At 39.6% G+C, this 69,444-nt stretch overlaps 1 protein-coding gene across 1 annotated transcript; it reads right to left on the reverse strand.

Moving 5' to 3' along the window:
* Nucleotides 1–277: 277 nt before the first annotated feature.
* On the reverse strand, nt 278–56,915 carry LOC124134886 (serine/threonine-protein phosphatase 2A 56 kDa regulatory subunit epsilon isoform-like). Its single transcript, XM_046499977.2, has 12 exons — nt 56,411–56,915; nt 51,555–51,751; nt 30,878–30,979; nt 27,290–27,382; nt 23,579–23,709; nt 23,121–23,180; nt 22,453–22,561; nt 19,163–19,216; nt 17,544–17,594; nt 15,366–15,485; nt 5,953–6,182; nt 278–5,228 (listed from the first exon to the last, which is right to left on the reverse strand). The coding sequence occupies exons 1-12, from the start codon at nt 56,550–56,552 to the stop codon at nt 5,135–5,137; spliced, it is 1,383 nt and encodes a 460-aa protein (XP_046355933.1). The 5' UTR covers nt 56,553–56,915; the 3' UTR covers nt 278–5,134.
* Nucleotides 56,916–69,444: the final 12,529 nt, after the last annotated feature.

Consider the following 69,444-nt stretch of genomic DNA (forward strand, 5'->3'; position numbering starts at 1 on the left):
AAGGGAATGTGTGCATAGTCAGAAAGAAATGTGAACATTAGTGACTTGTAGTGGAACCATGGAGTTCTTGATAATTGTCATTTAACAATATATCACATGACTAACCAAGGATCTGGGTAGTCTTGTGGGTACCTGGGTCCTACTCAGTACTGACCTGACACGGTCAATCTCATTCTGTTCAGATCTATTCTTGGTGACTAGCAAGACCAGTGAATTGGTGGGTACGATCTTCATTAACTTCCAATCATGTACAAAAACAAATCTGGACACTTAAAAGTTCATGATGAATTTCCTTTATTTCTGAAATCCTGGATTTTCTTCTATCCACTTCTAGAGACATGTCAGTAGCATGCCAGGTCAGCATTATCCGTGCTCAGTTAAGAAGCAAGCAAATCAAATCAATGAAAATCAAAGCACCCCTCTATAAAGACATGTAATTGTTTGAGACATGTCCCCAGTAGTTGCCCCAACAACATATCCATGTGCTAGGAATTTCTTTTGTCACCTGCATGTATCATTAATCTGATCTCTTCATTCAATCTTTCTGCTGACGTGCAAAAGTTGGTCAACAGGATGAAATATAACAAAATGAATTTTGATGAGAATATTTTAATTTTACAAAATATTTTCAGACATAGTTTACAAAGACAAATTGGAGGGTAACAACTATGCACAAACTTGGCTACAGATTGCCTACAAGCCAAGTATAGTTAATATAGCAACATAATATACAATCAAGTAAGCATATGTACAAAAGCAAAATTGAGGACACAACATAGAGCTGATTACGGAACTGCTGTGTGTGGTCAGACACTACTGAATCAGAAAGTTCTGGCTGCGTTAGGCTACAAATCAAACACACAATGTTTAATCTTGTATGTACACAAAATTATTTGTGGCAATACCAACTGCTAAAATAGGAATCTGTTAACATAACAGTTTTGGTTGACACGCCAGGCTCTATTGGTAACTGGTACACAAGCAGGTAGTGTGGCAGTTAACAGGGGAAGAGGAATTAGTCGACTCTCGCGCCACGGCATTCAAAAGGATGTAACCTTCAGTAATAATTACACCAAATTCACTGATGAGTTTTCTCCAAGACAAACTGGAAACAAGCATCAGTAGTTGGCAATTATGGATATGTTATAACACACAACAGGAAAATGACAAATTTTACAAACTGATATACACAGATTCACTGTATTCCAATGAACCTTACATTTCATAAACACTATAAATAATTAATGCACACATAATTCTCATCAGCAATTTGTTCAGTCTTAAATAGTATACCTCTGCAGTTGTCTAGCTAATAAGATGAGGGCCACGTCCTCCAGCCTGCCACAACAATGATGGCAGCAAGAGCCTCAATATCAGGTCACACAACCCTGTGAAGAACACTCGACACAAACTTCTCACTGTCAGTGTAGGCCAGAACTGTGATCAATAAGACATACAATTCTTGGGAAGGTACCAAAACCAGAGTGATCTCCCTTTGTGGTGAAACCTGAGTCGCCTCCCTTTGTCACTTTGAGAAATGTTTGCCCTATGAAGCACTGGTCTGGCATTAGCACACCAGCAGAGGATAATATTCACGTAACACACAACAGACTGCTACAGATCTATGTCGGAAGCATACATGGGAATTACAGACTCACTGACCAGTCCAATCACTGCAGCAATGCAACACTCAAAGCTTACCATTTGAAATCATTGTTAGAGATGAAGAGGCAGTCAAACATCCTTGAATAGCTATCATGGCACAAAAATACTTTGATTGTTAGATGTTTCAAGTTACATTGCAATTGCAGAACGTGTCATCTGACTGGCAAAGTATAAGCCTCCCCTTCGTTCCCACTCACACACTGACAATGGCATAGTTGCAGTTAGATGTAGAAATTTCTGTTAGATCACATGGGAGTTTAGTCCATATATCAAGTAACTATCATCAGTTCTGATACTTACAGATGTCATAACAAAAATATCCTAGCTAGAAATCAAATTAACAATGTCTGAAAGAGTTCAACTTCTATGAAAACATTCTGAAAGATCAAAATATTATCTCCATGTGCACAAATCTAAGTAATTTGAATCTATATTCCTGTAGGTTTGTGACACAAATACACTATTAAGTCATACATTACATGAAGAGTGGGTGAAGAAATGTATATACAGGACAAGCATAGGAACACCAACTGAATACACTACAGTATCACAAGTCATAACAAATCTCGATTAAGAACAAATCTCAGGAGAACACGCAGGTTCCGTCCAAGATAAGCGTCCCTCTGTGACACTCAGAACTCTGTAATGTGAAGCTAGTGACTAGAGTAAGGTTCTATGCCTCTAACAAACATCCTCACTCTCAAGTAGTGTTGTCACTAGGCAGTGGCCACAACATAATTACGTTGTCCAACATAACATTGCCATGATACTGCTACTTTCTGGGAATCTCGGTGTGATTTTCCTCAGTCCCATACCGACTTCCTTGCAACTGTTCACAGCTCACGACTCACGTCAGAAGATATTGAAAGATCCACCATGTTTAACTTATGAAAAGTCTAACACATGATGAAGGGCTATGAAGGGCTATGAAGATCACAATATCAATGAGAATGCAAACATTTGCAACTTAACAACAAAATGATAACACAAGGAACATTTTTATATATCAATTGTTTCACATGCGCTTTTGCTCATAATTATTCATTATTAAAAGAAACACTCAAAATGAAAGCAAATCCTTAGCTTACAGAGCCACACTAACATTTCAGTTCCTAAAATCATCAGGCTACTTTTCATTATTCAATCTATTAAAACAAATTTGTTCCAGTACTGCAAGAAATTGATGTACAATCCTAGCGATATACCGGTATTCTTCTTGTCAGATATGCCAAAATGAAGCAGTTCCAGATTTTTGCTTCAGACACAAGACATGGTAGGTCAAACAGTCATAATGGCACGATGAAACTGAACAAATGAAAACACAACGCTCGACAGTAGAAATGAGATGGACAACTAAGATGCGGACGGACATAGTGACTTGTTTGCTTGCAATGTCAGTTACATACAGTGCCCACAATAACTAGCACATGAGACTTCTGTTAGTTTGTAATCCTCATCTACCACACTACAGTGGCAGTAGATGGACACCTGAAACCTTGTCAACAAACCAATATATCCATAGCTTCCTCTTATGCAATAAATAAATCCTTATCTGTCAACCATCAAACAAAATATATCCTTTTCACATCGAACAAACCAACAAACAAAAGCCAAATCTTCAAATGTTTAACAATAAAATTATATTTCACTCTTTTACTGGCCAGTGAATGCTTTCTTGTGTACTTCTTCATGATAAATGTCAGAAAAATTTCGTGTACTTACTTATACAACATTAGTTTTTACACTGAACTAGAATACAATAAGGCTAAATGGAAAGTTGGTACTATTTCCCTAGCTACTATAAACATATTTTTACAGCAGTATTACTCAGTACAGTTTAAATGAATATCAGTTGAGTAAAATAAGTCTGAATTCAGCTGCCATCTGCTCTATTGAAACACGCACTGGCTGTTGTCGATGTGACAAATCTCCATTTTAAGTCAATTTTCTAAACACACTGCCAAGCTGTCTCCATGGAGCATGAGATAACTGTTTTGAAATTGATAAAAGATTTTGTTTCAGATAAGGTGTACATATAGCCTTGATGGGTGGTGTCATATCATTGATTAGGAAAATAGCATGAAAACCAAAATGAATAATTGTTTATATGATTCAACCTTTCCTTAAAGCAACTTACTTACATCCATCAAATATCAAAAGCAAGAAAACAATTTTGAAATTTAAATCAACGTTTCGACAAGACTAGTGTCTACTCAATCTTTGACATATGACATACAAGACCAATTCCATACAATAATTCCCTGAACCTTTCCAAAGCCATATATTATGCTCCAGCTATTGTATATATAAGTATATACAGTGTTGACTTAAACAGCACCACTTATGTAGGATGACAAAGTATAATGCATATGACACTGTATGACTTTCTGATGACGGTGTTCCACATGCAAGCAAGCCATCTACTGTAGTGAGACACTCACTACAAACACTTGACTAAAAATTTGAAATAAATAATGACGTTACAATTGATCCTTGGGTATGACTACAGGTCATAACAGTCTGAAGCGAACAGACTTCTCAAGTTAGTGATCAGTGTAGTTTACAATACTCATAAATATCAACAATCTTCCTGTGAATCTCATTAACAAAGTTTCTGTGACCATATACATAGATATTCTCATCAACTTGTGGAGACAACTTCCAACCAATCAATAGCCAGCGTAACCCATTGAGGAATTATTTTTGGTATCACTTCCTTTCATACCAATTGGCTAATCTACGCTTTTTGTTAGTGAGGCGGTCTAGCAAAGTGACATATCCTATCAGTGCATTGTGGCAGAAGACTGGCAATGACATCATCCATTGTTCGTGATGTCAAAGATGATTTGTGTGAAGACTTGGGAAGAGTAGGTTGGCTTTCGGAGATCCAACTGTGTGTGGCTGCATCTCAAACATTTCACATTCTTGAAAATGAACTATGGCTAAAATATAAGACAACCTACATTTACAGTATGTCCCTTGGATATTATCAATGTTGCAATCTTCACCCGAGAATTGGGAATTACAGCAAAAATAAGCCTGGGACAGTCCCTCTGTAAATCCCCATTATACCTTGTGAGTTCACTAGTATCACTAGCAATTTGACAGAGTGTTCCAAGACCTCCACAACAAAGGTTCTGAATGTGTGATAGAAACACAAATAAAGGTTATTGCAGGCTGTAGCCATAAATTAAAGTATTGATTTCGGAAATGTTGAATGTTGATTGGGTGCTAGCACCTAATGCAACATTTCTAACATTGAATCTAGACTGGCTCCTGAAGGAGATGGTGCTCCATGACTGTCTGCCAAAACTCCAGCACATTGCTTTGGCACACAGTTTAACTACATATCAACAACTGTCATCAAGCCAGACATGGCAGCAGGGAGCAGATGAGCGAGCGATCAAGCAAGCGAGCACAGGCGGGCATTGAGGGTTTGGAGTCGAGGTGCGAGGTCACAGCATGGATGTTAGGAGTTCTTGATCATCTTGTTACGGTTGTTCACCTCCAACTTGTCAAGTCGACGCCACAGTTCCTCACGATCCTTCTCCCTCTTCTTCTCCCTGGAACACAATTCACAATTATATTCTAATAATGGAACATGCAAAACATCCTCCAAGTATCAGAAGGGGTATCAGGTCCTTGAATATCAAGGTAGGATAGGTCATGTCATTAAAGCATACTGAAAGATATAACAACATTTCTTTTCCATGGCAATCAAGCACTGCAGAATATTTTTTCGAGCCATATCAAAGCGGTCTATAAATAAACAAGTCTGGGCCTGGCAAACCAGTGACTGAATGCATGAGCATGAGGACCTATTCTGACCCAGAATCATGACAGGGAAGTTTAAAATAAGAAAAATTGAACAGGTGTTTTAAGACCAACCAACTAGATATATACATAATTTCATTACATTTTGAAAGAAAATGGCCGATTAATGGCCTTTGAAGTATCAGCTTTCAGTATGGTCGAAGTGCAAAGGTAAAAATTTAAAATATCAACCAAAAACAAACCCAGAACATATATGTTGAGCCCCACTACTAACTACATATACAAAATTTCATGGCATTTTGTACAAAACTTACTAAGGAATGGCCTTACACAGGTTTATCAATATGGCTGCCATGGCGACCATATTGAAAACCTCTTGACCAAATTGGAGTGTCATCACTGGTGTTAAAAAGGAAGCATAATTGCAGTTTCACTGGTTCACTGGTTTCTGAGGAGAATATGTTTATGATTCATGACCGATGATGGACAGATATTACATGTAGAAATACTTACTTTTGTCTCTCAGCTTTGTAGTTAGCTGTGAGCTCATCGAACAGTTTGCTGTTCATCTCCATGAAGGTCTTCAGGACATTGTAGACAAGAGCCACAATGGTCTGGTTCCAGTGCTCTTTAGAAATCTTATAGAGAGCTGGGAACATGATTGGCAACACCGCATTTGAGTTCTCCTCGATCAGACTCATGATGTACTCGTTGTTCCAGTAGTATAAAGCTCTTTCTGCAACCTGAAATGTAACACCATAGAGAATAAAAACAGTTTTATGTAACCAGGTACATCAAATCGATTTTCTTTCCCCATACATTAAATACTACTCATATCATATTTCTAATGTTCCGTTAGAAACACAAAACTTTGGGCATAAAGAGAATACCAAGGACTTTTATCAACATATTATGCATAAGGGTAGGAGGTGTCTGTGCAATAACTTTCCGACATCTGCACATGTGAACATCTGCAAATCGCAATTCTGATTGGTTAACTGATTTTGTTTCTGTTACTTTTGTTGTTTAACGCTGCACTCAGCAATATTCCAGCTATAAGACGGAGGTCTGTAAATAATTGAGTCTGGACCAGACAATCCAGTGATTGACATCATGAGCATCAATCCTAGCAATTGGGATATGATGACTTGCATCAACTAAGTCAGCGAGCCTGACTACCCCATCCCGTTAGTCGCCTCCTACGATGAGCACAGTCGCTTTTTACGGCAAGCATGGGTTGCTGAAGACCTATTCCCCAAATTTTCACGGGTCTTGGTCAATTGAAGCCATATGACATCACAATGTTGAGACAAACATGGTATGATGTTTATATGTGACAAATCGATTACATCACATCATCTGAGCAAACGGTGCCTTCAGGGAATTTTCATGTAGGGTTCACATTTCATTAGTTTTTTTCTTAATTTTCTCTCTTAAAGTGTCAATGAGTAATATACAGAATAACCTATTTGAAACTCGGAATTAATGGATTATCTGTCCTAAAGGCTTGGCTAACACCATTCATTCACTCAGGACAGACAATCTGTAATTCCTTGAAGCTTGTTGGTCATTCTCTAAATATTTACTGTTACCGCTTTAATAAATTTGAGCCAATCATATGTTTATTTATGTCTAACTGGGTAATAGTTCTTGCAGATATTTGATTTCTTAATTCAAGCCCATAGGCTCCAGAGGAAAAATATTCTAACAAAACCCAGTCCCCAAAACTTGTTGTTAAGCTGTGAGCTAAATAATTGCAGGGCTGAAATACTTGCATTCCTGGTAATATGATGTACCTCAGTGTTAATCAATACTACAGCTAAAATATGGCATATATTCATTGGAAGTAGGTCACTGTGAGGTACTGTTACAAGAATGTCATCAATTGCTACACATAACTATTCAATCACATAAACATGACATGCTTAAGACATGCATAATATCCACAGGAAAACACATGTTTGTGAAAATGGGAAACATACTTTATGAATGACTGTGACCTTGAACTTAAATGAGGGTCACAACATTTCATATTCAGCATGGCCTCAAGAATGACAAGACAAAGGCTCATTGACCTACAGTAAATGCTTCATGAAGTATCGCATTTAAGCGAACCGTTCCTCAGACAATGTTATTGGGGATGACCTTGACCCTTGCAAGGACATCTCTGACATGTCCAAACACTGCCCGCTTTCAAAGTGTGGCGGCTGTCAAATTCTTGCTCATCATCATAACACTGATACGAATAAGACACATTTTACCCAAGAAACCTATTCTAAACTGACATGAACATGAATATGGATGTAGACTTGTTTATAGGACTGGCATTAAATAAGTTGTAAAGGATGATACCCTGTCAGCACTGTGAACAATGTATCAACTAGTACCACCAACTACCGATCAACCCATCCCAGCATGTGAGACAGACGACCCTTGTTAATGTGCTGCATTATCAACATGATAAATTATTTACTTGCCTTTAAAGCTCAAAGAGCATTAGGATGTTCTTAGCTTCTAAGAAAAGATACATCAGCATTAATTCATGTTATCCAAATCAATATCAAGAACATGTGATTTAACCACATTTCATCTGACAGCATTTCTAAGAAAGTGAGATTGAGGTATTGATGGATGACTTTAACCATTAAGCTGTGTAATGTGTATAGCACAATGTACATGTTCACGATTGCAGAAAGCCATGAGGGTAAGTGGGTCAGGTCACACAACGGGTCATGTTGACTTCTGGATGACACAAGATCCCGAGTGATGACATGGGTGTGGCAAGTGTGTGAAAACTCAGTGGCATCAATAATGTAGGAGCTTATACATGTATGAGCACAACTGTGCATTAACCTGTCTGCATCTTCAGCCACCACCTTGATGCACTAGGCTTCTGTGCAGCTGGTCCATGAAGTTAAAGATAGAAATGTATGAGACAAGGTGAAATGGGATTTAACGTTGTGTTCAAGGTTATTTCACTTATATAGCGACATGCATGCAGGTGTATGTGCAGCTGTTTGAACTTATGCCAGTTTTATAGTACTAGCCCGCTGAGATACGATGCCACAGTTTTTACATGGATACACCACTCAGACACATTATGCTACAAGCTGATCAGTCCTTGTTTTATGCTCTTAATGCCGAGCACCAGGCAATGTCTATTGGTACCACCGACCTTCCACTTGCTGGGCAAACACTCTACCTACTACACCACAGAGACAGTCCATGCCTGACATTTTTAATCATGATACACGGAAATTCATAGTATGAGCTTATCACACATCATCTGAACTGGAAATAAGGAAGATTTGATTGTGTCATGACACTTTCAATCACACTATCATTTATATCCTTATATTTCCTGTTTCCAATGGCATAATGCTTGTGCTGTGTTTAATCACGAAGAGTGTGGTCTCCAGGCACGACCTACAGATGTTAGAGTACAGATAAACCTTGGCAACGTGATCTTGTGTAACTCAACAGTGATTTTGCAACAGACAAATGCCATTGGGACATTTTCATGATTTTATCAAATTTTATAGGCCATTCTTATAAATTTGTTTGTTTGTTTGTTGTTTAAAGCTGCACTCAGCAATATTCCAAATAATTACCAAAAAGGAAAATGTCATTGGGACATTCTGAATGACAATCTGTCAATGTCCTAAAAAAGTAATCGATCAGAAACCTTTCTCAATACACCATTTCATATGGTCAATTCGTTTTGGCACTATGTTCTAATATAGTTACTCTTCTTGTCTTAAACTACGGAAAACTCAACATATTTATCACAATCACCACAATTTCAAATGTAGGATAGTTATTACTAACACTGATTCATAGATCTGATAAAAATCAAAATAAGAATAAAGTTAAAAAGATAAATACAACATGTATAAAAAGTGTTCCTCATGGGAGTGAGGGAGTGAGTGAGTTGGGTTTAATGTCGCTTTTAACAGTATAACAGTTATATCGCGGCGTGTCAGCTTAATGTGGGAGGAAAGCGTGAAGTGATGCAGGTCTCAGACGTTTACCACTTCGGTTAAACCCACGAGCACGGGTATGGTGCTGACAAAACTAGAAACATAACCGGGGCGAACTGGGATTCGAACACACAATCATAGGTTTCTTGCATGCCAAAGGGGCGCAACTCTGCACTGCGAATCGCGGCGCCTTAATCGACTTGGCCACCCTTGCCCCCGTTCCTCATTGGAAGACCTTCACTGTGGTCATTTTGTACAGGAATATCACAGCCTGAGTTCAACAATGAAAAAATAATTAACCTGTCAAGATGTACAATATATGTAAAGAAATTAGACATGCAATAAATACGTAATAATAAGTAGAGATTTCACAAAATACATTTCTCAACTTTCATATCCCATTGACTGTTTTCATCATATCAAATTATTCAAAACATCTACTGCGCAATGAGTGAGTGAATGATTATGGTTTACACCTCCTTTAGTAATATCGCAGCGGGGACACCAGAAATGGGCTTCACATATTGTCCCCATGTGGGGAATCAAACCCAGGCTTTCAGCGTGACAAGCAAACGCTATAACCACTAGGCTAACCAACTGCTCCACAGAGCAATGAATGCTGCCAACTCATTTGATAGTCAACTGTATGCAAATTAGACTTAATTTTACTGAGAACAATTTCTGGCCACACATTCATGCATGTTTAAAGTATGTAGTTGGGGATTATATTTTTATTTTGCATAGTATTTGACTTTTGGGACTAGGACGGTCTATAATGAAATAAATTTAGTGATCATTTTCGTTGTTTTATATTCAATATAGGGCATGTTTGATAACAATGAGATTATCAGGGGTATTATATCACCAGCAGATTACGTGATTTTCCAATAATGATATTCTGTTGAAAACTGAAGATTTTATCAATACCATATTTTCTTGAGTACAGTGCGCACTTTTTTTCCAAAAAACACAGCTGTGTAGAAGGGGGTGCGCATTATACACGAATTAACGAGTTTTGACCATGAGCACGTAACACCGGAAATACCATGTCAACAAATCCATACTGAAGTTCGCAAATTATTCATGGATTTACACTGTCTGGCTATAAAAAGTGTTCTTTGTATATCTGGACTTATGTTTGTAACTTATTTCATTAATTTTATTCAAAATTCCTTTTAATATTGTTTTAATTAATTTCGGCGAAATCGTGTGTGAAGCGATCGCAACATCGCACAACTCACCGTTATTAACAGCTACCACGGTCAGATTACCGCTATTGACGCCTTGAAACGAACTTTAGTTGACAGAGAATGGATACATATATCATAAATGCCATACTTTGAATCGTTAAAAGTCATATTTGTTTTTGTTGGACGATTCTATGTCAACACATAATTCTCGCGATCACGTGCACGGGAGCCTTGATCCTTGCATTAAAATACTGTAAAGTTATATCATTGGGTGTGTCTTGACCGAATCACCGGTAGATTCCAAGAAAACGTGTGTACAGCTGATTGCTGTGTCCGGCTTAGTTTACGAGAAAATACACAAGGTAATCTTAATCCCTGGATATAAAACAATGCCTAGCTGAACAAAAAATACAATTTAAAAGGTAAATCAACATGTCTGGTGATTTTTTATCTCAAATTTCGAATTTGTACTGACAAAGTTTCTGATCACCCGTTCGTTTGCCGGACTTCGCTGAAGGGGTACGGTGTAATTTTTTTCTGCGCATAATATTCAAATTTCTTTTTTTCCAAAATATTGAATCCGCTAGAGGGGGGTGCGCATTATACATGGATGCGCACTATACTCAAGAAAATACGGTAACTATTTTATTGAGAATACATCAGATTGTGACAATATAAATATGGCTAGTTTCAGAAATGTAACTTCAATTGATCATTGATATCAAACAAGGATAATGAAAACTGGTTAGCACATTTCTTCAATAGTTAGGGATTCTCATCAAACTACAACCTATTTATTGTGACAGGCCTAATTATAACATTGAATGTGACCAACTTTTCCCTTTAACAAGTGTTAAGACATAATAGCATAAGAAAAAGCCATAGGTCATATCCTCAACTTTCAAAGCATACTAATTTTTTAATGGCCTTTAATACCGTATTCGACGTAAAAAGCGCCCATGGCGCTCTCAAAATTAGGAAAAGGGGACTCTTATTAGAATATTATTCTGGTGAAAAACAACAGAGTTGAAAGATAAATTTTGTTGTTATGCTGACAGCCTGAAGTGTTTATATATGACATATATATTTTTCCAGAATTTAATTGCCTATAATTAAGGGTGCATATAACACATGAGTGCGTATTATACGCGAATAAATAAGTCTTGTGTACATTGATCAGTCCGAAGGGGTGCTAATTGGGATTGTACACTAGTCAATATATTAGCAAATATCGCCGTGGGCGCTTATTATGTCGAATATGGTAAATCATAAAGATGATACATACAAAATGTTATCTTCGTATATTAAATACTTGAGAGTAATCATGTAAAGAATCATCTTGATTTTATGGCCTTATCTGACCTATCACATATGCAAGATTATTTCTCTTGAGTTATATCAAAAAGTTTTTTTAGGACCTTGAGGGATGACCTTATCCTATCACACTTATTACTGTTAAGTATTCAGTCAGTGATTTGAGTTGTTAGTTTGAAGTCTGAGTCTAGCAACGTTTTGTTCAGCCTTGCGAACTCAGCTTATATCAAAGTCCATATAATAACACTAAAATGGACTGAAAATGAAAGTTTGGGGGTGGTAGACAGGTTTTAGCCGAAATGAACACATGAAACAAATTCCAAGAGAGGTCTTAGCACCTCATGGTTCAAAGAAATATGGGAGGAGAGCAAATAAAACAACAAAATTATTAAGCTGCCCTGTCGTAACACTGATGGAATGTTAGTCTGTGCCCAAATGTCTTGTGTCTACTGGTCCTTACATTGCTCTAAACATCAATTTCAATAGAGTTTAGTGTAATCATATGGACATTATTAGCTGAACTTAGTAGACAGAATTTACTAGACTTAAGCTTCTGACTAAAGGCTAAAGTTACAGAATGAAAATAAATACTTTTACTAGATAGGTTCAAGTTTCCAGACATCCAATGATAAAACAAATTAAATATGGAGATATAATATATATGATCTTGAACATCATTCACCAGTTCATGTGCCCCAGAAAATGAAAGACATACGCAGCTTTCTTTAAAAGAACAAAGTAATCATACACCAATAACTATCCCACTATCAGCAGGAAAAATGCTGTTTGCCTGTGCAAGTCTTAGTGGTGCTGACTGTTTCCTGTTCAATTTATTTTTCCATTTCTCAAGTTGAGTCATTCCTGCCTTGGCTTGTCAATCAAACATTCCTGTAAAGTGGTGCTTATTGTGCTGTGTTTATCTGTGGTAAATAAGTAGGCTTTATCTGTGGCTGCTGCAGTCCTGTGTTTTGGCCTGGTGTTTGTAACATGTCTGTTGTGTCTCACAGAGGATCTTCCTTAACTACACCAGCCTGACTGGGCACTGTGACCTGTCGTCCCACTTCCTCATACAGGATACCTGCTTTTAACACTAATTACATAGGGAATGTTTTCATCCTTGGATTTGGAATAAGAGATATGAAAACCTTAAAACATGACGGGAATAGATTGCTTCTTTGTAAAGTAATATTGGATTTATAAAAAATAAACTACAACTATTGTGTTGAGGATGAAGAGAAACAAAGATTCCTTCCTACAAAACTACACGTTATTACAAAACATCACAAGACAGATGGATGATCACAACTGTTACAGCTGCAACACCAAATTTACTGGACCATAGAAATAATTCTAAAATAACAAGACATGAACCAAAACAAGCAACTGGTGCCTGTTATTTGACTTCAAGTAAACATCTTTTTGTAATGAGACAAACCAGCATGTATGTACTGCAGACTAATTGCTCTAAAAAATAAATCCTTTGTTTTCTCAATCATAAATTCCAAGAAAATGTGCCATTCAGCTGGACCAAATGTATACTGCATTAATCATATATTAAGTCTAAACAGTATTGATCAAAACAACTTTGATATGTTGTTTTCCTTCACATCCTGCTACATTCATCCATTGAATCTTGAATCAGGATGTCATTGTATTCCAGAGTGACATCTGTCTCACAACTGTGAGGTGAGGTGAGGTGAGGTGAGGTGAGGTGAGGTGAGGTGAGGTGAGGTGAGGTGAAATTGGCTTTAACGTCACGTCCAAGATTATTGCACTTATATAGCGACGTGCATGCACGTGTGTGTGTGTGTGGCTGCTTGTACTAGTCCGGACTGATGCCGATTTATAGCGCTAGCCCACTGAGATACCATGCCGCAGTTTAACATGAATACCCCACTCAGACACAGTATACTGACTCCGAGCAGACCAGTCCTTGTTCTAGCCCCTAATGCCGAGCGCCAGACAGGGTAACAACAAGTACCATCTTTTAACGTCTTTTGGTATGACGCTGCCAGGGATCAAACCCCGGAATAGGGAAAATGTCTGATGTTCTACATTGATAAAATTATATGTCTTCAGATTTGCAGATGTTATTGAATATTCAATGGATAGATATTGTAACATTTGAAACATTGGCGTACAAATTTCTGAGCATCAAATACTCAAAAAATATGCACAACACCTGAAAATTAGAGAACACATAATGTTTATCTTTTAAATGTTTCTGCCACATGCTGCCTCAGAGATAAGATGTGTTGATGAACAACAGTTAGTTTGCATTAAACCATGTCTCCTTTGTCTCAACCCAGGGATCAATGGACACTTAAATAACTGAAACCTCAGACCGAAAACTACTTTGCAAATAAGAACGAACTCTACTATCTGCACTGAAATATTGTTCCAAACATTTCCACCATTTAATCCTTGATGTTTGTGTTAAGGCTGACTTTGACACATGAGGCATCACATGAAGTTGATACATATCAAGTGGTTAGCTTGTGGTTAGGGAATCTTAGGGACTTTTGCCGGTCTACCTGTAATGACCCTCTCGTAAAGTTGAACAGCAATGTGTATGACGATCAGCTATAGGGTGGCACTGTTTGACAGTACAAGAGGGTCAGTGACAAGCAGGATGTAGCCAGGAGTCAGGTTGTACAGTGTACTCTACTTCCGTTAGTATCTTTATAGCCTGGTATTAAGCCCCAAAATGCACATGGCAATCCATATTTTCTTGTGCATGTTACAGATCTTTTCATAGAAATAACAGCAGTGTAAAAACGACATAAATTGCCTAGTAACTATTATTAAAAAAGTTTAACTTTCCTGGACATTTGGACTCAGTCTGTTCTCTACCCATCCATCTCTGACAACTTTCTAAGCATCCTTGGCACTTTTCCAGAGAATACGGTAACTAGATTTGGTGACAAATTATTTAACACAGAAAAGAAGATGCTGCTGATGTTGTGACCAAATGAATATGACAGTCTGCATCTGTAGCCACTAGCCAAGGTCCGAGTCTTTTAGCTCAGCTAACAATAATCCATTTAAGAACACTCAATTCTACAGTAAATTATGCTAAGACGAAGAGCCATGTTTGGTCTAGTAGACTCAAACTGACCTAATATGAATGAGTGTCACAGTTCAAAGTTTTACTATATTGTGCATGAAAACTACCTGTTTAAAACTTGAGATTGTCCTTATCATGAGTGTCCTTGTGAGCGGTGCCCACTTTTCAGATTACCACTAGTCTCTAGGTAGTTGTGCATAATCCTGTGTTTATGTGACTTCTTAGTGCATGAAAACATAACAGAGTGTTCACAAGTAACAGCAGCCTTGGCCCCTGATCCCAGGTACTAGTAGCTCATGACAAGCAGATGCCTTGGGAACATCTTCCTTCGAGTCCGGGGGGAAACTGTAAAAGAATTGCTAGGGGAATACTAACCTGGAAGTGTGGGCTGGACACACACTTGGATATCTGTCTGAACATGGCCTCCATCACCTTCTGGAACTGAGCAGGTTCTATCACGTCAAGGATCTCCTCAATTTCCCCCAGGAACATCACCTGTAATAAGGGAAACACATTTTTAGAAGAGAGAGAGAGAGAGAGAGAGAGAGAGAGAGAGAGAGAGAGAGAGAGAGAGAGAGAGAGAGAGAGAGAGAGAGAGAGAGAGAGAGAGAGAGAGAGAGAGAGAGAGTGAGAGAGTGAGTGAGTGAGTGAGTGAGTGTGGTTTTATGCTGCTTTTGGCAATATTCCAGCAATATCATGGCGAGGGACACACATAGTACCCATGTCGGGAATCGTACATGGGTCTTCAGCGTGATGAGCGAATGCTTGAACCACTAGGCTACCTGACCGGCCCCATTTTCAGAAGAGGATACAGGGGCAAATGTACAGAAAATGAAATTTTCCCAATGTGACTTTGGAACATCACTTTTAATTGGTGCAATAAACGACAGTATTAGGATCAGCAACTCATCTGTTGTAATACAAATAGTTAATTTCTGTGGGAAACCTCCTTGTAGTATACACATGAATGCTTAGTTCTGCTAAGTTTCTTTGTACATCACCCATAATAACAATACATCTATATTAGACTTTAAAGTGAGGCTGTAGATCTCCAACAGGAAATTGTAATACAAGCCATAGCTTGAAACTACAGGGTTTCATGTTGTAGGTCATTTAATGCTGCACTCAGCAGTATTCCATTTATATGGTGTAAATAATCAACTGCCAAAACAAACTGTGTACACCAGAGATGAGGGCCTAATCCAGAAAGATATTTCAGTGCTGTGACTTCTCCAAACGTTAGAAACAAGGACAGCGGCAGATAAATATCACCTGAGCATTGAGTCTAGAGTGCCATTTCTTTCACATTGTTTGTTTGTTTTGTTTGTTTGTCGTTTAACGCCGCACTCAGCAATATTACAGCTATATCACAGCGGTCTGTAAATAATCGAGTCTGGACAAGACAGTCCAGTGATTGACATCATGAGCATCAATCCACAAAATTGGGATACGATGACATGCATCAACCAAGTCAACAAGCCTGACCACCCGATCCCTTTGAGGACATAAGCTTCTTCCAAATATTTCGTAGGTGTTATGCCACTCGCCATCAGCATGGCTCTAGTTTGGCCAACTGATTAATTAGACAGTGACTACAGGTGATGCTGTCCATCTAATTGTGTCCCTAGGCTCTAGTACAAGATTTGCCAACAAGCCTATGCTAAATGCCACGTCACAGCTTGATACAAATTCTAAGCCATAACCATATGTTGAACAGGATAATATATGGTGCTAAATATTTGATACTTGGATTCTTTATATCAACAAGCAAGTAATAAACATTGAATTATAATTCACTCAACTACAAGATACAAGACGGAAAATAGAAATGCAGGTTCAGTCTTCTTAACATTATATAGTGTGCCATAAAAATGTCATGAGAAAACCCATGACATACTGTATTCGAGGCAATAAGCGCCCAGGGCGCTCTCAAAATTTGGGTGAAAATAAAAAAACAGAGTTGAAAGATCGTAAATTTCGTAGTTTATGCTAAGAGCCTGAAATGATACAAAAGAAAAGTCTGTGCGTATTATACACGACAGATATATTTTTCCAAAATTTATTTGCCCATAATTAAGGGTGCATATAACACACAAGTGCGTATTATACACAAATAAATAAGTCTTGTGTACATTGATCAATCGGAAGGGGTGCTAATTTGGATTTTTCACTAGCCAATATATTAGCAAATATCGCTGTGGGCGCTTATTACGTTGAATACAGTTATAAACTAAGAGACATACGCCAGTGATGTTTAGATAAAAAATGACATTTTGACGTCCAAATTAACGAACAAGAATCAATTTCAACTTTGATGAACACAAGCTCATTGCCTGCTTGATAATAATTATTGCATGAATGTAATTTAATAATCATGTAACAAAAACAGAGAATTGATTTTGGTTGCTGCATTTCCTCAGGAATGTTTTGACTGGGCTGTGGACAATGGTGGACTTGTACATCAAACTGCAGCTATAACATCTGACTGTCATGGTTTCTTTGAGATCTTAGCATTCATTTTTATCACATGACATACAGGGTATTCAGACATACCTCTTTCTGACTACAGGTCTTCGGCCAGAACTTAAGTAAACCCTTGATAACCTGAAAATAAGAAACATACCATTAGTCTCTTCAAACCCTGTTTTAATTTATTGAAGCGAAAATGAATTCAAGAATAAGATACAAATTATAAACATAGATTCAGGACAAAAGTGCATCCAAGCCCCATGCCCTTGCGATGAACTAACTGTGAGCAGGATTCCATAATCTAGAAAGCAGCTAGTCTCCAGTGTTGGGAAATTAACTGATCAATATTAAATCAACTATACTAATTACTGTTTCTCAACTCCAGCTTGTTTCCCTAGATAATGTCGAGCATGTATGGGCTGAACATGCTGTCCTACTTCACAGTCTGATACGTCACATGTCAGAACATGGGAGAGCTAAGCAAGGGAGAGAATGTTTTGAAGCCAGTGCCAGTAACCAATAATCCAACTATTTCACAGCAGCTTGTAAAGGAGGAGTGAGTGAGTGAGTGAGTATTTTTCACACCACTTTGAGCAATATTCCAGCAATATCATGGAGAGGGACACCAGATATGGGCTTCACGCAATGTACCCATGTAGGGAGTTGAACCCAGGACTTGATGGCTTGTAAAGATTCGAGTCGTTATAGTGCAGAAGTTGAATGAGCCAGGTCATATTGAAATTACCCCATCCTCATTCAGCCATTTCCTTCAACTGGCATGGGCTGCTAGGGATATATTCTGCCCAAGAATCTAAACTTGGTCTCAGTTAATACTAGGGCTGCAACGAATACACTATGTGGCAAGTATGATACGTATCATGAATATAGGGTAACGAATACAAATATCTATTCACAAATACAATAACAAGTTACTTCCGGTGTTACGTGCTCGCGGTAATCAGCTGCTATTGTCTTTGCATTGGGGAAAGACATTGTGTCAGAGTAAAACTTGAGTTTATTAAAAATGTACATAAATGTACGTCATGTAATTGCATAGGTTGAAACATTTCTGTGATATTTTTTGTGAAGCAAACAAGCAATACATTGCAACAATAACGCTTATACTAGCCTCATGTTTTGGTTGACAGGACCATTAGGGGCCTTGACAAACTGACACAAGTTACACTACTGCTGGCTTGTTTATATTCCATCTTGCATATCTCGCTTTGATAAATAACTGACGAGTTAAAAAACACTCTTTACCGAAAAATCGTACATAGTGCGATTCTAGCGACCAGGAATAACAAATTCAATTCATGAAGGTGTACGGTTCGATTCATCGAATACGCGAGTAAATCGTAACAGCCCTAGTTAATCCAGTGGTGTAATGGTATAATTTACCCCACAACTCACTGAATGAAATACTTCTACATCGCTTATTTCAATATTCTAGCGACAAGACCGGGATACCAAGAATGCTCTTCACACACTGTACATGTTTAACGTGAGGAATGGAACACAGGTCGTCAGCATGCTTTAACCACTGGGCTACTCCACCACTTCTTGAGGGACAGTGTAAATGTACTTCAATGCTTGAATCAACACTGATACTGACATAATCTTCATCTACATGAACCGTATTCCAAGTTCCCATTTTCAACAACAATACATCAGCAGACATTGAATTTGGTGTCAATACTTACATCCTCAGTGAGAGCAGCATCCTTTTCCAAGAACTGCACGACACAGTAGGCCAGCTAAAACAAAACAGAGTGAAGTAAATTCAATAAATCTGCACTGTGTCTTTCTGTATTTGTTTTACAAATCACTGCACTCACGAACAAAATTTCAGCTTCGGACTTAAGCCCTACCAGGCTAGGCTGACTAATAACAAAGGTATCCTAAGGGCTCCAAGAAATTCAAACATCACAGTGGGGCAGAGAAATGACTCATATTTCTCAGCCCTCATCTAAAAAATGTGATGACATATAGCAGGGTTTCAAATCAGTCTACTTTCTAGGACACTGACCGATAGTTATCCAAAATGGTAGTAAAGATGTAAAGTTGTAAAACATTTATCTCCAGCAAAATCACTGATATAGACGAACTGACCTATATAACAAACTTATTTTTTAGTCCCAGGCATTTGTTGTAATTATGATGTAGATATGCTTGAAACGAACTACGGTTATAACGAACTGAAATTAGTGGTCCCTTTGAGTTCGTTATAACCGTAGTTTACTGTATTGTAAAATATATCAAATATCGACATACCCAAAAGATACCTATAACAGTATAGGGCACATATTTTCCAAGGTTGAATTCTAATAAGTTCCTCTATACAGTGAAACCTTGTTACTCCAAACAGTTCCATCCAAGACACATTGTCTGGACTGACATACTTCTGAATTAATGAATCAGGAACATGGAAGAAAATCATCTGAATTTAACATGCACAACCTAGGTACAGTTTATAAGAGAAAATAGGAGTTATTCTCAGACAAGGAAATTTTGAGTTATGCAGATGAGTTATGTATATTAGAGGGCACTCTAATTTCTAAAAATGACAATTTCTTAATATTTTGAAAAGTGTGGTACCAAAATGACAAATTTGAAATTATATTTGTCAAAAATCAGAAACAAACCCTGCTTAATTGCCTTATTCTTACTTTTGCTGCAGGAAAATTAAAGCAGGTTTTTCAAATTTTATTCAACCAAAAACATAACTGAACAGCACAACGATAAAGCCTAAAATAATATTACATGTCGTTCTATATGGCTATAAAATTTAAGTCAGTAGGAAATATTTTTCTTCATTATTACGGTTAGTAGAAAATATTGACATTTTCATGAGATGCAAATACAAAATGTTATGATAGTCATCCCAAATGCACAGTAAACCAGGTAATTGAAAGCATTTATTTTGTATGATAAGGAAGAGAGTCCACACAATGAAAGTACATAATCTCATCAGGAGAAACATGGTTTAGACACAATAGGTCAACAAATTCAACACGAGTAAATTATTATTAATGTACTACTGAATACAGGGATGAGAATGAATATTTTCCTTTTCAGCTGAAATGTCTTTTTAATTGAGCATGGTCCATAATTTGGGGACCTTTATTGGGGGTTCATCAGAATTTAATACATTTTTGGTCACTTAAATTCGTGGAAGATTCTCATCCCTGTGAATAATACCCTTTTTTTCAAACAATCTGATTAATTTAAGAAGAGACTTTAGTGGCACTTGATGCAAGGCATATTCCTGTTACAAAAAGCACTGGGTACAAATGCTGTACAGTAAAGGTCAGACACCCGAGATCAATTGCCTAGACAGGGAATGTCCTACCACTGGTATAACTGACAAGCACGGAATCCTACCACCATCGAGCACAAATCTGTCTGAAGAATATGTCAGATGGTGATATCTTAGACTAATCAACTGTTTGTGTTTTTGGACCTGTTTCTCTTTCACAGTAATGAACAAATTATATGATTCTGGAAAGTGGAAATTTGTATGTGGATGATGCAATTCAATGAAATTAAAACTTTTGTAAAAATATATTTTTTCAAGTAACAAAACAGTGATTGACTGAGGAAATGACACAACTATGAAAAGAACTACAGTAAAATGCTGCTGCTGCTGCTGCACCGACAATGACATCTGTCAAGCCCAAGCTCCACACACAATGGCAGCAAGTGGGGTACAATTTCCCTGCTGGAGTCATGTCCTGCAGCCTTTGGCAACATCAATTATTGTGTAACACAGTGTTTGTGTGGGAGTAAGATGTAGAAGGCCTGTCTTGGGGGATTTGTCACTGACCTCTGCCATTTCAAAGATTCAGTTCATCCTCCAAGAAATGGCAAATTCATTTATAAGAATTCAAACAAAAACTTTATCAAGTGCACCGAGTCAAAGACAGTGTTCAGATTACAAAACAACTACTTTGGAAGGCTGGATAATAAAATCAAAGTTCACTCATATTATCAGTCAGGTATTACAGACAAAAACACAAAATCATAAAGTTGCGTTATGCTGAAAAATCATTTAAAGCCTCAAATGGCACCCTTGGGATTAATTCTTTATCCGAAAGTGAAATGTCATTGTTGAATAATGCATCAAAAAAAATAAATGAAGGCCTTCTGAGCAAAGAGGACCTTCCGAATAGCAGCAATCCAGGATTAGGAAGGATCATGTTTTCTTTCGAGGAGTCAAATAAAAGTTAATCACAACCGGAAAATTGTTTCAAGTTTCAGATGAACCATCACCTTGCCAATTAAGGTAATGCCATGAGTGGCAGTGAATGTTTTACACTATTCCCCTCTCAGCAATATTATGGCTATTCATTGCAGGAGAAGGCAAGAATATGCTACAGCCACATGGTGAAAATACAAAATACATCTTGTGAATGATATGTTATAGATCTCAATCATTGTAAATTCTGCAATATCTTCTCATCCCTGTTTATCATGGACAGTATCAATGTTGACCAAATACAACACATAGCTAAAACCTGGCTAGTCTGGAAACCTGCTTTGGAATTAAACTCTCTGGAATGGCTTAATATCATAACACATAAAGAATCTCACCTAGTGTCTTCTTAATTCAAATATTTCAAGATAGTTACAAAAATCTGAGGATTGCTGAGGATATTTTTACTTTTATCAATGAGTCTTGATATATTTGATCTCACAAGGCATGAGGGTGAGATTCTTTTTACTGAATTTTCATGTGTATAGTGCACACTTGAGTATAATGCACACAGACCTGATTATTTAGTACAAGTTTCACGAAAAGTTGCTATTTCGTATATTGTGCATAGTCAAAAACGGTAATGTGATCACAGTAATCAAAATTCTGTGTTATCATGTGTACACGCCCATCTCTACACAGCTGTACCTTTTGGAGAAACAAAGACAGACAGGCCATACATATTTCACTGAAGTGAAAGTACTTATCAAAGGCGCTTGATCAACATTGTTAGCTTACCTGTGCATGATAGAGACTTAGACTGCGAGCTTTGTGTAGAGGGATCAAAACCTTGATGAGGAACTGCTTGTGTTCTGCCTTCAGTGGTAAAGCAAAACCATTGATAATGCTGCAAATACAAACAAACATGTCAACCTTTCACTGGTGCAAAACCTTGGCTTAAAAAAAAAATAAAAAAATTATTGTGATTTTCCATGTAATAACCATTCCCACAATTTACCTAATTACTTTACTGCTAATGGGAAAAAAGTCATAGCTCTTAAATTATTGTGAATTTCCATGTAATGTCCATTCCCACAATTTACCTAATTACTTTACTGCTAATGGGAAAAAAGTCATAACTCCTAAATTTTTGTGAATTTCCATGTAACTCCTAATTTTTTTTGAATTTCCATGTAATGTCCATTCCCACAATTTACCTAATTACTTTACTGCTAATGGGAAAAAAGTCATATCTCCTAAATTTTTGTGAATTTCCATGTAATGTCCATTCCCACACTTTACCTAATTACTTTACTGCTAATGGGAAAAGTGTCCAACTCCTAAAAACTGTTCTCAAAATGAACAGAAACAAATTTCATAGTTGGTAATTGTAAATCAATGACTATCATGATACATACAATACATCTGGAATGCGTGGTTAAAAGGAGACATTGTTCGCCACTCACCTGCCTAATATCTCTAATAGTTCTCCAACTCCATTGAACTGCTCTGTTTCATAAATAAACCTGAAAGCAGGAATAGTATGACAACTTGTGTACAGTGAGAGGTGCAACCTGGACAAACTAACCAACACAATATTTTATTTGTCAGAGGGATAAGAAACAGGATATTCAGCTAAATACGTTGGTATTTTATGCACAATGGAAGGCTTTGAAAAAATATACAAAATCGAACACAAAAAGTTTTATCATGCCACAGATGTCCCTTTGAACACAGTGCAGCATGAATAATTCACCGGATCTCTGTAAGTCCAGACAAACCTTTTTAGGTGTGTTCTTTCAACAAAGTGTGTGCCTTGGAAATTTGACGAACAAACTTCCTGAATCACTAATACGAAACATTCATGGAACATCTGATCTTCCAATTATATGTGAAAATATTGTCTTGAAAGGTTGAATCTTACCTGAGGAAAAAATTATTTATTTGTTTCCTAATGAAAGCTCTAAGTCCAAGAAACTTTCCATAGATCCGGTGAAGGACAGTTTTCAAAAAGTCTCGTTCCCGTGGATCTTCACTGTCGAAGAGTTCCAATAACTGAAACAGACATAAAAAAGACTACAATACTTGAACGTACAAGAAAATGTTTTCGCACATTTAATACATAACATATTATCTATACATTTAATAATAAAACGAGTGAACATTTTGTACACTGCAATAATCACATTTAAGCTATATCCTGGCACACAGTATATAATCAAATTTGGGACACATTAACTAGTGGTTGATAGTATGAGCAAAGATCTACATCATCAAGGTAAACGCAGAATCAGCCAGGTCACACATTTACCACCACGGCCGACTTGCACAAAGGGACCATAATGCTGCAGCTCAAGTGACTCCCATATTCAAACACAGCATTTACACTGTCTTAGCGCTAAGACAGCTTGTACAAGTGAGCCTGATCCTCATTTGTCACCTGTTTCTACAGGTATGGGATACTGGCGACCTATTGTTCCCTAGAATCCTCTTGGACCAAAAAAGAAACCACCTGCATTACAATTTAATTAATGACTGAGAGCCAATTGTTTTTGTTGTCTTCCCTTCCATCATGGTTGTAACATGGAGGCAAGGGTCATACAGAGCGGTGACATGAAAAACACAGGGTTTTACCTTGACTTACAAAAGTAGGGGTCCAGGGACCCCTAGTAATTAATTTTCAGGGTACTTGCAGGCAATAAAAAACTCCTGTGAAGTAATGTAATGATGTAGTGTACTGAATGTTTAGATAATTACTTTAGAGTCTGCAATGAATCATTGATCGTGTGGACAGTGGTCATGATTCATGGATGAATGACAGACACCTATAACTGCTCTGTAGCATTTACCGAGGCAAGAGAGTTAAAAGAGGACTATAAAAGTCCAGTTTCCACCCTTGCTGAACTAGGCTGGTATTATGGAGTTACATTTTGGCTGGACTAATGAGTCAACGCTGATGAGAACAGAACTAAATTGTGTTTATCAACACTGATCACTATTTAAGAACCAACTATCACCTTGTGTGAGTTTACTGCAGTATGAACATTCAGTGAGTGAGGGTCAAACTGTATATGAGTGTCAGAGCTTGCGACGACATTCATTCAATTTTTGGCTCTCACTCTATGAGTGAGAGAGTGAGTGAGTAAGTATGGTTTTATGCCAGAAATGGGCTTCACACATTGTACCCATGTCAGGAATCAAACTCGTGACGAGCAAACCCTTTAACCACTAGGCGACCGCCCCCTCACTCAAACTGCAGTGAACTCACACATAGTGTATGTCAATGCCTATAATTTTTTATTCCACTGTCTCATAACTCGAAGGATGTATACTCATTTTGTATGTGTGAATTCATGTTCACCATGGTATCGCAAAATAAAATAGTTCCTCAAAACGAGAAGTGACATGAGTGTATGTGTAATCAAATTGCTATACAGTAACATAATTTGTAGTTTGGTTACAACAATACATTCAAATATGATCATCGTTAGATGAGAAAGATCTGTTCAGAACTACCTCAGTAAGTCAGTCACAGCGACAGCACATCATAATACATTTCATCAAGTACAGGACGTCAAAATGGCTGACACGATAAACGTGACGGAAGGTTCCTAAAGTTCGTAAGAAACCTGTGGCGTTTACAAGTGTTTGTCATCATTGATCAATTGGCCCATCATCATCATTGAAATGTGATAACACAGATGTGTTAAATAGATAATGAGGTAAATTCATATATTGCTGTAGACTGTCACTCTGTTTTGATGTGCATTTCTTCGTTTTGTTCACTAAGATGGGTCATAGGGAGGATATTCTTGAAAGGGCATGGAGTCAAATGTCCCAGTGCATGCTTAAAAAGCTGAGTCCAAGGTTAAGGGTCTAAATGATCAGAAACAATGCTACTGTATTTGTCCGTTACAGGGTATTCCTGGGGGTTTCCCCACTACAAATTAGTGCTTGGGACGATACACTGATGCATTGCTGGATCGTGATTTTTATTTCTTGATACAAGTATCGATCACAGTCACACACTAAGTAAAACATATTGATTCTTATCGTCAGTGAATGCTTAAATAACTCTTACATGACATTAGTCGTGAAAGTGTTTTCATCCACTGTGCAATACCTGTCACTGCCAACCGTAAATCATCAGTGTGCCAGGTATTTGGCACATTCTAGTATCACAATATGTATCGGTTGTAGCAAGCTATTGTGATACATATCGGATCGCACAGTTAGTGTATCGTCCCACCCCTACTGCAAATCCCCAGGAATGTGGAAGTACTCCGCCAGTGTTTACGTCATTTCAAGAAAAGTCTCATGAAAAATGAAGGAACATCAAAATGTGATGTTCATATGCTAATGAATGTCAGTTTCGCAGTCAAGTAACCAGCCCCTTGTCAAATCTAAAAGCTGAATGTCCTGTAAATTTCACATTAAAAAATTATAAATATATATAAAATAATGGGTATGTATGTACGAAACAATCTGACCATGAAAGTTTTATATTGAGAAAGGAGATAATACTTTGGATCTCTGAAGGTTTTTTTTAAATTACCAATTGTCTCATGTTAATTTCCAATCTTGGAAATCCATAATCTTGAATTGGTATTCTAGACCTAGATAATGTTTACTCATTGTTTTCTTGCAGCATGCAGCAGTTCCCAGGCTATTATCTCTCTAACCTACATAGAAAGTACACACAGTGTCTGACATTAACAGTCGACTGATAACCACATTCTACAGCAAAATGTGCCAGTCCTAGTCCTATTGTTCTTTCAAAAAGTTGATTTAAAACGAATGCTAATAAAAGGTCATCCAAAAATAAAAGATCACCTTTAACCTACACCAGTGAGTGTGTTGGGTTTTATGCCATTTGTAGACACCAGATTACCCATGTGGGTAATCTAACCCAGTCTTCAACATGAGTGAGTGAGTGAGTATGGTTTCAGCCGCTTTCAGCAATATTCCAACAATATCCCGGCAGGGGACATTGGAAAAGGGGCTTCACACATTGTACCCATGTGGGGAATCGAACCTAGGTCTTCAGCATGACGAGCAAAAGCTCTAATCATTGAGCCACCCCAACTACCCTGTGGTCTACATCAAGTCATGAGTGACTGACTGACTATGGTTTTACGCCGCTTTTAGCAATATTCCAGCAATATCACGGCGGGGGAAACCAGAAATGGGCTTCACACATTGTACCCATGTCGGGAATCGAACCCGGGTCTTCGGCGTGACGAGCGAACGCTTTAACCACTAGGCTACCCGACCGCCCCCAAGTCATGAGTGACTATGCTTGTCGTGAGAGGCGACAACAGGATTAGGTGGTCAGACTCCCTGACTTGGTTGACGCAAGTCATTGTATCCTAATTGCCTAGATCAATGCTCATGATATCAAATCACTTGATTGTCTTGTCCAGACTCAATTATTTACAGACCTCTGTCATGTTGCCTGAACATTGCTGAGTGCGATGTTAAACAACAAATAGAACAAATAACAAAGAAAACATCAAGTCATGATGAAAAGTCTGGAGCTATCAAGTATGTGAGTACATCATGACTTGCATTACAATTATAGACTAACATACAAAATTCTAAAATATACATCGTGTTTAAAGCACAGTTTACTTACCTGAAGAACAAACTTTTGGTCTATATATTTCTTGGCCAAACTTGGCTGGAAGTCTGGAGATTCAAGAAAGCGGAGAAAAAATTCATAAACAATCTGAAAAAGAAAAGAAAGCATGTTGAAACAGAGCAGACATGATGTTTTCCCTTACATCCCCATTAAGCATAGACTAACATTCCTCCCCATCTGCATAACCCAGCTGACACTGTCGGTGATGGCAACCCCAGGTATAGATAAAGACACCATGTCATGCCGGGAAATCCAGCATCACACAGTCAGATGCATATTGCTGGAACATGCAACTCAATGATAAATACACATTTCATGAAGGATGTTACAACAACTAAACATACTGCTGAAGGCCATTCCTGATCAAATACATTAAGTTAACAAACACTGTGCTTTAACTGTAAAGAAAACTTATCTTAGGAATGAGTTACTTGCATACCTCGATCAGTGTCCAAATTGAAAAGAAATATCCATCTGTTGTCCTTTAACATGTTTAACATTAAATTCAGCATGAAAGTTTAAGGTCATAAAAACAGATTATGGCAGAATATGGATGCTGGGCATGGAAAATGAACTTGCAAGTGGTGGCCTGATGTATGGGGGGAAGGGGTGGAGGGTGGGGTGAGAGAGAGAGAGAGTGAAAGAGAAGAAAGAAGAGGTGATGGGTGAGATGATGGTGAGGCAGATGGTGGCCTGGTGACAGGGTGGGGTAGTGTGTGAGGAGATGGGTGAGGCCGATGGTGGCCTGGTGACAGGGTGGGGTAGTGTGTGAGGTGATGGACGAGGCCGATGGTGGCCTGGTGACAGGGTGGGGTAGTGTGTGAGGAGATGGGTGAGGCCGATGGTGGCCTGGTGACAGGGTGGGGTAGTGTGTGAGGAGATGGGTGAGGCCGATGGTGGCCTGGTGACTTGGTGACAGGGTGGGCTTGTATGTGAGGAGATGGGTGAGGCAGATGGTGGCCTGGTGATTTGATGACTTAGTGAGAGGGTGTGGTAGTGTGTGAGGTGATGGGTGAGGCAGATGGTGGCCTGGTGACTTGGTGTGGTAGTATGTGAGGAGATAGGTGAGGCCGATGGTGGCCTGGTGACTTGGTGGGGTAGTGTGTGAGGTGATGGACGAGGCCGATGGTGGCCTGGTGACAGGGTGGGGTAGTGTGTGAGGAGATAGGTGAGGCCGATGGTGGCCTGGTGACTTGGTGGGGTAGTGTGTGAGGTGATGGACGAGGCCGATGGTGGCCTGGTGACTTGGTGACAGGGTGGGCTTGTATGTGAGGAGATGGGTGAGGCAGATGGTGGCCTGGTGATTTGATGACTTAGTGAGAGGGTGTGGTAGTGTGTGAGGTGATGGGTGAGGCAGATGGTGGCCTGGTGACTTGGTGTGGTAGTATGTGAGGTGATGGGTGAGGCAGATGGTGGCCTGGTGATTTGATGACTTAGTGAGAGGGTGTGGTAGTGTGTGAGGTGATGGGTGAGGCCGATGGTGGCCTGGTGACTTGGTGGGGTAGTGTGTGAGGTGATGGACGAGGCCGATGGTGGCCTGGTGACTTGGTGACAGGGTGGGCTTGTATGTGAGGAGATGGGTGAGGCAGATGGTGGCCTGGTGATTTGATGACTTAGTGAGAGGGTGTGGTAGTGTGTGAGGTGATGGGTGAGGCAGATGGTGGCCTGGTGACTTGGTGTGGTAGTGTGTGAGGTGATGGGTGAGGCAGATGGTGGCCTGGTGACTTGGTGACAGGTTGGGCTTGTGTGTGAGGTGAAGGGTGAATCAGATGTGACCTGGTGACTTGGTGGGGTAGTGTGTGAGGTGAAGGGTGAGGCAGATGGTGGCCTGGTGACTTGGTGACAGGTTGGGCTTGTGTGTGAGGTGAAGGGTGAATCAGATGTGACCTGGTGACTTGGTGTGGTAGTGTGTGAGGTGATGGGTGAGGCAGATGGTGGCCTGGTGACTTGGTGACAGGTTGGGCTTGTGTGTGAGGTGAAGGGTGAATCAGATGTGACCTGGTGACGAGGTGGGGTAGTGTGTGAGGTGAAGGGTGAGGCAGATGGTGGCCTGGTGACTTGGTGACAGGTTGGGCTTGTGTGTGAGGTGAAGGGTGAATCAGATGTGACCTGGTGACTTGGTGTGGTAGTGTGTGAGGTGATGGGTGAGGCAGATGGTGGCCTGGTGACTTGGTGACAGGTTGGGCTTGTGTGTGAGGTGAAGGGTGAATCAGATGTGACCTGGTGACGAGGTGGGGTAGTGTGTGAGGTGAAGGGTGAGGCAGATGGTGGCCTGGTGACGTGGTGACGTGGTGGGCTTGTGTGTGAGGTGAAGGGTGAGGCAGATGATGACCTGTTGACGTGGTGACAGAGTGGGGTAATGTGTGAGGAGATGGATGAGTCAGATGGTGGCCTGGTGACTTGGTGACAGGTGAGGTGAGGTGAAATTGGGTTTAACGTCGCGTCCAAGATTATTGCACTTATATAGCGACGTGCATGCACGTGTATGTGTGTGTGTGGCTGCTTGTACTAGTCCGGACTGATGCCGATTTATAGTGCTAGCTCACTGAGATACCATGCCGCAGTTTAACATGAATACCCCACTCAGACACAGTATACTGACTCCGAGCCGACCAGTCCTTGTTTTAGCCCCTTAATGCCGAGCGCCAGACAGGGTAACAACAAGTACAATCTTTTAACGTCTTTTTGTATGACGCGGCCCGGGATCGAACCCCGGACCTTCCGCTCTCCGGGCGGACGCTCTACCACAAGACCACGGAGGCGGTCCTTGGTGACAGGGTGGGCTTGTGTGTGAGGTGAAGGGTGAGGCAGATGGTGGCCTAGTGACGTGGTGACAGAGTCAGGTAGTGTGTGAGGAGATGGGTGAGGCAGATGGCGGCCTGGTGACTTTGTGACAGGGTGGGCTTGTGTGTGAGGTGATTTGTGAGGCAGACGGTGGTCTGTGACATGGCAATAGTTTGGGCTTGTGTGTGAGCTGATGGTTGAGGCAGATGGTGGCCTGGTGACTTGATGACTTAGTGAGAGGGTGGGGTAGTGTGTGAGGTGATGGGTGAGGCAGACGGTGGTCTGTGACATGGCAATAGTTTGGGCTTGTGTGTGAGCTGATGGTTGAGGCAGATGGTGGCCTGGTGACTTGGCGACAGGGTGAGGCAGATGGTGGTCTGTGACATGGCAATAGTTTGGGCTTGTGTGTGAGCTGATGGTTGAGGCAGATGGTGGCCTGGTGACTTGATGACTTAGTGAGAGGGTGGGGTAGTGTGTGAGGTGATGGGTGAGGCAGACGGTGGTCTGTGACATGGCAATAGTTTGGGTTTGTGTGTGAGATAATGGTTGAGGCAGATGGTGGCCTGGTGACTTGGCGACAGGGTGAGGCAGATGGTGGTCTGTGACTTGGCGACAGGGTGAGGCAGATGGTGGCCTGGTGACTTGGTGACAGGGTGAGGCAGATGGTGGTCTGTGACTTGGTAATAGTTTGGGCTTGTGTGTAAGGTGATGGTTGAGGCAGATGGTGGCCTGGTGAGAGGGTGGGGTAGTGTGTGTGGAAAAGTGGCTTAATGAGAGAGGATGGATATGTTTTCTTGCCTGTAAATGAGGCCATGATGCCTCCAGTGTTGGGTCGTCTTCTTCCGGGTCAAAGTCAGGATTGTCATTAGGTGGAAGAGTGCGAAAAATATTACATGCAATCTGCAAAGAAAAAAACCAAAACAAATATTACAGAAGAACTGAAACGAGACAGCTCAAAACATACATTTTCCATGACTGGAGAGTATTCACTTCTGACTGGTCAATGAGAGGAATCAAACTAACCTAACACACTTCATACCTTAAGTGCTGCATATCCAAGCAGAAAAGTATTCATGAAAACTTCATGCTTAAACCCAAACATTGGACAATTTCAATACAGATACGTCATGTTAAAGAACCATCTTGCAACATCACGGTTGTTCAAGGCATGTAGAGCAATATCATTTGGATAGAATCAAATAACTTAAAGCAAATCAACATATGCTTAATTCAGAAATCTCTTTTAAACACAAATCTGATAATAAATTAATCTTGCAAAAACGTGAGTTTAAAGATGCAAGATTGGCACAAGGAAATTTGTTTTGTGTCATAAGGGGAGGATATAGGTTCAAATTTGATGTCATTTTGGTCCCGTAATAATCATGATAAAGGAAATGTGATGATTATATATGCCTACACAAATCATGCTTCATGTTTATTTAAAGCATGATGTATCATTGGTTCTATTTTCTATTTCCTTGTTACAAAATAATGAAATAAACAGACATGACATTAACATATCTGTTACTGCAACTTCGCAAAGTGACCTATATGCATGGTATGTAAACTGTTTACAAAAGTAAACTGAAAACAGGTTAAATTCTCAAATATGACTTCAATAGTATGAGCATAAAACTAGCCACATAGATAAAACTGCTGTAAAAACTGTACACACTTATCACCTTAGATGATGCAGCTATTAATACAATCTTAGCAATATAATTTTTACACACTAGTGAAGTATATCAGTGTCTGTTCATTGTCTGTGTCAGTTCATTGTTATTATTATATTAACATTCATTTCTAAAGCCCATAAATCAGCAATCTTGTTGACCCACCCTCCACCCCCACCCCCTCAAAAAAGAAGAAGAAAGATTTATTTCCTTATAATGATGCGAAACCATATTCCTGATAATATATACATAAATAGTTTATACTATAGAGTCGAAGCTTAGAACAAGGAAAACTTTTATGAGTATAAACATTTTGTAATTTTGTAAAACGGTAGAGCTCTGAACATATGCTGACTATGGATATTACCCTAAAACATACTGACAACTGGAAACAATGTATCCATCTATTCTTGACATATTCCAAAAGAAAACTTAATCAAAATGTTCTTTCAATTATTTTGAACATGTTGAAGAATGTGTTTATTTTACAATATTGGCAACTGTGTACTATCACTATCATATATAGACTCAAGTCATCAGCATTATTTGAAGTACCGGGGATAACACACTTAGAAGGGTTATAACTAAACTCAAAAGCTTGACTAGCCCCGGTAAAGATAAAATGCCCTTGTTATGTTAAAACCAAGGGGAAACTGGGAAACTGGGAAATTTGTACTCGCCCACAGAAACTTGAACTTGCCCCGGACTAGCAGGCTAGTGTTAAATCCAAACCCTGGCTATATTCATTGTCTTCTGGCAGTCGCCATGTGTTGATATCGGCAATGGCCTTGATGCACATTATCAATAGTCAATGCCCTGAGAAGGGGCAGCTCCTCATCTTAGACCTACATTAAAGCCAGCAATTTCTTGTCTGTTCACGAGTGTAAGAACTGAGGGAAAATCAATGTGTTGTGGCAGACTGAAAGCTAGCCTGCTACCTGGAGTGACGCCAATATGTCGACCATGACGTAAGTAATCACTGGTCCTCATTCCCTCTGTCCATACCTTCCCCACCTGTCCATCCTCCCCCTCCCTCTGTGACCTCACTCCTACCCTGAGGAAGGAAGCCCACTGGGTGGGGTTGCTATAGACATCTGTAAATGACTGGGAAATTCTTCCGTCGGGAATAAACACCAGTCCACTCCATTCAGGCTGTTTAATATGGTAATTACCAAAAACAATTAAGCTTACCCTGGTCGCCTAGTCACTTACTAATCATCTGGATTGGGCTGATCGACAATAAACTGCACTGTAATTATCCACATACCACATTTCAATAGTGTTGAAAAGGAAATCATTTTTGACTCTTTCAACCTCTCCAAAATAATTACATCTCTCTATAATTTCTCACAGACATTTGTGCTTTTGGCCTAATTTCTCAGTAGATTTAAATCTCAACATATGGCTTGTGAGGAACTAAGCTTACTAGTCAAAAATAAACTTTATGAGAGGGAGGCTTCAGACTAGTGGCTAAAGTAGCAGCCTCGTAATACCCTGATATAACAATCTGATAAAGGTACACATTTGGAAACAACTAATATTTTTCATAGCTTGTATCATCAACAGTAGGATCCTGGTGGAATATAAAAGACTTAACAATATACTGTCAATGTAGAGGGGAAATCATGTACTGTTCCATATCTCTCTATCAAACTCTCTGTACAATTGAAAAAATACAGTCCGTGCAAAAAAACTGGGCAATATGTGCTTTTTTCTGTACAGTTTGATGGTTTTATTATAATTACCAGATTAAGCCACAGACTGATATTTATACATGTATTACAGGTTTCCCATATGAAAAGAAAATTGACAACAGAATCCAAACAATTTAAAGAAAATCATAAAAAATAACTTGAAAATATGTTTACATTACAATGGATAAACAGGCTGACTTATTGCCCCTTTCTCGAAAAGGCATAAGACTGTTCCTTTTGTCTTCATTATCACCAATTCTTACTACAAATGAGTGAGTGAGTTGGGTTTAACGCCGCTTTTAACAGTATTCCAGTTATATCGCGGCGTGTCAGCTTCATGTGGGAGGAAAGCCCGAAGTGATGCAGGTCTCAGATGTTTATCACTTCGATGAAACCCACGAGCACAGGTATGGTACTGACAAACCTAGAAACATAATCGGGTCGAACCGGGATTCAAACCCACAATCATGGGTATCCGGCGTGCCCACAGGACGCAATTCTGCACAGCGAATCGCGGCGCCTTAGACGACTGGGCCACCCGCGCCCCCTCTCACTACGAGTGGGCCACCTTTCAGACTTATACTTATCAAGTCTCATTTCAACTTGGTTCAAAACCCAGTTATATACTATACATGTAACTGTTGACACTGGGTAGGCTCTGACACTGCTCACTTGACACTGATAATTGAAATTCAATCTTTATTTCATCTGTGTATGTTCATTTATTACTGTACTGACCTGTGAAGAGATCACCTGTTTATAACAATAGACCTGTATTAAATAGTGTTCAATAACATCCCGCATGGACTGATCATTTTGGCATCAGCTGGTCAGGGGGTGATCAATTTCAGAGCAGATCTGCTGACTTGAAATCACATAACCAATATGACATGACTCGATGAGTTGATTGTCTCTCAGGCTCCACTAATCTACACTCAATCAAGATGGATGCTAGATTTTTCACTGATTTGAGATCAAGATGTTTCCAACTTGATGTTTTGTGTATATGATGCTATAATGAACATGTTTTTAGAATCAGAATCTTATCGTTTCTTATAAACTATTTTGGAGAAAGCTATGTACTTTGTTGCCAGGCTGCACAGAGAGAACAGTCTATAGTTAAATCATCAGCTCCTCATACAGAAACCTTCACACCAGCAACGTCTAATTTTGATTATGTGCAAAGTTGAAGTGAGTAACAAATAAATTACAACACTCATTTCAGTCCGATGCCAGAAGATACAAGAGAGTTTCAAAATGAATTTAACTCCCCTTTGCTTGTTGGAAATGCTTTGAAATAAACTCGTCATAAAGTCTGTATCTAACAAAAAACATGGACTTGTTAAGAAATCTATATGTGAGACTAAAAGGGTTTCATAATGTATAGAATATATCTAATGCGAAATTTGCCAATTTGAATAGCTGCCATGCTTCAATAATATGGAGTGAGAATGCCATTACTTCAGTACATATGCAGGTTACAACTTCATACAGTGACATTTCGCAAATATCTGATATGAAGAACAAAAATAAAAATACCTATTCATAAAAATCAATACTGATAGAGCAGAGTAAACCCTACAGTCAGTCTGGTCTAACAGCTTGGAATATGACAGTAGTATTGCAACGCATTATTTCCCCAGATAACACCTTGAGTTTTAGGTAAACAACTTTTTAAGGCTTAAGTAATGAGTTTGTCCAAAACATTCCCTGAGGTTGTAAAGAAGAAATTGTTAATATCATGTCCCTCATATGCAGGGGATACCTCATGAATCATAAATGTCAGTTTAAGGACATCAGCATAATGGACCAGCAGGACCACCTAAACAATGCTAAATAGTGTTAATGTCTAATAAACTGTTCTTGTAGAAACCAGAAGCCATAACACAAGTGTCCTCATCACGGCTTCTCTGACAGCTTGATCGACAAGAACATGAACTCTGTATGTCTGTCCTTGGTGTTAGTCAGGTATAACAATGACATGTTATTACCACCCTTCTCAAAGATGCAGCCAACACACAGGTGTGTGCTCTGCAAAGTCCATGATTTATTCTATGCCATGATGTTGAACTTGAGGCCTCAGTGTACAGCTGGGGGCATGGCAGTCACACACAGCCTGGGCTTTTTGGCTTTTGGGCTCTCATCTTCCTACACTACACTGAGCTGACCACTATTGCACCACTGTTGGAAACATACTCACATACCCATGTAGGGTATCAAACCCAGGCCTCCAGCAGAACAAGTGGAAGCACTATCCACTAGGCTACTTAACTAATTAGGTGGCAGCAATATGCAATAACTTATACATACTCGAGGTGTAACGATACACCGGTGCACTGCAAGTTATCATGCCACGATACAATATGTGATACACTTGCTAAAATAAATTATTTGGTTTGTATTCTTTAGTGAGGGAGCTAGAGTACAATGATGCATGGTGATAAGAAATCATACAACACTGTTATCAAAATGGAAAACATTGCTAAATGCAATAAACCAGAAATTGTTACCCATAAAGTTGTATGTTCTCTTATTTCACCCCAACTTCTAAAATCCCATTCAAACAGTTAGATGGATGAAGACTCATAAACCTGCTCTGAAATATCTATATGAAGAAGTTACCACGCGATTTGACGTGAATATGCATATCGTGATACTTTTCATATCATGACCTATGTATCGTGACCTTGCTGTATCTTTTCAACCCTAATACATATAAGGAAGTGCTTCCGTCATCTTTTTCCTACATTTTATAGAATAACAATGCCTATTTGGAGTATTGATAATAGCACTACAGCTTCTATACATCAAATGCCAAATTCTTGCATATTTCATTGTGAATAACAGTCAGACCCAAATGTGCAAAAACTGTTGTGTGTACTGGCTCGAACATGGGAGTTCCGGGTTAGAATAGGTCCCCAACATGTTGGCTGTAAGAGGCGACATAAGGGATCAGGTGGTCAGACTCAGTGACTTGGTTGAATGTCTGTCATTGCATCCTGACAGCAGCTCATAATATCAATCAATGGACTGTCTGGTCCAGACTCTATTATTTACAGGCTGCAATTTTATTGAGGGAAAATATTGTTGAATGAGAAGGTAAACAACAAAGAAAAATAAACAAATGCATCTTTCAGGATAATTTGTCAGTTAATTTTAGCTAAATTTATCAAATTAAGCTTCAATCTAAAGTTGCTGACTGCTAACATCATACATATCCTGCAAAGTGTCTGGTTAGAGATGTAGTATGTTCATCCTTAACCATGTTTGTATCCAGGCCTGACATGCATGGCCTGTTCCTCGACTATACCACTTCTATATGTCAGGTATGCCCTGTGGTGAATACATCATCAGCCACTCTGGCTGACAGCAGAGCTTGAGGACAAATACTGATTATCATGCCGATAATAACTATCCCATGGACTCCCCACCATGCCTAACATGGGGGAGCTGACTCCATCATTACATGTGTGTGTCTCAGTCCTTTCATGCTATCACAATTTGCTCATTAATTCAGCTTTGGATATGTTGGATATAAAACCCTTGATGTCTACACACTAATTAAGGAGTAAAAATGGCCATAAACATGCCAAGCTATTTACATGTACTTCTGAACATAATTTTAAAGCCATAGCTAGAATGATATCATTTAGAATCAAGTGTTTTAAATTAGCCATTTAAAAAAAAAAATGACCTCATGTACAATTTTCTTACAAGTAACAATGTCACTTGAATATAACTTTCATGCAGATGGCATAAACATTTTGGGATCAAAACTGAAATACATGTTTAATCAAAATACTGGACAATGGTATCTTCAGACATCAATATAGGTGATAACAAATTGCAAAAAAAAAACCCAACAAAACAGCTATTCAAATCTGTTCTACTACTTGTAAAAACATGTTCTTCAAATTCTGACAGTTGATGGTGCCATATTGGCATGAGTATTTACTGACAATGGGGCGGTCGGGTAGCCTAGTGGTTAAAGCGTTCGCTCGTCACGCCAAAGACCCGGGTTCGATTCCCGACATGGGTATAATGTGTGAAGCCCATTTCTGGTGTCCCCCGCCGTGATATTGCTGGAATATTCATAAAAGCGGCGTAAAACCATACTCACTCACTCACTCACTGACATTCATACTAACCATATTAACCATGAGAAACCAACCATATTAAATGAGATAACCAAAGGATAATTAAACATAATATGGAACATTAGGGAAACAGATAATTGTCACTCATAATTTCATTAAACATGTTTTACATGTTTGTTTTTTAAAAAATGAAAATGCTTTCTTGAAGAAACATGCCCACCAAAATAATTGCTCCTTTGCAAAATAAACAAAAACACTTCTAGCCCTGACCCTGTTAGAAATGTTTCACTAAAGGTAAGATGATGACATTGCCATCTTATAACACCAAAATAGGAATAGATCAGGCACTGGTCAAGCACAGACATCCCCATATACACTACAAAAGAAGATGTAGGTGTAGCAATGGCCCAGAATAACTAGGTAATTATGACGCACATGGATATAACAAAGTATGCTGTGTCAAGACAGACAAATCCGTCTGTCTCCACTCCTGGCTCAAATGAAGCAAGTATAATTAAATGGCTGCAATGTCAGCCATTGATGTTCTCAGGAGGATGTATCGATCCAAAAGGTTAAAGCTATGATAACTACAATAGGACAGCTATCTTACTAATATTTAGCCCTCAGCAGCAAGGGCTGAGAGTATCGGAGAGCTGGTAAGTTGTTTGTACAGCTCTTTCCCACAGCAAAGGAATCAGAAGGTGCTATACCCAATGTTCAAAATCTATTTGTCTAAAATTAGCAGATGAGGTGCTTGGCATTGTAGGCAGCAAATGATGGAAGGGGCACAATGAGGCAGTCGGATGACTGCACAGTTCCTGTGTCTAAAACAGTCATAAATAATGTAAAGGGTCATTGTTAAAGCAGCCATCATCAACATAAACACACAAAAACCCATAAATGTATGTCCTTTGGATATTGCTGAACATGCTGAAGCTTATGTTTGGCTACAAAAGTAAAAAATGAGGTCAAGTATGACTTTGCCATGCCTGACAAAAGCAAGCTCACAACACATGCTTATAACACAGTACACCTACTGTAAATTATACAGGTTTTGAAACTCTTGATATGTTAAACACAAGGCATATTAGACATTATCATAAGCATTAAATTCAAGACTTTCAGTTCAAAGAAACTGAGATCAACTTCCACAGAGCATGCAGAGTATAGTAAACAATTCATGACATTTATCATTTGTTTATTTGAATACTTTTGACTAAAAAAATCAGTTGTGTTTGAAAATTAATGAAAGTCAAGGTATCCTTGCCATATACCGTATTCGACGTGATAAGCGCCCAGGGCGCTCTCAAAATTAGAAATAGGGGGCGCTTATTAGAATATTATTTTGAGTTGAAAGATCGTAAATTTTGTAGTTTATGCTAACAGCCTGAAATGTTTACATACGACAGATATATTTTTCAAGAATTAAATTGCCCATAATTAAGGGTGATATAACACACGAGTGCGTATTATGCACGAATAAATAAGTCTAGTGTACATTGATCAATCGGAAGGGTTGCTGATTGGGATTGTTCACTAGCCAATATATTAGCAAATATCGCCGTGGGCGCTTATTACGTCGAATACGGTATATCCAACATAAAAGATGGCAGATTTAGGGGGTCCTTGGCTCCTTAGATTTATAACCTGTAGGAAAATACTTCTGACACAGTCTAACCTTTGAGAATAACAGTAAATGTTTAGAAATAGGGTTGTATGTTGTTTTTCTCAGGTCAATGACCCGACTCATTAAGCAATGTAGTGATAAATTTAAAAAACTGAAACACTACATTGCATATTTGCCGTCGAACTTATCAAATAACTTTCTAAGTTTTACAGTCTGTACCAAAACCTATTGAGTCTACTAGTGTGAATATGCCTCTTAACATCATTTTCAGTTGATTTTAGTGTTATTCTATGGACTATTATCAGCTCAGCTTACAAGACAGATTTGTACTAGACTAGGGTTCGGACTATTCACTAAAGCCGCAGACTGTGTTATTAACTATTTGTACACAAATAAACTAACCAAACTAAGTTTTGTTTCACTGCAATCATGGCAATAGCAAAGAAAGTAATGGAATGAATAGCAATACCTATGACGAAGTGTTGGTGCTCTCTATCCTACAATCCATACAAACAGTACACAGATGGTGCTGCTATCAGAATACTTAATGTAACAGCTTTTAATGTAATATTTGAACACAACATTCCGTTTGTTTATTGCTCATCATCATTCATTGTGTTTGTAGAAAAAAAGATGCTCAACACCGCACATCATCTGTACTTGTATAGTACAAGTCCACCGAATCTCTGCCAGTGCTCTTTCAGAAATACCCCTTCTTTGAGGGCTATGCAAATCGTTAACTTTATTTCAAGCAATGGCATATTTCAACCAGGTTTGTGTAGAAAAGAAATATCGTTGAACGGAATCAGCGTGCTAGAGCAACTTGTTGGCTACCCATCAACTTTCTAACTCCTATCAGATTCACAACTGCATGCTTTGTACTGTAAATACTTGTCCTTTAAGCATCAAACCTCCACTTTTAATTGCTGCAGCCCTAACTGTGGCTAGCCTCTGAACAACGCTAAATCCACACACCTACAAATGTATGTAATGAAAAGTGTACAGATGTATCTGGGCACACCAGTGTCAAATTTATTTTTACACCACCTGCCGTTTTCAGCTATCTTCCAGCATAGTGGGAGAAGGGATTGCCTGGCTTACCCAGGATAGATACTGGCTGCCGGCACTGCTTGCTCCTCTCGTCGGCCTTCAGCTAGCATGTAATATGGCTGTGTTCACTGTACCTAATACTCAGGTAATGGAGAACTCCTGACAACAGTGTACTAGAGAATATACATTCGCTGAATGCACCTATCATAACACTTGGCTAGGAAGCAGAAGGATAATCGGGCAGATGAAAGTCACAGATCGGCAAGAATGGTGAATTCTTAAAGAATGTGTGTACAGGATAATCTTGTAGCTTGCTTGTTTTAGCTATTGAAGATATATATACACACTGAAATGTTGGCTAAGAAACAGTTGTAGGAGGGAGGGAGGAAGGGGAGGTTTAGAGGCTGATTGGGGTAGGCAGTGACCTCACTTCATCTCTAATGATAAACGCAGGTTGTTTCTCCTGCAGAGAGTGGAGGTTAGGCAGGATTAGAGAGAGCTGCACTGCCTCATCCTGCAATGAAACTCCTGCAAAGTGGTCCACCACATGCTTTCAGTTGTGGAGGCCACTGGCACACTCTTGCTTCAGAATAGAAGTAACTGTTTTCTCATAAATTCTGCATTTCTGAGTGGTAAATATACATCGTTGGGAGTTGCACAGACTACTCATTAAACAGATGTCAGACTGACCTGCATACGTCATTCACAGAAGTTAGACCGTGAAGAGATAACAAAAGATATGCATTTATGAAGCTTATCATAAATCATCATGACAAATATCTATCCACCCTTAATCATATGCAGAAGTGTTGCATTTACCTTGGTGGCAGACAAACTTACATTGACACACCTCACTCCTATCAGTATCAGTACATTTTTCCTTATTTTTCTGTGGCAACATTATAATGTTTGCTGAAAGATAATCTAGTATTTCTGAGGCAAGAGCATTAATGAATAATGATAGTACTATTATTATCAGCATTTGACACGCAGACTTGTTGTTATCCAGGCAATGCAATCGCTAAATGGGATGTTTGTGTCTTGTAAAATCCATAAGAGTTCTTCCCCACTGATGAGACGATGAGGGAAACCTTGTTTCCTAAAACCAGCTTAGGCTAATGGGCCTTTCAATCAGTTTACTCTCATTTGTTCACAAGGTATTTCAAAAAGCTGCTTTTGAATATTTTATTTGAACACAAGCAGATTTTTGTTTTTGTAACAGAAAACCAGTAAATTCCCCCTGAAAGTATTCTACTCCACTGTGCCAACAACTACACCCCACAATGAACTATAATTTGGCATAACACAGAAATAACAATGTCATCAGTTGATCAAAATCCAAACAAATAACTTAGCTTTATAGCCTTTCACAATATAACACCTAATAAATGAACTATTTACAGAAAAAAGTATTGCCATCATAAGTACAACCATAACATTTGAAGACTTGTCATGTCAACTTGTTGGAATCGTGCATAGAAATAGGAGGACTCTGACATTTTAGACTCGACATGAATCATGTTTACAAGTTGCTGCATCCTGATATTGAGTGTTTCGTACAGCAAGGACAGGACTTGAGATTGATTCAAATACTTCAGGACCCAGTTACTCATTACCTGTCCAAGCATTTGTCTGGTTTCACATATATGTTCTACAGACATAAACACCACGATGTTGTATAAATTGAAGAGCTTGGGCGTCCATCTAGGTCAGAATTGGAGGGTCATGCATATTTTCAATGGTAAGCCCCCAGCAATTGGAAGCACAGTTACATCCTCTTATCTTGTCAGAATCTGTGAAATATAGCATTATTTTATTTTTTTAAATTCAACACGGCCCCTAAAAAGCCTGAAATTCTATTGGCCCTTAGGATACCTTAAACATGTTTAATATGTGAGTGAGTGAGTGAGTGAGTCAGTGAGTGAGTATGGTTTAATGCCACTGTTAGCCATATTCCAGCAATTTCATGGCGGTGTTTAACATTAGACAAACTGAATCAAGCTAGCATACCTGTTAAAAATTGGCATCCCAGCTGGTTTGAGGCTAGAAGACTCAAATGGTTTGGGCACAGACTAGGTATAGTCGATGTTCTCAAGCAGCAAAAGCATTTTGAAATGTCTAAATAATATGACGATGTACAAACACATCTTTGCTTGATGGTGTAATGGTGAATATTGCCTTGGTTACACAGCCATTTGATTCATCTGCATAATCACATTCAAAAGAGAACACTGAAAATTCCTTTAGAAGTAACTGCATGCTATCTATATACATCTCATCAAAGACGACAAGGAATGCTAAGTGGGTCAACCACTGCCCAATATGGGAGGAGTGAAGTCAACTTGACCTCAAACAAAGAAAGCTAGTCTGCAGGTTCATGTAAATACGTATACACGCTTAATGTTTACATTTCAACAACAGCCCTGATACCTTCATTACAAGTGATGTTACTTTCCTATTATGCTATCTTTCACAGCAAAGGGAACTAGGGCCGTTACGATTCACTCGCGTATTCAGTGATTCGAACCGTATCCGTTGAATCGAACCGTATCCATTCATGAATTGAATTCGTTATTCATTACCACGAGATTCGAATATATGAATATGCAATCATGTGCATTTACATACCCTGTACCTAAAACATCCATAAGAACATATGATATGCATAGATTTCTTTAAAGACAACACTCTTATATATTTAATTTGACAGGACTTTGGTCACTGGTCATTGTAGCATTTGAGCAGATACCAAGACTAAGTACCTGGACAAGTGCAGTATATAAATGTATAATATAGAAAACAAGTATTTGTCACAGAGTGACGAAATATCCCCCGCCTGTACACCATAGTACCAAATATGAAGACAATCCAGCGATTAGTTCTTGAGATATTGTGGCAACACCGTTTTCCAACTCCAAAAACAGATTTGCCTGCTGTGACCTTGAAAATGGGGTCAAGGTCACCAAATCTGACAGGTGTATGCGGTGTCTGTATATACACTATAGTTCCAAATATGAAGACAATCCAGCGATTAGTTCTTGAGATATCGCGGCAACACCGTTTTCTAACTCCAAAAGCAGATTTGTCTGCTGTGACCTTGAAAATGGGGTCAAGGTCACCAAAACCGACTGGTGTCTGCGGTGTCTGTATATACACCATAGTTCCAAATATGAAGACAATCCAGTGTTTAGTTCTTGAGATATCGCGGCAACACCGTTTTCCAACTCCAAAAGCAGATTTGCCTGCTGTGACCTTGAAAATGGGATCAAGGTCACCAAAACAGACTGGTGTCTGCGGAGTCTGTATATACACCATAGTTCCAAATATGAAGACAATCCAGTGTTTAGTTCTTGAGATATCGCGGCAACACCGTTTTCCAACTCCAAAAGCAGATTTGCCTGCTGTGACCTTGAAAATGGGATCAAGGTCACCAAAACAGACTGGTGTCTGCGGAGTCTGTATATACACCATAGTTCCAAATATGAAGACAATCCAGTGTTTAGTTCTTGAGATATCGCGGCAACACCGTTTTCCAACTCTAAAAGCAGATTTGTCTGCTGTGACCTTGAAAATGGGATCAAGGTCACCAAAACCGACTGGTGTCTGCGGAGTCTGTATATACACCATAGTTCCAAATATGAAGACAATCCAGAGTTTAGTTCTTGAGATATCGCGGCAACACCGTTTTCCAACTCTAAAAGCAGATTTGTCTGCTGTGACCTTGAAAATGGGATCAAGGTCACCAAAACCGACTGGTGTCTGCGGAGTCTGTATATACACCATAGTTCCAAATATGAAGACAATCCAGTGTTTAGTTCTTGAGATATCGCGACAACAAACAGGTGGGACGTACGGACGGACGTACGGACGGTCGTGAATACTATATCTACTGATAATTAACAAACCATGTCAAATAAGTTACGTTGTTAATGTTTCACTGACTATAACAAATAATACATCAACTGCTGACTTATTATTGTATTCGTGAATTAAAATTCGTATTCATTATCTTATATTCGTGGTACGAATCGTATTCGCCTCAAAGTGTATTTGTTGCAGCCCTAAAGGAAACCCATGTTTCTTGCTAATATTATAATCATGTCATATCTTAACCATCAAGATGATTAACTTTAGGTATAGACTTTCCATTTTCTACTCTTTTCACCACCCTTTTGTTTTCCTCTTTCTCTCTCCTTCCCACCCACACCACATGAGTCGAATGAGTGTCTTCCTATTTCCTTCTTGTCAAGTCTAGGGCATACATTTGCTCACATTTGCTCCTGTTTCCCCATGAACACTTAGTACAGGAAAACAAACCATCTCGATCAAAGAAAATAATGTGAATCATCAGTCAAACCTCTTGAGTCATGGTCGTATTTGTAGACACCCAACTAAATTATTATGAGCAAACTACACATTCTTCTTTTTAACATAAGCTGTATGGCAAGGAAAGCTTGACTCGAATTATCCAACTGTATTCATTCTCTTTCAGTAGTGATACGAGTTGGTTGAAATTTCTTAATCAACTAATCATGCCACTGAACTACCATAGTTGTGATCTTCTCCAATAAGTGGAGCCCCCACCCCCGACCCTCTTCTAGACCAATCTGTGAGTAACACATAAACGTGCCCCAAACTAAGAACTGAACTTTGTATAATTATGTATTTTCTCATGAATATTTGAGATATTTTTTTTTAAAAAGCACAGCAGTATAGAAGGGGTATACAGGGTTTTACATGATGCAAAAATGTGCATCCAGTACACACAAATGTCTAGAATGGATGCAGGGAAAAACTGTACCAAATTCTTGACGAGAAACATAAAGGTCCTGTAATTATTTTAATGTTTAAGTCTTACAAATGTCAATACAGTGCACAACAGCATTTCATTACTTTACAAGACCCTCATATTTCCTGTATTAGTTTCACTGATAATTGAACTATGTTTGTTCTCCAACAACGAAGTTGTTGTGTATGGTTTAGATAAGTGCCACGCAAGTTAGGTCTACACAGACAAACCAGTGCTACAGAAAACAATGGTACTCTTTCACAAATTAACATATATTTAACAAAAAAAAAGTCAAATAAATATGGAGTTTGTGAGATGATTGGGGTGACTATCACTGAACATAATCTTCTTAATGATTGCTAAAGTATGACCACTCATGTCTCAAGTTAACAGAGCCTGAGATAAAATCATTTGTGACATCTATCTTTGATTGTATCCTACAAACTACACAACACATAACTTGACAATCACATCATCATACATCAGGAAAGTCTTACAAAGCAAAGCTAAAAATAGACAATGATAGACACCCAATTATGTCCAGCAATGCTATATCAACCACAAGCATCAAATAACACAGCTATATATGATGGATGTATTTGTCAAGAATACATAATCAAGAAATATCAATTATCACAGGCATACTTATTAACCTATGATGAGAGTGACCAGTAAAACCATGGGAGTTGAAGACTTTCTTTCTTACATTCTTATGGAGACAAAGCAGTGACAAGTAACACATTAAGAAGGATGAGGGAGCAGAATAGAACCTGAATTACAGAACATCCATAGGTTTCATGAGTTTTACGTGAGTGAGTGAGTGAGTGAGTGAGTGAGTGAGTGAGTGAGTGTGTGAGTGAGTGAGTATGGTTTTACGACGCATTTAGCAATATTCCAGCAATATTGGCTTCACACATTGTACCCATGTCGGGACTCGAACCCGGGTCTTCGGCGTGACGAGCGAACGCTTTAACCACTAGGCTACCCGACTGCCCCGACTTTTATGTGAACATGGATATAATAGTGTTCAAGATATGGGGTTCCTGTCATAACTTTAATGATAAAAGTCATTACAGAAGAAAATGTCAAGGGCCTGTTGGCCACCCTTAATTCTGAACACAGATATAGTGTTCTAACCATGTTAACAGTAGCCTACGAAATTAGCCACTAGTCTCAGCCAGAGTCTAGTAAAATCTTGTTTGGTCAAGTTAATGGTTCGATGCCACTATTAGCAATATTCCAGCAATTTCATAACGAGTGTACTCGTGAAATGGATGCACATATTGTACCCATTGTACATGATTGCATGTTGAAATAACTTTGGCTGAAAAACATTTGTTAACCTCGAATCAATGACTGGAAATATTTTTGACTTTTCACTGTGTTGATAGATTTCTTGTAATTTAGATTTGAAACAGGTTTTGCAACAAGTATTATAAGCATTATGTTTCCTCTGATTGATTCTCTGCAGGGGCTGAAACAACCCAAATTTGCCAATAAAACTTTACAAACAATACAAACACAAAACCTTTACTGAAGTTATTGCTGTAGTAAGTGATATTGCATTATTTTTCAGTTTATTTATTGGAAAATGTCTGATGTTGCAGAGGAACATGTGGCCTGGCGTAAATGTATTGAGGTACACATTACAATACGAGCTGTTTGGCGTTCCAACTCTCCAAAGCTGAGCTTGATAGCTTTTGTCTACTCAAACGGTTATTTCATGCAACAATGAGTCATAAAAGCTGATTATGGAAATTACAAAATAGTATAACCATTTCCTTCCAGTAAGTTCCATAAATGGTACTACCATTTCCTTCCACTAAGTCCTATAGATGGTATACCCATTTCCTTCAAGTAAGTTCTATAAATGGTACTACCATTTCCTTCCAGTAAGTCCTATAGATGGTATAACCATTTCCTTCCAGTAAGTTCCATAAATGGTACTACCATTTCCCTCCAGTAAGTTCCATAAATGGTACTACCATTTCCCTCCAGTAAGTTCCATAAATGGTACTACCATTTCCCTCCAGTAAGTTCCATAAATGGTACTACCATTTCCTTCCAGTAAGTTCCATAAATGGTACTACCATTTCCCTCCAGTAAGTTCCATAAATGGTACTACCATTTCCTTCCAGTAAGTCCTATAGATGGTATAACCATTTCCTTCCAGTAAGTTGTATAAATGGTACTACCATTTCCTATCAGTAAGTTCCATAAATGGTATAACCATTTTCTTTCAGCAAGTTCTATAAATGGTACTACCATTTACTTTCAGCAAGTTCCATAAATGGTACTACCATTTACTTCCAGTAAGTTCTATAAATGGTACGACCATTTCCTTCCAGTAAGTTCCATAGATGGTACTACAATTTCCTTTCAGCAAGTTCCATAAATGGTACTACCATTTCCTTCGAGCAAGTTCCATAAATGGTACTACCATTTACTTTCAGCAAGTTCTATAAATGGCACTACCATTTACTTCCAGTAAGTTCTATAAATGGTACGACCATTTCCTTCCAGTAAGTTCCATAGATGGTACTACAATTTCCTTCCAGCAAGTTCCATAAATGGTACTACCATTTACTTTCAGCAAGTTCCATAAATGGTACTACCATTTCCTTACAATAAGTTCCATAAATGGTACTACTATTTACTTTCAGCAAGTTCCATAAATGGTACTACCATTTACTTCCAGTAAGTTCTATAAATGGTACTACCATTTACTTTCAGCAAGTTCCATAAATGGTACTACCATTTACTTTCAGCAAGTTCCATAAATGGTACTACCATTTCCTTCCAGTAAGTTCTATAAACGGTACAACAATTTCCTTCCAGTAAGTCTTTAAATGATACTTCTACAGAGCTAAGGATATGTATATTTAATCTCATAAAATATCAAATCTCTTACTCCAATGTAACAAATGTTATATTGGGGATAACACTTTCATAGTAAAGTACTTTTGGGGGTTTAGTCCCATCTGGAATTCAAACCCACACTGCAACTAGCACAGTGAAGCAACTAATTGCCAGCAAACAAAGTTGGCGATCTAACCCACTCAGCCACTGAGGCTTCCACAAAATGAAAGTCCAACAACTAGTAGTCTCGATCAGATACTTTGTGTACCCCTCTGATAAGTGTAAATTGGCACGGCTCCCTTGGCTGAAAGCTATGAACACACAATGCAACACCTCTCTGCAGCAATAGAAACTGACATTTTTGGTCTAGTAGTCCTCATAATGATAACACAGCAAAATCCTAAGAAATGGCACATTTCTACTAGTCCTTACGATTCCTCAACTAATGGGCAGTTTGGCAAGGACTATAGGACAAGTGCCAATTTCTAATGCGGCTCTGTGTCAAGATCTATGGACAGCTCCATTGAAGGTCATGACGGATGAACCTTGAGTGAACTATGACCTCCCAATTTAAATGAAGGATGCATGGGTTCTTGAGCCAATCAGATGTCAGCTCTCTTCAACATTTCTTTACCACGTTCATTCAGAAATATCGATTTGTACAGAAATATCGATTTGTACCAATGAAAACCCACATGGACCACACATCTTCCTTTGATCTTACTGCCTTTTGGATGTAGATGCCATTTCGTTCAGAAACGACCGGGCGTACTACATATTCACAATAATACAATAGCATGATTTTATTTTTTGCCTGTCGGATGTCCTCAATTATTTTCTTTTTCAAGATATAGAAATCAGACACGCTTGTCTGTCTGTTTTGTTCATTGTACTGAGAATTTGAAAGCCTGTGTGGTAATTGGCTGATTAGAATGTACACCTGACACGACCTCCTATGGGGGTGTCCTCAATCTTCACCCAGAACGATATACCACATAAGAGTCCAAGATCTGATTTGAATGAGATTAGTATATGTGTGTATAGTTGCATCCAGTGTGACAATTACTCATCGCTGTCTTAAACGAACCTTGTGGAAGGAAGTGGACAAATGTCTATAGGGCTGACAAGTAAAAATCAACCAGTACACAGGGATATATCACGAGTCCTGCCTGAGTTTTACTTGTCTCGGAAAAGTGAACACAGGGCAACACATTGACCGAAAGCAGCGCTTACTTCTTATTGAAGGGGAACCAGTGAAGATCTTGGTTAGAATAGGTCTTCAGCAACCCATGCTTGCTGTAATAGGCGACTATGCTTGTCGTAAGAGACGACTAACAGGATCAGGTGGTCAGGCTCGCTGACTTGGTTGAAGCATGTCATCGATCCCAATTGCTTGGATCGATGCTCATGATATCAATCACTGGATTGTCTGGTCCAGACTCTATTATTTACAGACCGCCGTCATATAGCTGGAATATTGCTGAGTGCGGCGTAAAACAACAAACCAAACAACTTATGGAAGGGGACTCATAATGACTGACTGAACTGAAAGTAACTTTGCTGCAATAGAAACTAACCTGAAATCTTCACTATCCTGAATAGTGACAGTACATAAGAACACTCTCTAAACTCTCTGAAACTTTCAAGCCCACTGAATACCTAGGTTAAGTACCACGCTTCAGTTGCCCTACATATGGTTGAGTCCATTGAACAAACCAATGCCCTCATCATCTACAAACTGTATTTTCTTGAATATAGGGCACCCCCCAAGCATAATCAAGATAATGTGCAGTATTTTGGAGAAAAACATAGATTTTTAAAGTATAATATGCAGTCAAACACCACATAATAACACTTCAGAAGAACAAACAGAAGAGAACAAACTTGGTTAATGAAAGTGTGACTTTTTGATAAAAACATCACCACTGGTCACCGACCAGTTATTGCCATTTTTGCGTGTTATTTCTTAAATATTCCGTGTACAAAGTTGAATGTTTCAATAACTTTGATTTTTGGAAACTATGAGAAAATGCATGTATTTCTGTTGGAGGAAAAGGTTACAGTAGATTTCTGTCATAATGAGACGATAAGGAATCAAAACAGTGGGAAAAAGAAGTTTCCCATTGACCAACTGTACCAGTTATCGCCATTGTCTGAAGAGCACATGCCCTGGATCATGCACACTTCTTAAGTTATACAAATTAGATTTTCTATTTTCTCTGATATCGCACTCAATTTTATATTCATTACAATTAATAAGAAATGCTTTTAACAATTTGTCATCTGCAAACTGACGAAAACCAATATTACCCTAAATTGACTTACACATGCTTATCCTCAACACTATGTACTTTGCAATTCGCGATATTTATACAGGGTTATGCATTTTTGGAAAAATAGCTCAAATAGGTTTTAGAATTATATTTTGGGAAAGAAATGACAGACAATAAGCTATGAATGTGCATCATCGTGTTGTTGGATTGTTGTTTACACATGAATTAGTCACGGGACACCCTCTGTGTCTTTTGTAAAGTTGTATTTGAGCAATGTGATTATATGGTGCGTTTTTTAATATTTCCTCACATGAAACCGTTTTGTACACCATTTTTGGATAAATATTTCTCTCTTCTAATGAAAATGAACAAAAGTAAAACAAGATGCGATCACATGCACACTATAACATGGATTTGGCGATAATTGGTCCTCGGAGATAACTGGTTGCTAGCCAAGAGACATGAAGATTTACTACTTAAATCTTATTTCAAGTTTGCTAGATATTTTTTATATGCAGAGATCAAGACTATCATGTGTATTTGTCCTGAAAACAAAGCTGGAAATAGCACTCAGCCGTCCACATCTTCTCACAAACCTATCAGCAATCAAGTAAATATAATATCCAATAGAATTTTAATACTATGATTGGCAGAAACTGTTTCTGAAACTATTATTCAACTAGGAACAATCTGCTTCAATTTCGTGTGAGTTTAGTGGCAGTTTAACATTATAACAATATGCATAGCTTTTTACGTATGGAACAGTTTGATGCTAATGCTATAGTCCCAAATGAAGCAAAACTAGATTTTCCTCAGGTTCAGGTTCTGAATCTCCCATATTACTAGGGCTCCTTGTCAATATAAATGGAGTTGTTCGTTTCTTCCAAAATCATATATTTTCAGAGAATAGGCGTTAGTCTAAAGTGTGTGTGTGATCAGAACTATTTTCAGAGAATAGGCGTCAGTCTTACATGCTTGTACCAGTCCAGACATACAACAGTTTTATAGTGTTATTCCAATAAGATACCATGCTGCAGATACACATGGATATCCCACTCAGACAGATTATATTGACTACGAAATGGCCAGTTCTTGTATAATCCCCTTGATGTCGAGTGCCAGGCAGAGTAACAACAAGTACAATCTGTTAACATTTTTTGCTATGATAAAGCACGAGGATGGAACCACCGACCTGCTGTATGTTGGCTCCTATTCCTCATATCTGTGTTATTCAACTGGTATTCAAATCATTGTTTAGTAGGCAACAAGGAAGGGCATGACTAATTTTCTATTTTCACAAACATTTACACTATGACCAGCAGATGTGTTATAATAATCTAATGGCATAAAATACAGAGATGTATCTAGCAACACAGAACCACTCAGTAAGTGAGGCTTTCATTTGATACCTACCATTCGAACAATCTCCGGATACGTAGGTTCTGTCAGAACATTGCGTGTAGCTGTGATGTAATCCACTAATTCATTCAGACAGGCCCTTTTAATTTCCTTACTCTTCAAATCTGACACAGGGTCCATAAAGTCAAACACAACACAACATTGCTGAAGCTTCTTGATGAACAAGTCCTGCTGTTCCCCAGGTGGAGTATCTGAAATGATAGATATTTCATAAATAAGATGTGTTAGACACCACAAACAAATACAGCCTAATGCCATCTTTCCAGCTGTACCAGTGATATCGAGGTCAACAAAAATTAACAAATTCTAGTTACTGTTGGGAACATCGGCCATGAATCATGATTGCGAGCACTCAACTTCTTGCCCACCCTAGTGGTATATTATCAAATATCATACCCCACTATGGCATTACCTTTGGGAACAATGACAGCCTGCAACATACACAACTAATCTGAAGCCCGAGTAAAGCAAAATTTTGTTCATAAAAAGTCCATATCATGACACTTAAATCTACAAACACAAGATTCATACGGACATGAAACACTAAAATTCAAGGCCTTTAACAAAATTCAAGGCTATCAACTGTCCTTTTCAAGGCTTAAGTTGGGTTATTACTTTATTATATCAAGCATACTGTCTATTATATTAGTTGTAAGAGCTAAAAGCAGTGTGAACATAACAAATTTTTCACAATCTGTCAAGATTTTTAAATTATCTTACCATGCTTGCAGTTTAATTCAGGAGTGGAGGGGAGAAGGCTTGTGCTTTTAGCCCCCAAAATTTAAAAAAAAAGAAACCCACACTTCCAAAGACAATGTTGCATTTTAATGTTGTATGTTGTGCTATATGGGTAAGAGTGGGTGTACCTCTGGAATATTTGAAATTTTGAGATAAAAGGCCAATGTCAGAAAATTCCTAGAGGTGACCCTGCTCTTATATACAAGTACATGTCAGTTTGTACAAATTCAAGGCTTCTCAAGATATTTTGGTGATTTTCAAGGCCTTTTAAGGTTGACACAAAACAATCAAGGCTTTTCACAACGGACCTTAAATTCAAGGCCTTTTCAGCCTTGTGATGATGATACCAAGTTTGGGCAGGTAGACTCAAAAGCTTTTGGCACAGAATGCAATAATGATCTGAAAATCAGGATGATGTGACCTTGAATTGTTTTCGTTAATGAAACATTCTAAAGTTATGAACTGCAGACATCTTTAGTGATGTTATGGTTCCAAAAATCGTGAACTGGTTATTTGACCTACTGTAACCTTTCATTTATACCAAAATATTCAAAATATCTTGTGCAAGGTACAACATTCAAACAGCAATAATTCCTGACTGACATTCACTGTATTATTTCCTGTTCTGCATGAACATGCAAGATGTGTGAGAACGTAATCAATTCTTGTCATTTGGATTCTAGGAAATATGTGTTACCATGGTTACTATGACATACAACATTTAATGAATGAATGTTGTCTCACATTCATGAATTCACTCATTGGACTAGTTGACTGTTGAGCATGGCATACAAATTAGACTTTATTTTACTCAGAACAAAGACTGGTCATGAATATGTGCATTATAGACTTGCAAAGTATGTAGTTGGTTATTATTCTTAAATTTAGCTTAGTATTTGATTATTATGACCAGCATTGTCGATGATGATGTTTTTAAAAACTGTTGTTTTATTATTCAATATGGGGAATGTGTGACAGCAATGAGGTTATCGGTGATATATCACCAGCATATTACGTGATTTACATCATTGATATACTGTAAAAAACTGAGGATTCAGGACCTTTTTTATAACAATCTTATTGTAAATACATCAGATTGTGACAATATAAATATTGATAGTTTCAGAAATGTTACTGCAAATGATTATTAATGATATTAAACAAAGACAATGATTACCGACTTGCACATTTCTTAAATAGAATAGGAATTCTAATCAAAGAGTAACCGGTTGCAACAGGCCGAGACATCTTTGATATTACATTGTATCATGCTAAAAAGAATTGCCCATACAAAATACAGTCCCAGTATCATTTTCAACAGTAACTTTAAGTGAGTGAGTATGGTTTTAGCCACTATGGGCAATATTCTAGGAATGGGCTTCACACATTGTACCCATCATGCCCATGTGGGAACTCGAACCTAGGTCTCGGGGCTACGAGTGGACGCTTGAACCACTAACCTACACCACTGTCCCAGATTTCACCTTAAACAAATGTAGATCTATCAGCTGAGTGTACTAAGAGGTTTAGTCCCAGACATTTGCAATCCAACATGATCAAGGAAAAGATCTAATTACTTGTGATGGGGATCAATCTGAAAGTTCTGATGGATGATCATTCAATATGACCAACCAATATTAAAGCTTCTGTTAGTCTATGCAGTAGTGTTTTCATCTACACAGTATGGCTGTTGAGCCTACAAAATGTTTCCAGTTCAGTTCACAATGGTTCAGTCCAAACGGCTTATCTAAGTTCCTATTTGAAGATAAAGAAAGAAGGATAAAACTGCTCCTTCACAGTCACCCCCATTGTAATCATAATGGCTGGAAACACATGGCTGGTAGTTGCATTACATGTATCAGCTGTTAAGACAGTACAGACATGATATTCGTTAAACTATCCACATCATGAGCATCGATCTATGCAAATGGGATACATTAACAATGACACGCATCAATCATGTCAACGTGTCTGACTACTTGCTTCTTGCGACAGCATGGGTTGAAGACCAATTCTTTATCTTTTCAAAACTTGGGTCAGACCCTTGACTTCTAAAACTGTATTGTATACTCCAAAAACATATTTAGGCTACCTAGTCTGGTTTGGACCTGATGGGGAAATTTCTTTTCATCATGTTCATATTAAGAAAAGTCGAAGACTCAAAAGTCATTGAATATGTATGTGAAGTCAAAATAACTTCTAAAATTAATATCATAAATATAAACAGACTTGTAAATATTAGTTTGCATGTAACATCATAAGTAGTTTAAATGCCAATGTTCTGATTTGACCAGAAACCTCTGGAGTCACTATTGCCAAGGTTTTACAAGCACGATATCTCCATTCTATTATGACATATATTCTGGACACAATCACCACTCTAACTTTGTTTCGCAAGTGATGCTTCAGCTCCGTCTCTCTCATCAATAATTTAACAACAGAACTTATCTCACTCATGAGCTCAAAAGAAAGAATGTATGAAAATTCCTCTTCTGAACACATAGTTATTTGTTGTTTAAGACCACACACTGCTATATGATAGCGATCTGTAAATCAAAGAGACTGGTCCAAATGTCCAGTGATTGCTATTATGAACAATGTCCCAGGCAGATCAACCAAGTAACAGACAGTAAAACCCCATCCATTTTGTCACCTTCTACAAGCATACTGTAGGTGCTGGGAACCTCTTCTAACCTGGAAACCCATGGTAGTTTGGTATGCCATAGACCATTAGACCTAATCTTATTTTGATTAATTCATGTATGATTAATTCATAATAAGAAAACAAAATTCAAATTAGTGTCATGAATGAACTTTTAGAAGGAAGGGATGTTTTCCTGAGTACTAAGAATAAGACAAGGGTGAGAACTCCTTATGCTACAAGGCCGGATATTCAAAAAGGCATGGTGGCGAATGAGTGATGTATTTGTCACAAAATAGAATGGAAATTAATAAAACTGTGGTAACATGTGAACATGTGTAATAACAGAGATTTTAAATTGTGATTTCAAAGATTAGTGACATAATGTCCATGTCTATTATCGTCATATAAAAAATCATGGTAGTAATGTACATCCTTGAAGTGTGAACAAGGACAGGTACTCATGAGCCTAATATAGCCTGAGGCCTGAGTGTATCCAATCATTTGATTATACCAGTTTATTTCAAACCTATGATTTGCAGATTCATAGATTAGTGACTGTGTCGAACCCTGACTAATTACCTTTGCAGTTTGTTTCCTCCCTGTATCCACCTTATCAAATACACAGAACTTTTATGTAAGTACAGATGTAATTCAGATCTTACTATAATTCTCTTGAATATCTTTATAGATGAGCTACTTAACAATATCTCAATACCTGCATAATTGTAATATATCCCTGCTTAAGAAAGTCTAAAGGTACTCAAGTGCAATTCTTATTGTGGACATTGCATAACAGTAAGTGAATAATGCACATATCGATTAATCACATAGCCAACTTGTACTTAAGCTGATTAAAGAGAATAAAACACACTTCAATGGCATTTGAGATAGATTAAAACTGACACCTGCATATAGTGTTTTTAATGTAAATATGTAATAAATAATTAGGATTCATGTAGAATTGATTGAATTCAAACACATTTGCCATGCTTTGAAAGATTATCTCAAAACTTTACACTTGTTTATCTATGAACAGTCCATGCAAAGCATTCACAATTATTCTTATAGTCACATCAAGATGTTTCTAAAGTACTTGTTGCATACTAACATAGCCAAAATGGCGTAGAATGCTATTTTGGAACCATTTTCTTAAAGTCTATTTCAAAAAGGTTCCATTTGACTAAATATATAATGATGATAATTATGAGGGGGAATATTATCCACAGTTTAGCTCACACATAACGAAATTGATACGACGACACAATAAAATTGGAAATTACAACGACAAAATTGTTTTATTAACAGTTATGCTATTGTAATGTAGTGTTTGAAACAGACTATAACCGGCCATGATGCCAATGGCACCGGTCTGAAATATCATAAATTAATCAGACATATCAACATGTGAGAAGTATAGAAAGTGTACATTGGACGGCATTACAAATTTTATGACTATCACTAATCTTACCTTTAAGATGAGGTAAAGCCTGCAACTCAGGGGCATTTTTAGTCCGATAATGCGATGAACCCTGAGACCGTTTCTGTTTTTTAGATTTGATAGACACCTTACTGGTGAAAGGGTCGATTCTATCGGCAACCTTCGCAGACATGATGGTATTTTCTATCGCAGGCGATATCGCCGCGATCCCGTAAGTGAATATGAACCTGACTTTCTAATTCATAATCGCTGATTCGCTCCAAGTTTTGAACATGGCCTCTGCTGATGCATTGCAAATTGACAATCCGTGGATACACTTGACAGCGCACTTCACTTCTCCAAATGGTAATTTATGCTCCGCTGACTACTCCATGTAACAGACAGATGTCATAAGATTGACCCAATATATGTATCCAATGAAGAGATCTCACTTAAAGTGTTGTTTTGAGGGCATACAAACTCGCAAACAGATAATCACAATGTTGCTACTAATGGTTTCCTTCACATCTCGTCATGCGGCAAGTCCGAGAGACTTCAACGAGATTTGAACGACCTCGTTCCCGAGCTTGAGGTCACAGGGTCATAGGGTCGCTACGAGCGAATGTTTACACACCAACGCTAAATAATAATCCAACGTGAATACATTTAATGATTTATAACCGTAGACTGTGTTTTTAAGTCGCATTGTTAGACATTCCATATCTCCTATCCTTGAGTATCATTTAATTCTTCCGTATTAGCAATTTTCTTCACTTTATATTGTGTTTAATGTATGCGGTAATCAGTTCTGAATGTGTACTGTATTCTATCAGAGACCATATACCGGTATATGGTCTCTGATTCTATTAAATATATTCTGCATTGTTTTTCTCAACGCATAGGCATAGGCATTTTTTGCACACTGATTAAAATAAGATATTACACAGATTTTATGTTCCTTCAAATATTGAATACAAAATAAAGCAATCTTATATGACTACATATGCATGTACAGTTCATATATTTTTGTGGTTTATCATTGTGTGAACATTCCTAGCTTGTGTGGGATATTAAGTCACATTCAACTGCAGATATTTCCTTATTGTTTTGTTCCTAGATCGACCCATATTTGATAAGAGGAAACTCCCAAATACTTGTTAATACAAATACTGTACGATATGTATCCGATACGGATGTTGAGATGTATATTTCTTTAAAAAGAAATGACATATCTAAGTAAAGCCGGATTGATACACGTGTATTTCGTGAAAGTATTTGTTGAAATGATAATCACGATTTTCTGAAAGGAATATTTTTGTATGTACAATATTGCAAGAAAAAACGCTTAGATTGTTCTAAGAATACCTTCAATGTTTAATGAAATGAAGGTTAATGTTTCGATAAAGCATCTTTCAAATGTCCAATGATAGGCCTACATAGTTTAATTTACTTCGTTTTGCTTTTTAAAGCAAAACATTGTCTTTTAGATGAGCCTGTTTTTGAAACACCCCAATCAACACCAGAATGAACATGCATTAGCACTGCACTTTCACCACATACAACATTCCGCGTTTTATCATCTATTGAGTGAATCTATCAGTAATTACGACACAGGTAGACATCGCAATAAAAAAAAACCCTGCAACACAGCGAGTATGTTTGTGCACGGCACACCTCTATCGTTTGTATAGCTGGTCCTTTGTATAGTGGGGACGTTCCTTACGTTACGTACGATGAAGGCCCAAATTTTAAAAATATACCTAAGGCTATCAGTTCAAGGTTCAATACCTTTTGTTTTTTTAAATCTACCTTTGTTTATGTGTTTTGTATGGATGTCTGGTGTGTGTTCATTGAAACTTAATTAAATGCATTGATTTAAAATAAATAAATATCTTTAAGGACTTATGGTCACGTCCTCTAGCAGTACTGATGTATTTAAATTATATTCACGATTTACAATAACGCATGGTATTTAATTGAACAGAATATTTATAACATTTAAAGTAAAATTTTGAAATGTATATTGTGTTTAAATTGTCACCGAACGATTTAAGCCGACCCCGACCATTCTACCTTCTGGACAGCGATATTTATTGTTTTAAAACAAATAGAACTCTTAGATCTTTTACCCAATGAAAGAGACGTCTCATAAAAGATTGTAACGTTCTGTACTGTTTTAGTTCTCTTTGTTTGTCATGTCGTTTTATGCATACAATCTCCTAGCACCTTCATTTATTCAAAGAATTCTCTTGCGGGTAATACAGTATTGTCATTGTTATTGTCATTTATATTCATTCTGGTTTGAACTGGTGAATAATTTTCCAATTGCATTTGCTGTGAAGTTAAGGTAAAATAGCCAAGGTTTGCTTTTAAAACAGATCTGTAAATCTGTATGGTCTCTGCCTTTAGAGTCCCCAACACCAATGTTACACCAATACAATGATCATATGCACCACCTCTTTGTAAGCGCGTTGTTACATCCGATTATCAATTCACATTGTACGGACTTGAACGTTCTACGGATGCTACCTTTGGCTTAATGATCCCTTGAATACACCAATCAGGATTTCTCATGGAGGGAGTCGCAATATACACCCCACTACACAGTGAGGACACCCCGGCACACCTGTAGCGTTTAACTTGTAATTAATTATCTTGTATATTGTGGACGTTCTGAGCAGCAAACTAAGGACGGAGTGAGAGGCTGATACATACTGAACAAACATAGTTAGGGATCATAAATATTTTTGGGCATAATTTTATGAAATTGTGTGTTCAATCTTCACTACAAAAAAATACACTAAAAAATATTCATGATCCCTAACGATGTTTGTTCAGTATGTAACAGCCACGCTCTCAACCCTTCGTATGCCTTCAGAACGTCCACAATATACAAGCTAATTAAACAACGTTTTTTGTTCTGTGTATATCTGGGAGGATAAACAAAGGTTTATGTACAACACTGGGAGGATGGAGAGAGGTGTATGGACAACACTGGGAGGATGGAGAGAGGTGTATGTACAACACTGGGAGGATGGAGAAGTTTATGTACAACACTGGGAGGATGGATGGAGGTTTATGTACAAAACTGGGAGGATGGAGAAGTGTAGGTACAACACTGGGAGGATGGAGAGAGGTTTATGTACAGCACTGGGAGGATGGAGAGAGGTTTATGTACAACACTGGGAGGATGGATGGAGGTTTATGTACAAAACTGGGAGGATGGAGAGAGGTTTATGTACAACACTGGGAGGATGGGGAAGTTTATGTTCAACACTGGGACGATGGAGAAGTTTATGTACAGCACTTGGAGGATGGAGAGAGGTTTATGTACAACACTGGGAGGATGGAGAGAGGTTTTTGTACAACACTGGGAGGATGGATGGAGGTTTATGTACAAAACTGGGAGGATGGAGGGAGGTTTATCAACAACACTGGGAGGATGGAGAGAGGTTTATGTACAACACTGGGAGGATGGAGAAGTTTATGTACAACACTGGGATGATGGAGAGAGGTTTATGTACAACACTGGGAGGATGGAGAAGTTTATGTAAATTTACAACACTGGGATGATGGAGAAGTGTAGGTACAACACTGGGAGGATGGAGAGAGGTTTATGTACAACACTGGGAGGATGGAGGGAGGTTTATCCACAGCACTGGGAGGATGGAGAGAGGTTTATCCACAGCACTGGGAGGATGGAGAGAGGTTTATGTACAACACTGGGAGGATAGAGAGAGGTTTATGTACAACACTGGGAGGATGGAGAGAGGTTTATGTACAACACTGGGAGGATGGAGAGAGGTTTATGTACAACACTGGGAGGATGGAGAGAGGTTTATGTACAACACTGGGAGGATGGGGAAGTTTATGTTCAACACTGGGACGATGGAGAAGTTTATGTACAGCACTTGGAGGATGGAGAGAGGTTTATGTACAACACTGGGAGGATGGAGAGAGGTTTTTGTACAACACTGGGAGGATGGATGGAGGTTTATGTACAAAACTGGGAGGATGGAGGGAGGTTTATCAACAACACTGGGAGGATGGAGAGAGGTTTATGTACAACACTGGGAGGATGGAGAAGTTTATGTACAACACTGGGATGATGGAGAGAGGTTTATGTACAACACTGGGAGGATGGAGAAGTTTATGTAAATTTACAACACTGGGATGATGGAGAAGTGTAGGTACAACACTGGGAGGATGGAGAGAGGTTTATGTACAACACTGGGAGGATGGAGGGAGGTTTATCCACAGCACTGGGAGGATGGAGAGAGGTTTATCCACAGCACTGGGAGGATGGAGAGAGGTTTATGTACAACACTGGGAGGATAGAGAGAGGTTTATGTACAACACTGGGAGGATGGAGAGAGGTTTATGTACAACACTGGGAGGATGGAGAGAGGTTTATGTACAACACTGGGAGGATGGAGAGAGGTTTATGTACAACACTGGGAGGATGAAGAGAGGTTAGTGTACAACACTGGGAGGATGGAGAAAGGTTAGTGTACAACACTGGGAGGATGGAGAGAGGTTTATCCACAGCATTGGGAGGATGAAGAGAGGTTAGTGTACAACACTGGGAGGATGGAGAGAGGTTAGTGTACAACACTGGGAGGATGGAGAGAGGTTAGTGTACAACACTGGGAGGATGAAGAGACGTTAGTGTACAACACAGGGAGGATGGAGAGAGGTTAGTGTACAACACTGGGAGGATGGAGAGAGGTTAGTGTACAACACTGGGAGGATGGAGAGAGGTTAGTGTACAACACTGGGAGGATGGAGAGAGGTTAGTGTACAACACAGGGAGGATGGAGAGAGGTTAGTGTACAACACTGGGAGGATGAAGAGAGGTTAGTGTACAACACTGGGAGGATGGAGAAAGGTTAGTGTACAACACTGGGAGGATGGAGAAAGGTTAGTGTACAACACAGGGAGGATGGAGAGAGGTTAGTGTACAACACTGGGAGGATGGAGAGAGGTTAGTGTACAACACTGGGAGGATGGAGAAAGGTTAGTGTACAACACTGGGAGGATGAAGAGACGTTAGTGTACAACACTGGGAGGATGGAGAGAGGTTACTGTACAACACTGGGAGGATGGAGAGAGGTTACTGTACAACACTGGGAGGATGAAGAGACGTTAGTGTACAACACTGGGAGGATGGAGAGAGGTTAGTGTACAACACTGGGAGGATGGAAAAATGGTCGAATGATTTGATAGTCATGCAGAAAAGGAAAAGTTTTTCTTCTGTTTCTTTCAGTTTTCTTTTCTAATTATTTCGAATTGTTCCAGTACTTACAACTGTATAGTATGCTCTTGCACCCTTTATACTACGTTATTCAGGACAGCCGAAAATACATAACCATGTATACAGATGTCAAGAGTGCTGACTGTCACCCGTCATCTATGAACACGCTCATAAATCCTCGTACTAACCACAGCATCGAAAACAACAATGAATTTTTTAAAACTTTTGCAAATATGGCAAGGTTCAAATCAGCATAACCAGGACCCAAACTGCAAATATTGACTGACCTATTTCCAACTTGACTCAGAATCTACCCACATTCTAATGTAATCAATGTCCGACAGTGGCGTACACCGGTCGTATCTATCTGCATGACCTCAGATTTAGCCTCATAAGTATGCCAAAAAGGTGGAAATTCAAATTTAACAGAAAAAAATCTGATAAACTCCATAGATAACGACATGTAGATAACTTTATTTATAACTCATGAACACAACAATAGGCGCTGGATCAACTGAACCGTCATCTACATCAAAAATAATGTATAAACATTTAAAAATGAAATCATCCGCTAAAATATTTCTATTTTCACGACTACCTCTCGGAGTTTATCTGAACAGAGCACGCGAGATGTGAGTTTTTTAGATATGGAATGCAGGCTTATGGGATGTGTTATGTTCGCCAGCTACCTGTGACGTCGCTCAAACACATTGGCGCAACTAGGTCACGTATCTTCAGTTGACACAAGCCATGTTGACATGTTTACTCTTTTGTTAAAACATGGTAGCTTCATTCATAGGGGGGCAATATTAGTTTTATCCCATGGCTGTTAATCAATACGTATTCTTAACATCATGTGTGACGTACAGAAGGGAGATACGCGGACATTTAGTGAGAATACACACGCGTTGAGGTAACTGTTTGGAATGTGTGTGAGTGTGAGTGTGAGTGTGAGTGAGTGAGAGAGAGAGAGAGAGAGAGAGAGAGAGAGTGTGTGTGTGTGTGTGTGTGTGTGTGTGTGAGTGAGTGAGTGAGTGAGTGAGTGTGTGTGTGTGTGTGTGTGTGTGTGTGTAGGTAGGTAGGTATATCATGTTCAAATCAGTATAACCTGAACCTCGAACACCAAGAGTAGCGCACACATCCACAGGATAGAACTGCAACCAGTTGCACACACACTTCCACAGAACACGGCTGTCACTAGTACTACACTTCCACAGAACATGAGTGTCACCAGTGTCACATATACTTCCACAGAACATGACTGTCACCAGTGTCACACATATTTCTACCGAACACGACTGTCACCGGTGCCACACTTCTCCAGAACATGACTGTCACCAGTGCCACACACACTCCTACAGAACACGACTGTCACCAGTGCCACACTTCTACAGAACACGACTGTCACCAGTGCCACACACACTTCTACAGAACACGACTGTCACCGGTGCCACACTTCTACAGACCATGACTGTCACCAGTGCCACACACACTTCTACCGAACACGACTGTCACCAGTGTCACACACACTTCTACAGACCATGACTGTCACCAGTGCCACACACACTTCTACAGAACACGACTGTCACCGGTGCCACACTTCTCCAGAACATGACTGTCACCGGTGTCACACTTCTACAGAACATGACTGTCACCAGTGCCACACACACTCCTACAGAACACGACTGTCACCAGTGCCACACTTCTACAGAACACGACTGTCACCAGTGCCACACACACTTCTACAGAACACGACTGTCACCAGTGCCACACTTCTACAGACCATGACTGTCACCAGTGCCACACACACTTCTACAGAACACGACTGTCACCGGTGCCACACTTCTACAGAACACGACTGTCACCGGTGTCACACTTCTACAGAACATGACTGTCACCAGTGCCACACACACTCCTACAGAACACGACTGTCACCAGTGCAACACACACTTCTACAGAACACGACTGTCACCAGTGCCACACACACTTCTACAGAACATGACTGTCACCAGTGTCACACACACTTCTACAGAACATGACTGTCACCAGTGCCACACACACTTCTACAGACCATGACTGTCACCAGTGTCACACATACTTCTACAGAACGCGACTGTCACCAGTGTCACACACACGTCTACAGAACACGACTGTCACCAGTGTCACACACACTTCTACAGAACATGACTGTCACCAGTGTCACACACAAACACACACTTCCACAGAACATGACTGTCACCAGTGTCACACACACCTCTACAGACCATGACTGTCACCAGTGCCGCACACACTTCTACCGAACACGACTGTCACCAGTGCCACACACACTTCTACAGAACACGACTGTCACCAGTGCCACACACACTTCTACAGAACACGACTGTCACCAGTGCCACACACACTTCTACAGAACACGACTGTCACCAGTGCCACACACACTTCTACAGAACACGACGGTCACCGGTGCCACACTCCTACAGAACACGACTGTCACCAGTGCAACACACACTTCTACAGAACACGACTGTCACCAGTGCCACACACACTTCTACAGAACATGACTGTCACCAGTGTCACACACACTTCTACAGAACACGACTGTCACCAGTGTCACACACACTTCTACCGAACATGACTGTCACCAGTGCCACACACACTTCTACAGACCATGACTGTCACCAGTGTCACACATACTTCTACAGAACGCGACTGTCACCAGTGTCACACACACGTCTACAGAACACGACTGTCACCAGTGTCACACACACTTCTACAGAACATGACTGTCACCAGTGTCACACACAAACACACACTTCCACAGAACATGACTGTCACCAGTGTCACACACACCTCTACAGACCATGACTGTCACCAGTGCCGCACACACTTCTACCGAACACGACTGTCACCAGTGCCACACACACTTCTACAGAACACGACTGTCACCAGTGCCACACACACTTCTACAGAACACGACTGTCACCAGTGCCACACACACTTCTACAGAACACGACTGTCACCAGTGCCACACACACTTCTACAGAACACGACGGTCACCGGTGCCACACTTCTACAGAACACGACTGTCACCAGTGTCACACTTCTACAGAACACGACTGTCAAATTTCTACAGAGCACGACTGTCATCAATTTGATACTTCTAAAGAAAACGACTGTCACCAGTGCCACACACACTTCTACAGAACACGAATGTCACCAGTGTCACACACACTTCTACAGAACATGACTGTCACCAGTGTCACACACACTTCTACAGAACATGACTGTCACCAGTGCCACACACACTTCTACAGACCATGACTGTCACCAGTGTCACACATACTTCTACAGAACGCGACTGTCACCAGTGTCACACACACGTCTACAGAACACGACTGTCACCAGTGTCACACACACTTCTACAGAACATGACTGTCACCAGTGTCACACACAAACACACACTTCCACAGAACATGACTGTCACCAGTGTCACACACACCTCTACAGACCATGACTGTCACCAGTGCCGCACACACTTCTACCGAACACGACTGTCACCAGTGCCACACACACTTCTACAGAACACGACTGTCACCAGTGCCACACACACTTCTACAGAACACGACTGTCACCAGTGCCACACACACTTCTACAGAACACGACTGTCACCAGTGCCACACACACTTCTACAGAACACGACGGTCACCGGTGCCACACTCCTACAGAACACGACTGTCACCAGTGCAACACACACTTCTACAGAACACGACTGTCACCAGTGCCACACACACTTCTACAGAACATGACTGTCACCAGTGTCACACACACTTCTACAGAACACGACTGTCACCAGTGTCACACACACTTCTACCGAACATGACTGTCACCAGTGCCACACACACTTCTACAGACCATGACTGTCACCAGTGTCACACATACTTCTACAGAACGCGACTGTCACCAGTGTCACACACACGTCTACAGAACACGACTGTCACCAGTGTCACACACACTTCTACAGAACATGACTGTCACCAGTGTCACACACAAACACACACTTCCACAGAACATGACTGTCACCAGTGTCACACACACCTCTACAGACCATGACTGTCACCAGTGCCGCACACACTTCTACCGAACACGACTGTCACCAGTGCCACACACACTTCTACAGAACACGACTGTCACCAGTGCCACACACACTTCTACAGAACACGACTGTCACCAGTGCCACACACACTTCTACAGAACACGACTGTCACCAGTGCCACACACACTTCTACAGAACACGACGGTCACCGGTGCCACACTTCTACAGAACACGACTGTCACCAGTGTCACACTTCTACAGAACACGACTGTCAAATTTCTACAGAGCACGACTGTCATCAATTTGATACTTCTAAAGAAAACGACTGTCACCAGTGCCACACACACTTCTACAGAACACGAATGTCACCAGTGTCACACACACTTCTACAGAACATGACTGTCACCAGTGCCACACACACTTCTACAGAACACGACTGTCACCGGTGCCACACTTCTCCAGAACATGACTGTCACCAGTGCCACACACACTCCTACAGAACACGACTGTCACCAGTGCCACACACACTTCTACAGAACACGACTGTCACCAGTGCCACACACACTTCTACCGAACATGACTGTCACCAGTGCCACACACACTTCTACCGAACACGACTGTCACCAGTGCCACACTTCTACAGAACACGACTGTCACCAGTGCCACACACACTTCTACCGAACACGACTGTCACCAGTGTCACACACACTTCCAAAGAACATGACTGTCACCAGTGTCGCACACACTTCTACAGAACACGACTGTCACCGGTGCCACACTTCTACAGAACATGACTGTCACCAGTGCCACACACACTTCTACAGAACACGACTGTCACCAGTGCCACACTTCTACAGAACACGACTGTCACCGGTGTCACACTTCTACAGAACATGACTGTCACCAGTGCCACACACACTCCTACAGAACACGACTGTCACCAGTGTCACACATACTGCTACAGAACACGACTGTCACCAGTGCAGCACACACTTCTACCGAACACGACTGTCACCAGTGCCACACACACTTCTACAGAACATGACTGTCACCAGTGTCACACACACTTCTACAGAACACGACTGTCACCAGTGTCACACACACTTCTACCGAACATGACTGTCACCAGTGCCACACACACTTCTACAGACCATGACTGTCACCAGAGTCACACATACTTCTACAGAACACGACTGTCACCAGTGTCACACACACGTCTACAGAACACGACTGTCACCAGTGTCACACACACTTCTACAGAACATGACTGTCACCAGTGTCACACACAAACACACACTTCCACAGAACATGACTGTCACCAGTGCCACACACACCTCTACAGACCATGACTGTCACCAGTGCCGCACACACTTCTACCGAGCACGACTGTCACCAGTGCCACACACACTTCTACAGAACACGACTGTCACCAGTGTCACACATACTGCTACAGAACACGACTGTCACCAGTGCCACACACACTTCCACAGACCATGACTGTCACCAGTGTCACACACACTTATACAGACCATGACTGTCACCAGTGCCACGCACACTTCTACAGAACACGACTGTCACCAGTGTCACACACACTTATACAGACCATGACTGTCACCAGTGCCACACACACTTCTACAGAACACGACTGTCACCAGTGTCACACACACTTCTCCAGACCATGAAAGTGTCATCAGTGCCACACACACTCCTACAGAACACGACTGTCACCAGTGTCACACACACTTATACAGACCATGACTGTCACCAGTGCCACACACACTTCTACAGAACACGACTGTCACCAGTGCCACACACACTTCTACAGAACACGACTGTCACCAGTGTCACACATACTGCTACAGAACACGACTGTCACCAGTGCCACACACACTTCCACAGACCATGACTGTCACCAGTGTCACACACACTTATACAGACCATGACTGTCACCAGTGCCACACACACTTCTACAGAACACGACTGTCACCAGTGTCACACACACTTATACAGACCATGACTGTCACCAGTGCCACACACACTTCTACAGAACACGACTGTCACCAGTGTCACACACACTTCTCCAGACCATGAAAGTGTCATCAGTGCCACACACACTCCTACAGAACACGACTGTCACAAGTGCCACACACACTTCTACAGAACATGACTGTCACCAGTGCCACACACACTTCTACAGAACACGACTGTCACCAGTGTCACACACACTTCTCCAGACCATGAAAGTGTCATCAGTGCCACACACACTCCTACAGAACACGACTGTCACAAGTGCCACACACACTTCTACAGAACATGACTGTCACCAGTGCCACACACACGTCTACAGACCATGACTGACACTAGTATTCGAACCCATTCTTATAGGCTTCTGGTACGCGTAGGGGACGCTACTCTGCACAGGGCCTTAGGCAACTGGGCCGTCCGTGCACACCGTATGATATGGGACCGGGGATGAAAACACGGCGCCTGGCACGGCAGTATAGGACCCATTTGAGCAATCATTGGACCAACATTCCAACTGTTTACAAAGCATCAGGTTTGCAGTTATTTCAGAGGCGCAAGAAACGGAAACATTTCATAAGCTATTTGAGATGGCTGTAATCCAGACAAGCTAAACACTCCGGCTCTTTTGCATATATAAACCAGCGGTATTTGCTTGTGTCAGCGTATGTGAACACAGTCTACACACGCCACATAATTCTGTTTTCTCTTCAAACCGTGTTGATTAAGTAATGAGGTTGATTGTAGAGCAAATGTCGATAGAACGGAGGCGGAACAGGATGGTTTGTCCAATCGTTACAGCGACGTTAGCCTTGGGCAGTATTGACTAATAACAAATGTGTAGACCGTCTCCCAGTACCCAGGGTTCCCATGCCTCTTTATGGGCTACTTTGGCAGCTTTATGGTCATATGGGTCATGATTTATCATTCAGATTCAAGTTCGTTACAAATTAAATTGACCCGTGAAGATTCAGGGTTAGAATAGGTCTTCAGCAACCCATGCTTGCCGTAAAAAGTGACTATGCTTGTCGTAAAAGGCGACTAACGGGATCGGGTGGTCAGGCTCGCTGACTTGGTTGATACATGTCATCGATCCCAATTGCGTGGTTCGATGCTCATGATGTCAATCACTGGATTGTCTGGTCCAGACTCGATTATTTACAGACCGCCGTCATATAGCTGGAATATTGCTGAGTGCGGCGTTAAACAACAAACCAACCAACCAACCAACCAACAAATTAAATTAAAAAAGACCCGTATATATCCATTAAACACTTCCATTCTTTTGACATTCGCCTTTACCACACGTTATTGATGTTCTTGGTGTGAATGTGAATCTGTATGAACAGAATAAAAAATATATTTGGAAAAATTGGTACGCTTTTATGTATTGTAGCTATTTATTGTTTCAAATTCGACGTCAGGTGTATATGTAATATACCAGTATTGCGACGGGCGCATGCGCACCGATGTTGCGAATGCGTGTGCCCCGTGGAGATGACGTTTCAGTAACCATCCCATCCTTGTCGTAAGCCAGATAATGAGGATTACAATGTGTGAACTAGCTGATTGTGCGTCACCATGCCCCGATGGCGTCGATCCTTCCTCGTACTATTAACCACTGATCTGGACGGTCAAGATTTATTACAGACTGCCGTGATATACCTGGGCTTTTGCATAGTTCTTATCACAGTTAAGTTACTTTCTGTCTATTTT

This window comes from Haliotis rufescens, unplaced genomic scaffold (assembly GCF_023055435.1).
Source record: "Haliotis rufescens isolate VD_foot unplaced genomic scaffold, xgHalRufe1.0.p SCAF_3, whole genome shotgun sequence".
In the NCBI taxonomy this organism is placed as follows: domain Eukaryota; kingdom Metazoa; phylum Mollusca; class Gastropoda; order Lepetellida; family Haliotidae; genus Haliotis; species Haliotis rufescens.

Excerpts from the sequence above, each read along its gene's own strand:
- LOC124134886 (XM_046499977.2), bottom strand. The coding sequence starts at position 56,552 with ATGTCTGCGAAGGTTGCCGATAGAATCGACCCTTTCACCAGTAAGGTG. Across the intron at positions 23,710-27,289 it reads ACCAAAAGTTTGTTCTTCAG|TTATTGGAACTCTTCGACAG; the intron begins GTAAGTAAACTG and ends TGTCTGTTTCAG. Across the intron at positions 23,181-23,578 it reads ATAAATAATTTTTTCCTCAG|GTTTATTTATGAAACAGAGC; the intron begins GTAAGATTCAAC and ends TCCTGCTTTCAG.